General features: G+C 54.9%; 2 protein-coding genes across 3 annotated transcripts; both read left to right on the top strand.

Moving 5' to 3' along the window:
* Positions 1-11491: 11491 nt before the first annotated feature.
* On the top strand, positions 11492-36948 carry CARD10 (caspase recruitment domain family member 10). The gene is made up of 21 exons (XM_081129838.1): positions 11492-11647; positions 11799-12050; positions 12781-12918; positions 14398-14723; positions 18603-18791; positions 19637-19792; positions 20382-20507; positions 21593-21784; positions 22961-23095; positions 23524-23639; positions 24463-24491; positions 24915-25038; positions 30686-30833; positions 31257-31368; positions 31801-32044; positions 32224-32293; positions 33199-33301; positions 34807-34965; positions 35060-35175; positions 35628-35740; positions 35933-36948. Exons 1-21 carry the CDS (start codon positions 11509-11511, stop codon positions 36162-36164), a joined length of 3219 nt encoding a protein of 1072 aa, XP_080985964.1. The 5' UTR covers positions 11492-11508; the 3' UTR covers positions 36165-36948.
* Positions 36949-39747: 2799 nt separating this feature from the next.
* MFNG (MFNG O-fucosylpeptide 3-beta-N-acetylglucosaminyltransferase) lies at positions 39748-54103 on the top strand. Of its 2 annotated transcripts, XM_081128498.1 has the most exons (8): positions 39748-40213; positions 45040-45088; positions 45403-45505; positions 45905-46058; positions 48935-49020; positions 49278-49443; positions 51191-51276; positions 53143-54103. In XM_081128498.1, the coding sequence occupies exons 1-8, from the start codon at positions 39959-39961 to the stop codon at positions 53207-53209; spliced, it is 966 nt and encodes a 321-aa protein (XP_080984624.1). In that variant the 5' UTR covers positions 39748-39958; the 3' UTR covers positions 53210-54103. The 2 variants fall into 2 exon arrangements, with proteins under 2 accessions (XP_080984624.1, XP_080984625.1); XM_081128499.1 differs by lacking the exon at positions 51191-51276 and having other exon boundaries at positions 39753-40213.
* Positions 54104-68817: the final 14714 nt, after the last annotated feature.

The raw sequence follows: 68817 nt of genomic DNA, 5'->3' as shown, positions 1-68817 counted from the left end.
CTCATCAATTCCTTCTTTCAGGGATTGTGCCTTTGGTGTTGTATGTAAAAAGTCATCACCATATGCAAAGTCATGAGGATTTTCTTCTATGCTGTCTTCTAGGAGTTTAATGGTTTCAGTCTTAAAATGTTGTTTTATATTTGTGGCCAGTGGATAGAACATAGTTGATTTTGTACATTGACCCCATCTCTAGTGACTTTGCTAACTTTATGTAAATTCATTGACAGATGTGTGTAAAGTCTCCTCCCATAGGTTTGACTGTTTCTCTAGTTAGTTCCATTAAGTTTTGCTTATATTTTGAAGCTCTGCTATTGGGTGCATATAAATTTGGGATGATGGTATCTTCTTGTTTGAAATGTCCCTTTTATTTCTAATTGCTTCTTATCTTAAAGTCTCCTCCTCGGTGACACTGGGACAGTGACAGCAGAGTCACTGGTTATTGTTTTGTGGCATCTCTATCTTTTTGTTTTCAACCTTTCTGTCTTATATTAAGTTATGTCTCTTGTAAGTAGCATATTGTTGGGTTTGCTGCTTTTATCTAGTCTGTCTTACCTTTTACTTGGAATATTTGGAATAATTAAAAAATATATATATTGATTTCAGAGAGAGGAAGGGAGAGAGAGAGAGAGAAACATCAGTGAGGAGAGTCATCGATCAGCTGCCTCCCGCACGCCCCCCACTGGGGATCGAGTCCCAAAACCCGGGCATGTGCCCCGACCGGGAATCGAACCTTCATCATCTGGATCCTAGGTCTGTGCTCAACCGCTGAGCCACACTGGCTGGGCACTTTGGAGTAATTTTAAAAAACACTAAATGTTTCCTTTTAATCAGCATGAATTGCCTCTTTGAAATAGAAGATAATTTGCCGTTTTACACTTTCCCCCACTTCCTCCTGACCCACTTCCCAGTTACTATTGTTTATATGATTTTTGCTTTGTTGACGTTTATAACATTTAAATTGTTTTTTTCACCATAACTTCTTCACTTGTTTAGTTTTTTGAATCCAAAGCGTGTTTACTGGGGTGGTCCCCCCAGCTCGCCTCGGGGGCTCTCAGAGCTGCTTCCTCCTGCAGCTCACGGGCCTGCAGCGCAGCCGCCGCCTGGAACCGCTGCGTGTGCCTTCAGCGCGGGCACCTCACGCCCGTGAAGTAGGATCTGGGCTCCGCAACGGGCGCCTCCTCCTGTGTGTCCTCTTCTCTCTGGGGGGAGAGGAAGGAGATCCTCAGCGACAGGCGTGCTGTCATGGGGAGGCGTCCCCTCCGGGAGGCCTCACTTGTCTGTTTTCTCTGTTGAGGTGGGTTTGATGGTCACCCCAGTCCCTTCCCCGCGGCTTCTCCATTTCTGGGCTCATTTATTTAGCGTTGTCTCTTAGTTGGCTACGTGTCTTTATCAAGGTGTTTTTTTTAAAAATATATCTTTATTGATTTCAGAGAGAGGAAAGGAGAGGGAGAGAGAGAGCTGGAAACATCAGTGATGAGAGTCATTGATCGGCTGCAGCCTGCAACCCACGCATGAGCCCTGACCGGGAATCGAACCCTGGTCACCTGGATCCTAGGTCGGCGCTTAACCGCTGAGCCACGCCCGGCCGGGCACATCAAGGTGTTTTTCAAGGAGGGCTCACACATGCTTTATGTTAATGCTTTTAACTTACCAGTACGAAATCGCTTCAAAACAGATATAAACATGAAATAAAGCCAAACCAGATAGGACAATAGCCAGATGCTCCTGGGGGCGCCCCATTGGACCGCATGCTTGTTTTCATTTCACATCTCCTTGGATCTGACTCAGCAGCAGTGGCTCTAAGTGAGATTTTATTTGAAACAGTGGTTTCCACTTTACCTCCACTAGACTGGCTAAAATTAAACTGCCCACCGAAGGCGCTGGTGAGGACACGGAACCCGCACCCAGCGGCGCTGTGGGAGTGCGGGGCGATGACCCAGGCCCGGCAGGCCCACCGAGGCTGCGGGAAGGCCGACCCTGCGGTCAAGAGCGCTTGCTCTCGGTGTGAATCCAGCAGAAGGCGTGAGTATGTTTATCGGAAGGCATGCTCCTGACTACTGAGGGCCCCAACCAGGGACCACCCAGATGCCCCTTAAACAGTGTAGCCACACAGCGGAGCACTAGTGGGTAACAAGAAGGGACCATCTACAAGGACACGTGCGCACGTGGGAGAATCTCACTGATGTGCGGTGGAGGAAAGTCGCCAGAGAAAAAAGCGTGCACTGTGTGATTCTGTTTTTTGTGAAGAACAAGAGCAGGTGAAATCGATCCATGGCCGTGGAGGCCAGAAGGGCAGCTGCCTCTGGAGGGGGTCCTGGCTGGGCCTGGCAATGTTTAGCGTCTTGACACGAGTGGTGGTCACCTGGGTGTACACGCAGGTGAAAGTCCATTGAGCTCCCACTTAAGATCTGTGCATCTTACTGTGTTTTATACCTAAGTAAAAAGTTTTAATAGCTTTAAAAAAAGGTTTGAGCCCTGGCTGGTTTGGCTCAGTGGTTAGAATGTTGGCTCGCAGACGGAAGGGCCCTGGGTTCAACTCTGGCCAAGGGCACGTACCTGGGCTGCAGGCTCCACTCCTGGCCCTGGTCGGCGCATGAGCAGGAGGCAATCAATCGATGTATCTCTCACATCTCTCTCTCTCTCTCTCTCCCCCCCCCCTCTCCCTCTCCCTCTCCCCCTTCCACTCTCTCTGAAAAAGCAATGGAAAAATATCCTCATGAGGATGAAAAAAAAGGTTTGAGGCATAAGGTTGCCTCCACCCAGGACCTGGAGACTGAACCTGCCATGCCCAGGCAGAGCAGGCTCCCTGGCGGACAGCTCGGTCAGCCCGGCACCCACTGTGACAGAATACATTGTCCAAGAATGTCTGGCACCGTAGTTTCCACTCAACAGATGATCTTCCAGAACTTTGCCAGTCCTCCATCAAGAGGCGCAGTATAGCCCTGTCCAGCGTGGTTCAGTGGTTAGAGCGTCGGCTTGAGCACAGAAGGGTTGTGGACTTGATTCCCAGTCAAGGGCACTCACCTGGGTTGCAGGTTTGATCCCTGGCTCTGGTCAGGGCACGTGCAGAAGGCAACCAATTGATGTGTCTCTCTCAGAGCGATGTTTCTCTCTCTCTCCCTCTCTCTTTCCCTTCCTCCCTCCCTCCCTCCCTCCCTCCCTCCCTCCCTCCCTCCCTCCCTCCCTCCCTCCCTCCCTCCCTCCCTCCCTCCCTCCTCTCTCCCCTCCTCCCTCCCTAAAAAATAAATCAATGGAACAAATATCCTGGGGAGGGTTACCAAAACAAAACAAAGAGGTACAGAATATGCCCTGTGGGCCCCTCCCCCTGACCTGGTGAGCTTGAGCTCGTGACTGCTTTGACCAATGGAGTGTGCAGAGGTGACATGGGCTGACTTCCAAGGCCAGGTTGTAAAGGGCGATGGCCTCCTCTGGCTCTTGTGACACGCGTCTTTGAAACCACCATGTAGGAAGCTGGCTGTCCTGATGCCACCATGCTACAGAGGCCATACAGCGAGAGCCCAGAAAGACAGAGACAGTTGCCCGAGGAGCCCCAGCTCTCCAGCCGCGGCAGCCCTGGGAGCTGGTCAGTTGATGCCACCTGAGCGGAGGGCAGCTCTCCAACTGCAGATTCACCAGCCAAGTAAATAGTGGTGGTGGTTTGATGCCGTGTTCTGGGTGGACTGACATGCACCAGCGGGTACCCGGGACACCTGGTAACTGTTCCCCAGGGCTTCCTCCGGGCCTCTCCACCCCCGCCATGCCGGCTGCACCCGGGTCCCCTCCATTCCCTAAGGGGGGTGAGCTCCCTTGTCCGTGGGACAGGATCTGCCCCACTAGCAGGCCCAGTTTCTGCCCCCCTCCAGGAAAGCTTCCTGACTGCAGTGTCGGTCAATGCATAACAGCAAGTCAGTGGTGGGGGAATAGTGACGATGGGAAGGCCGTGCATGTGTGGGGGCAGGGAATCTCTGTACCTTCTGCTCAATTTTGCTTTGAACCTGAAACTGCTCTAAAATAAAAAGTCTATTAAGAAAAAAAAGCAAGCTGACTCCAAAACCAGACTGAGTCTGGGTTCAAATCCCAGATCTCTCACTTTCCAGCTGGATTCCCTTGGGCAAGTTACTTAACTTGGAGCCTCAGTTTCCTCATCCGTAAAATGGGGTTATGAGAGTGGCTACTTCCCAGGTCTGTTGTGAAGGTTAAAGGGGTTAATCTATGGAAAGCACTCAGAATGAGCCCTGCATGCACAGCACTCTACAATGTTGGCGATTTGTACCATTGCCCTAGGCCCTGGGACCCGATCATCTCTCAGATCTGGGAGCTTACTCAGTGTGTGAGAAGCGTTGGAAACCTAACAGATATTATTCATTTCTTCATTTGTTTTATCCTATCTCTGGAGTGTCGGCTGTGTGCCAGCCACTGGGCTAGGCTCTAGGGGTACAGCAATGAAGGGGGTGGGCACCATCTTTGCCATTGGGGGGCTTACATTCTATTGGGATGGAAGTAGACAAATACATCGGAGGTGACGTTTTCTTGAGAGCTTCAAAGGACAAACATAGGAAGTGGTGACAGAAAAATACTTGGAGAGCAGGGAAACCCCTCTGGGAGGGCACATTTCTCTGAACAGAGACTTGAAGGTGACGGTGGAGCCAGTCTTGAGAAAAGGGGAGGGAACAGCATTCTGGGCAGAGGGGGCAGGACTAGTGCTAAGGTTCCTGTGGGGTCCAGGTGTGCTGGGACTTAGGCAGGATGAGGGGGAGATGGGGGAGGCCAGGAGGGGGAACAAAATCTGCTGGCGTCACGGGTCTCCCCCACAGATAGAGCCCCCATGGCTTGCAACAGCCAGTGTTATACTGGACACATCCCGCGTGCAGGGTGCTTTATGTGTAGACCTCATTTCATCCTCATAGCCCTATCTGACAGGTGCTAGTATCCTCCCCATTTTACGGGTAAGGAGACTGAGGCCCCGAGAGAGAGGGGCTTAAGTGCAGGCAATGTGGCCCCAGAGCCTGTGCCAGGCTGCAGGTTCATTTCATTTAGGCCGCCCCCACTGCATGTGGGGGAAATGAGGCCCAGAAAGGAGGTTCCAGCTCCCCAAAGCCCAGTAACGAACAAGAGACTGACCCCGGTTTCCTTGTCTGCAGGAGGCTGCTTGTTCTCAAGAGCGTGTGGAGCCGCTGGGTCCCGGCTGGAGCAGGGCAGCTCAGCGGGGCGAGGCCTGGCTTCCTCACACCTGGGATGGGCATTAGCCTGCCGCCTGCGGTTGCGTGAGACGAGCGAGCTGGGCACCCAGCCTGGGGTTGCAGTTCCTGTGGGGAGGCCAGTGGGAGGATTATTCACCTGCCTGGGGCAGGACCCACCCCCTCACCTCATCCCCTCCACCTCGGGGGTGGGTCTGAGTCACCCGGACTGATGGCTGGGAATCGTGCAAGTTCCAGCAGGCGAGAGGAACCAGGGGCCCTTTGGGAACGTAACATGGAATTTTCCAACCCTGGGCCTTTGCACTGGCTGTTCCTGCTGCCTGGCCCACCCTTCCCTCTCTTGCCTCTTCCTGCGCTTCTGGTTTTTAAAAAAAAAAAAAAAAGTCTTTATGGATGTCAGAGAGAGGAAGGGAGAGGGAGAGGGAGAGATAGAAGCATCAGTGATGAGTCATTGATCGGCTGCCTCCTGCAGGCCCCCTTCTGGGGATCAAGCCCACAACCTGGGCATGTGCCCTGACCGAGGAATCCAACCTAGATCGTCTGGATCATAGGTTGATTCGCAACTGCTGAGCCACTCCGGCAGGGCAGGTTTTGTTTTTTTAATCCTTGCCTGAGGATATTTTTTCCATTGCTTTTCAGAGAGAGTGGAAAGGGGAGAGAGAAAGAGAGAGAGACATGAGAGAGACACATTGATTGGCTGACTCGCACATGTGCCCTGACCGGGGCTGGGGATCGAGCCTGCAACTGAGGCACGTGCCCTTGGCCAGAATTGAACCCAGGACCCTTCAGTTCACGGGCTGACCCTCTAACCACAAGGCCAAACTGACCAGGGCCACTTCAGTTTTTGATGCCCCTGGGCAGAGGCTTTCCTCTTATCGCTTTAAGCAACTTTTGTTAAGAAGATTTAAGGAGCTAATGCTAGAAAGCACTTGTACATAATACGTCCTGTATATGATGAACTCTCACGTCTGATCTGTTTGCTGTTGTCACTGAACACAGCTCCGTGTCAAGCCCTTTACATAAAGTCGTTCATTTAACCACATACAACCACTATTGTCTCCATTTCTCAGTCCTACCCAGGGTCACAATCTCCCTGAAGGGGCAGGGCTGGGATTTGAAGTGGGGTCTGCACGATTCCACAGTTGGTCCCAGTAGGCAGCAGAGAAAGGCACACAAGCCCGCAAGCCCACCGTGCCCCAGTGACTCAGAGCAGACAGGTCCCCCAGCCCGCCCTTTCCTGCTGATTCAGCTCGATGACTCCTCAGGCCTTTTGCTGGAATTCCTCTGCTGGGGTGTCCCCCCTGGAGAGCTCCCATGGAGGCCCTTGGGGTGTCTTTTGTCTCCTTTGGAGTCACCATCTTCTCAGGAGTAGTATATGTGGCTTGCCGGGATGGGCATCTCCCTCTGATGACGGAGTGCTGCAGAGGAGGAAACTGAGGCGCAGCGAGGACCAGTGATGTGATAGGTGGCACAGCCACAGTGAGGGGGCTGGGCAGAGAAGCCCAGCTTTAATTCTGGTCTCTTTCTCTGCCTTCTCCCAGCTCTCTGCAGACCCCAGCCCTGCCTCGAACCCCCAGCCAGGGACCCCTCTGCCCAGCTCAGCTCCCAGCCCCATGGGGAGCCCAAGGACAGGCAGGCACAAATGTCTGGTCCAGTAGGGATGAGGGTGAGTCCTCATTTCTACTCCCCCCTCCCCCCCACCAAGGCTGCTGGGGTAGCCATTGGGGGAAGGGAAGGTGGGAACAGGGCCCCCCCTTCCTCAGGCCCCTGTAGAGTCGCCAGCATCATGTGACCCGGGAGGACAGCTCCTGCAGGCCATTTCTTCCTCTGCTGCGTGGTGTCCTGCCACCTCTGCCTTGGGGAGCCCAGGGCTTGCTCAGGCCACTGCAGTCTCGGGCCTTAGTTTCTCTAATTTCTATAAAATGGTGGTATTTCCCCCACAGGTACATTGAGATATATTGACATATAACATTGTATTAGTTTCAACATTATGTACAACATAATGACTTGATTTATGCATATGTGCTAAACGAGAGGCAATGAGTTTAGTTAACATCTATCACACAGTTACAAATTGTTTTTTTCTTGTGATGAGAATTTAAAGGATTTACTCTCTTAGTAACTTTGAAATATACAGCACAGTATTAACTATAGTCACCACGCTGTACATTATATTCCCAGAACTTATTAATCTTGTAACTGGGAGTTTGTGCTCTTTGACCCCCTTCACCCATTTTCATACCCCTGGCAACCACCCATCTGTTCTCTGTTTCTGAGTTCATTTTTTTTTTTTTAAGATTTCACATGTAAGTGAGATCATACAGTATTTGTCTTTCTCTGTGTGATTATGTCACTTAGCATAGTGCCCTCAGGGTCCATCTGTGTTGTCACAAATGGCAGGATTCCCTTTTTTTTTCCATGGCTGATGTGGAATGGTAGTTAGTCTTAAAGATCCTTCCAGCCAAGACTCCTGTGATTGCTGACGGCAGACGCCCCAGCCCACCCTCTTCCATCCCCAGCCCCATGGAATAGGTCCCAGGAGGGGACCTACTGCACAGAGGTGCCCCAGGGGGACACTGAGCAGTGGGGAGGGGAAGTGATATCACGTGATGAATTCAATTGAGTGTGTTCATTTGCACTCTAGCCTGTGCTCAGGCTGCATGAGAAAAGTTTTGGAATTTGCCCAGGGTCACAAAGCACACGTTGTACTGGGATTTGAACCCTGGGTGGCCTGGCTTTAGCGTTGTGCAGCCCATCAAAAGGAATCCTCCCCAGTTCTGGGTCTGTTCACCAGTCTTCTGTTGAACACCTACTGTGTGCCAGCTCCCATGCTGGCCTGCCACGTCTCGATTGGTGGAACCCAGGCCCTGCTCTTGGTGAAGAGATGGCCAGAAGAGTTGCGATCCTTCTGCGGGCTGGGTTGGGGGAGCCCGGGTTTACCATGTACCCATGTGTACAGTCTCTCAGGAGAGAGAAATCAAGGGTTCAAGTCCTGGAATGTGAGCAGAGGCTACCAAACAGGAAGAGAGAAGATGCAGCCAGGGGCATCCTTGGAGGAGGGAATGAAAAAGTAGATTCCTGCCTCTGGGGCTCTGTGACTGGTGTGGGGGAGACAGTAATAACAGAATTATGACTGATAAAAGAGAAACCAGAGCCTTGACCACGATCTGCATGGCCTTTTGCTCTGCCCTCCACTCCCTTCTCTGACTTCCTCTTTTGTCCTACTCCATTCCTCATCCTCACTATTTTTGGAACATTCCCGCCCACCCTTGCTGACCAAGGACATTTCTGTTCTTGGAGTGGAAGCAGCAAGACAGGTGAAGAGTGACGTGTGTGCTGGAGACAAGTGCTGTGACTGAAAGAGCACAGAGGGGTTTGAGGGGCTTCAGGGGAACCTTGCAGGGTGCTCTCCCTGTGTGGATGCTCCTGACCCCAAGGGAAGTGACATTTAATGTGAGACTTGAAGAGCCAGAAGGAGCCATCCTTGCCAGGAAGTGAGGGACAAGCATTTCAGGCAGAGGGAACAGGCTGGACAAGGGCCCTGAGCTGGAAAGCTGATCAATTCTGGGAACAGAATGAGATTGGTGAGTGAGTGGGGCAGTGGGAGAAGAGGGGTGGGGCAGCTGCCTCTTGCATTTTGTTCCAGTTTGGTGGGAAGCCTTTGGAGGGTTTTCAGCAGGAGAGAAAACTGCTCTGCTTTTTTTTTTTTAAAGATCCCTCTGGCTGCAGAGTGGACTGAAACCAGAGCTCTGTGGGTGGGCACTATGTGGACATGGACTGGTTTAACACCTGGGGACATGCTTTGCTATCACGTAGGAAAAGGACTGATGTCCCTGTGCCCATTTCACAGAGGAAGGAACTGGAGCTCAGAGGCAGTCCCTGCAGAGGGGTACTATTATGCCCATTTTACAGATGTAGAAATGGAGAGAGAAGGCATTTGTCCAAGGAGACAGAATGAAGGTCAAATGTAGGTCCCCAGGGCACTTTCTCTGCTTCTACACACGCTCTCTCTCTAGGTGTGGCTGGGGTTGCTCAGCGCCTGGCTATTGCAGAAGGAAATTGAGGCTCCCAAGAACAGCACTCCTGGTGGTGAGTCTGGGTTAGGGACCTAGGGCCTCTGGTGGGAGGTTTAGACTCCTTGTCTCTCTGCCACAGCCCCTGCTTCCTGGTGTGGCTGGAGCAAACCGCATGAGAGGACAATAATGGAGGTGATGCTTAATTGCATATTCCCACCCTCAGTGCTATGGATGCCCCGGCACCAGATGCAGACCAGGAGGCTCTGCTTTGTGGAGAAGCGGGTATGTCCCCACCTGCCTCCTGCATGGCCCGATGCCCACTGTGGGGGAGTGTATGTGTGTGTGTGTGTGTGTGAGAGTGTGTCTGTGAGTGTGTCTAACTGTGCATGTGAACAAACATGTAGGTGTGGTGCCCTTGGGAACTGCAGCTTGTGCAGGAGTGTCAGGCATCCAGGGGCACCCAGCTACTCCCTGCTAGGACTCTGTGTCCCCTCACTTCTCTGTTCACTTATCTGTAGGCCCCTTGGTTTCTGTACCTTCTCTCCGGGCCTTGCTTAGGCTTCTTGATGAGAAAATAATTAACCACAGTCTCATTTTCCAAGGCTTCCACCCTGTTCTGGCCAAGTTAAAAATACTCACAATGAGCAGGGCTGCCGGTGGGAGGAGTACAAGAGGCCGAGGGCACCCGGGGCCACTGAGAGGAAGGAGTGTGTTGGGAGGGAGGCCTGGTGTGTGCCTGAGTGCAGAGCTTGGGAGAGGAGAAAGAGGGGCTGGGGCTAGGCTCCGGCCTCCTCTGGCTGCGGCCTCACTGTGTGAATCTGAGCAATTTCCTTGCCCTGTTGGGCCTCTGCTTCCTCCTCTGTGAACTGAGGAATTTGTACTAGACTTCAGTACTTCCAAAGCATTTCCCCTGGATGTAAACAGGTGATCCCCAAACAAAAACAAACAAAAACAAACAAAAAATAATTACCCCCAAACTTCTGTGGGAAACGACAGCATGATACATAAAGTCAAACCAATTTCTTTGCTGCAGGGCTTTTCAGGGCCTTTATTCATTGAAAACATTTATTTATTTAGGATAAATAACATGCTTGCACATGACATTTAATTCTGATGGTATGGAAGGAGTTTGGGGAGCTCACAGCTCTTTCCTGTACCAGCTCTGCCCCCTCCGGCCTTTGCTCTCAGCAGGCACCATTGGCAGTTGCCAGTGCCCAGAGAGATGGTATCACACGTACCAGCACATATGGGTATAGACTTTACCACCTTAAGTGACCTCAGGTTTCCCAAGGGGGGAGGGAGGAGTATGGACACAGCATTTCTCAAACTTACTTGACTTTGACCACAAACCCACTCCCTAGCATTTCTGGGTCCAGCATCTGGAGGAACATTCTTTGGGAAATGCGGGGTCCCTGGTCCTTATGTTCTCTAATGAGATTTTGTGTAGGCGGGGAGTTAGCAGAGTTCTAAGCGTTCAGACTCCCTTCCCTGAGAAGGTGGCGGTGACCTCTGTCCTTTGCTGCCCACCCAGGGGCTGCCCTAAAGCTTGAGGGGAGGTACCAGAGCTGGCAGTCTATTTGGGGACACTGAGGCCCAAGGGGGCAAGCACTTAGCTCAGTCAGGAGCGGAGCCAGCTAGGGCCAGGACGCGATGCTCCCAGGCAGCGCTCCCACCTAGCGCCCAGTGGCACAGCGGAGCAGGGCCCTGCAAGTGCTCTGAGGGGCGCACCTGCGGGACCTCTCCGAAGCCTGGGAGCCCTCGCCCCAAACTTCAGGGTTATTTCCTGGGACGTGAAGAAGCGCACAGGATGGTGACCGAGCGTGTGGCACATGCACGGGGTGGGTGTGACGTGTGGGTTGTGTAGGACCACTGCGCTGTGCGCTGCTGTGTCCCCACGTCCCCGGGGGCACTGCTGGGGCGACCCGCGCGCCTCCGAGCGGAGGTCGGCGCCAGGTGCGAGCCCGAGACTCTCGCGGGAGTGGGGGGGGGGGTCGTGAGTGTGGGGGGTGGGGTCTGTGTGGGGGCGGGGGCGGCGCGCTCTGGGCGTGCGGAGCCCGGGCGCCGTGTGAGCCGGCAGGTGTGCGGCGGCGTGCGGGAGGGTGTGACCCGCGTGTCCCGCCCCGCCCCGCCCCCCGGAGGCCGGGCAGGTGTGGGCGGGCCGCGCGGACCCCGCGGAGCCGGCGGGGAGAGCCCGCGGGAAACAGGAAGCCGGGGCGGCGCGGCCGGACGGCGGGCGGGCGGGCAGGGCGTGCGGGGGGCTCGCCGGCCGGACTCTGGGCCCCGCCGGGGCGGCGATGTGGGGAGGCCCGGGCAGCCCCGGCAGCGGCGGGGACGGGGACGGCGCCGGGGGCGCGGGGGACACCGCTCCCCTGCGCCGGCGGAGCCGCCGCCCGAGCGCGGAGCCCGGAGCCCGCGGCGGCTGCGGCGTGCGGGGTGAGTCGGGCCCGCGGAGCCCCGCGGGCCGTGGGGCGCGGGAGAGGGGCTCCGGGAACCCGGGGCGGCGGGGCGGGCGGGCGACGCCCTGAGGCGAGGCGGGCCGGCGGCCCCGGGCGCCCCGCTGATCCCCCGCGCCTCTGGCCCGCAGACCCCGAGGACGCGGCCATGGCCGGCGGGGCCGAGGCGGGGGAGGCCGAGGAGGAGGCTGGGGCCGGTTCGGGGTCCGAGGCGGAGGAGGACGCGCTGTGGGAGCGGATCGAGCGCGTCCGGCACCGGCTGACGCGCGCCCTCAACCCGGCCAAGCTCACGCCGTATCTGCGCCAGTGCCGGGTCATCGACGAGCAGGACGAGGAGGAGGTGCTGAGCACCTACCGCTTCCCGTGCCGCCTCAACCGCACCGGTGAGCCGGGGAGCCCCGCGCCGGAGGCCCCAGCCCCTCGCCGTCCGCGCGGGCAGAGCGCGGTGGGTGCGAGCCCGCCGTCCTGCCACCTCCCAACCACTGCCGCGACCCTGCAGGGCCGTGGCGCCCACACCGCGTCTGGGTCTTGTTGTCCTGGGGCTTCCTCCCACATGAGAGCAGGGGGTTGGATGTGGTCGCCGGTCGCAGCTGGTGCACTTGGCATCTTCCTGTGCCCTTTGACCTCCCTAGTTCTCTCTGCCCCCTCCTCTGGGAGCCACGCGCTCCTTGGAGAGTCATTTTCCCCAAGTGCTCAAGACCCGTCTCAGCTTACGGAGGGTGTCGGCTCCCACAGGGCTGCAGGGGGATGAGGGGCTGGCTCATGGACTGGCAGGAATTGGCCGGTGGGAGAAATATTTTACTTTGCTTTTGGGGATGGAGGCGCCTCTACGTGTCATAGAAAAGGCAGGCAGCATTTGCTCACCCTGCATCTGTATGTGTGGGGGGCAGGCAGGGTGTGGGGGCACTGTGGAAGCTCAGGTGCTATGGGGGGGTCCTGCCCGTCTGGCTGTGGCAGACAGGCTCTCCCCATGATGTGTTGAGACAGGCCCCTGTGTGTGTCAATGTCTTAAAAATTTGGGGAATGTGGGCCCTGTAACACTGGGGGGGAACTGGCTAGGCACTGGGGGAAGCCCTCACCTTGAACCCTGGGCACCTTCCTGCCACTTCCTAGGGCGCCTGATGGACATCCTGCGCTGCCGTGGCAAGAGGGGCTATGAGGCCTTCCTGGAAGCCCTGGAGTTCTACTACCCCGAGCACTTCACACTGCTCACCGGCCAAGAGCCGGCCCAGCGCTGCTCCATGATCCTTGGTGAGTGGACCCGCAGTGAGTGCTGCACCTCAGCAGCCCTTGCAGAGGTTCCTTGCCTTGTCCCTTGTCAGGGGGCACTCCCATTATCCCTGTTGAACAGATAGGGAGACTGAGGCACAGAGAGATCTGAAGAGGTGTGCCCAAGGCCAAAGAGCAGGCTGAGTGTGGGGCTGGGATTCTAATACAGTTAGTCTGAATTCAGAGTCTGCGCACTAAACAAGGCCCCTAAAATTGGTTGCAGGCATGTATGTGTCAGGCACACATGGGTTTATAGTTGCTTATGTAAAAAATTCACACAGTCCCTGTGACTTTAGAATAAAAAGGAAAGAGCTTTACTTTTTCCTTCAGCCCCGCTCTACTGGTAACACTTTGGCGAGTTTCCCTTTTCTTCGCACTTACACACACACACACACACACACACACACACACGGGATCATCCTGCATGTGTTCAGCTTTGTATTTCGATTTTTCTCAGAACACCTGATTTTCATGATTTTCTCCACCTGTTACACTTGTTTTAAATGACTGCATAGTGTTCATTAGTGATGCTGTGCCATAGGTCATGCAACTGGTCCCCTGTTGGTGGACATCTAGGTTGTTTCCAGTTTCGCAACATTACGAATGATGCTGGGAACGTCCTTCTATGTGCATCTTTGTGCAAATGTGTATCTCAGGAAGAGAGGTTCTGATAAGTAATATTTCTCAAGGAGTACGTGTATTTTAGATGTTAAATCAACATACATCCTACCAGCAGTGTATGACTGTCCATTTTGCTGTACCCTCATGCATCTTTGGGATTTAAAAATATTTTTGCTGGTTTGATATGTCAAAAAGATTGTTATTGTTTTAAGTTTATACTTCATTGAGAGATGTAGTTCGTAGCTTATTAATAAGTAAACCTTGGGCAAATGACTTGACCTTTCTGTGCCTCAGTTTTTCTGTCTTTAGGGAGGTACAATAATAGTACCTGTCTTAAGTGTTGTCATGAAGATTAAATAAATTAACATATATATCTAGCCAAAGAATAAAGTCAAATGTTAGTGGCTATTATTGTTATTGTTGCTGGTGAGATAGAGCATATTTATTAGCCATTTTTGTTTTGGAACATACCTATTGATAGATTTTACCCATATTTTTATTTGATTGTTTGCCTTTTATTGATTTGTAAGAGCTCTTTATATATTGTGACTCTGAATTCTTTACTATATTTTTCTCTTGCTCTATTGCTTATCTTTTAACTTTGTTACATCTTTCATCATTTAGAAACTTTAACATTTTTATATGGATTTGTCTATCTTTTCTTTTATAGCTTCTGATTTTGTGCCTTGTTTAGGAGAGGCCTTCCTTATCGCCAACTTATAAAAATATATTCCAGAATTTCCTTCTAGTGTTTTTATGGTTTGGGTTTTTCTGTGCAGTTTGTTATCCCCTTGGATTTTATTTGCCCAACTAGGCTTTTTTCTCCCCTGCATCTGGCAGATGAGGAGGGCCCTGAGGGCCTGACCCAGTTCCTGATGACCGAGGTGCGGCGGCTGCGGGAGGCCCGCAAGAGCCAGCTGCAGCGGGAGCAGCAGCTGCAGGCGCGCGGCCGGGCGCTGGAGGAGGAGCGGGCAGGGCTGGAGCAGCGGCTGCGGGAGCAGCAGCAGGCCCAGGAGCGCTGCCAGCGGCTGCGGGAGGACTGGGAGGTGGGCAGCCTGGAGCTGCTGCGGCTCAAGGATGAGAACTACATGATCGCCATGCGCCTGGCACAGCTCAGCGAGGAGAAGAACTCTGCCGTCCTGCGCAGCCGGGACTTGCAGCTGGCGGTAGGCCCTGGGGAACAGGCGGGGTGGCTTGGGGGAGGGGAGCCTTTACAGAGAATGACGGTATGTAGCAGCCTGCTCATGCCCCAGAGCCACCGTCTGCCAGCTGGTGGACCATGGGCAAGTCCTTTCACCACCCTGTGCCTCAGTTTTCTCATCTGTAATATGGGGGTGCGGGTGGCACTTATTTCATTGAGTTATGACTGTAGTTCTCAATTGGGGGCTATTTTACCTCCCAGAAACAATGATCATGTAAGGAAACATTTTTGGTTGTTACAACTAGGACTGTGCTATTGGCATCTAGCGGGTAGAGACTGGGGAATGCAGCCCTGCACAATCAAGAATTATTTAACCCAAAATATTAGTAAGTGCTGAGGTGGAGAAACCTTGTGTTACAAGGATCCATCAGTTTAAAACATGTACAGTGCCTGTCACAGAATTAGTGCTCAAACCCTGTACTGCCATAGACCATTGCTGTTACTGTTGTTATTATTATTGAGTGCTGCTTTGTGCCATGCGGGTTACATGCATCATGTCATATGACCTCACCCAGGTGCCATGCACTAGCTTCTCATTTTGAAATGCACACACTGGGGCTTAAATTGTAGTGGGAGTTGCTCATCACAAAGCTGGGAAAAGGCACCTGGATTTGAACCAGGTCTGCCTGGCACCAGCACTGGCCTTCGCCCCAAGATGCTGCTCTGCCTGATCTTGTCCAGGTGAAATCCCACCCAGGCCTTTCCAGCCTGGAGTGAGGCCCCGCCTCTTACTGGTAGAGAAAACAGGCCTCACTTCTTGGTTTCCTATTGTACTCAGCATGGGGATAAAACTGGAATTTTATTGCCCCAGGGAATTGTTTGAAGGATTTAATGAGCTAATGCTTGCAAGGATTTAACAGTGCCAGCGGCACACAGTAGGCTCTCTCCAGCAATACTGTGCGAGGCTCCCTGGGGGGATTCTGACAGTGGAATTGGAAGCCCTCTGACCTTATGAGCCTTGACTGAGCCTGTGGCGTTGCAGGCGGTGACAAGTGCCTGTCAGAGGCTGTTGTGTGGGTGCACTGGTGTCGTGTGGGAGCCTGTGGCTGTGCATGCCAGCATGTTGATGTTTGGGGAAATGAATCCTGATTGGGAGTGTTGAAGCCACAGGTTGAAAGAGGCTGCCAGGCCCGATGGAGGGTGTAGGAGGCAGTAGCATGGGTGTGAGGTGACCAGGAGGCTGTGATCTAAAGGCCTGCTTGGTGTTTGGCATAGGTGGGGCTGTCTGAGGCCCAAAGACTGGCTGCAGATTTAGCGAAGGGTGGCCCAGGCAAGACTTCCTTCTCTGTGCCTCAGTTTCCTCATCATCCTGGAGGCGGGAGGTCACTATAAGGATGGTATAACGAACCAGCACCTCCAATGCGCCAGGCACAGTCCTCAATGCTTGCCATGCACCAACGCCTTGAATTTTCCAATATCTCTTTTGGGACAAGGGTAGGGACACTATTATTGTCCCCATTTATGGATGAGGAAGCTGAGGCACAGAAAAGTTGGTTAGAGCACTTTCCCAGGGTCTGAGATGGAGAATTCCTGACTTCACTCTTGGCACTGCTAGGGTGGTTGGGGTAGGTGGCTCAGAGATGACAGTGTGATGGCCACTGGCCCAGGGTGTTGGGAGGGGCTGTGGCCAGAATCGCTTGTCTTGCCTTTGGGTTGGGTGTAATTATGTGTGCACATGACTGGGGGAGTGTCTGTGTGTGTGTACAGCCATCTGGGGTCTCCTGGGTTGGGGTAGGAGGATGAAGATGAAGAAGAGGCATTGGAGCCCTGGCAGGGTGGCTCAGTTGGCTGGAGCATCATTCCGTACACCAAAAAATTTCGGGTTTGATCCCCAGTCGGGGCACATATAGGAGACAACCGATTGATGTTTCTCTCTCACATTGATGTTTTTCTCCCCCCCCTTCTCTCTTCCTAAAAATCACTAAACATGTCCTTAAATGAGGATTACAAAAAAGATGAAGAGGCATTGGAGGTACCCCTGTGTGTCCATTTTAGGTATAGGTGCACATAGTATGACCACGTAGGGGTAAAATAATCTGCCACTAGGCAGAGAATGGCCGCTTTTCCCCAGTTCAGCAAGTAGAGGGTAAGGGATGAAATTCAACGAATAGGTAAGTTTTTTTTTAAGTGTAGCTACTGTAAATTTGGCTAAATTTTGGGGGCTTTATTGGCCACAGAAATTAACAGAGGCTTTGCAGATGGAAATGAATAGAACAGCTGATGGTGCCTGTCTTGGCAGCTTGGGTCCCCTCTCTCCATGGACAGGTGTGTGGTGGCTGTGATTTAATCCTGTGTTTTATAAGGTGCAAATTTAATGAGCTGTTATTTCTAAGCAACATAAACTTAAGGAGCCAACACTGTAATTTTGTGCTAAATGAGTTTGTACTCCAGGATTAAATGCATCCGTATTTCCTGGCATTCAGCAGAGACTCCCAGGTGCCCTGTCCCCTGAGCTCATCAGGGGAGTTTGCTGGCCAAGGGTCATGCAGGAGGCCGTGGTGTGTGGCTGTGGTTTGCTGGAGAGGGTGTGACCACGTTTGCCCTTGTAACTAGCTGCCTTTCTCCGGCGGTTTACAAAGCATGTTTTGTGAGGGGAAAGGAATGTGAGAATCATGAATTTCTTTCTGAGCCTTTTGCGGAGGAGGAGGAACTTCTGACCCAGCTTCACACTCTGGAGGGTGTGTGTGTGTGTGTGTGTGTTGCCATCCTCAGCTCTGAGAGGTGGGGGGCTACAGTCATTTTCCAAGAGAGGCCGGGGCATTTCTAGGGCACCAGACATTGGAACAGCCGAGTGTAGCACCAGCGGTCATTGAGCCTTTTTTAACAATGACTTCACTTTGTGGCCTGCCACCTGCTGCCTGCTCTTGTCACTGTCTCGCCACCTCGGACCCCACATGAATTTGGAAAATAACTCTGGCTGATGTACTCATAATCCGGCCAACTGATCATGCATATCTGCTCTCAGCCTGGCAGCCACCTCACAGCTGCCCATCCACCACCATGGCCAGTTCCGGCTGCACACACTGAACGGGTGGCAGGTTGGGATTTTATTTAAAGCTGTGGAGACACCCACTGTCATGCCCCTGGCAGCTCTACAGCCAGCCTCTTACAGTTTCAAGGTCTCTGCCCACCTTCTGTTTTGTTTGATTCTTGCAATGACTTTGGGAGGCAGGTGGTGGAACAGGGGGATTGAACGGGCCCATTTTACCTATAAGGAAACAGGCCCAGAGGAGGTAAGTGACTTTCTCAGGATGAAAGCAGTACAACTGAAACCTGGACCCCAGGCTTGGAGTTCTTGTTGGGGATGAACTAACAGCGTAATCTTCTAGAGGGTGGCCTGGGAACCCTATTGCTCTCAGCCTCAGTGAGATCCTCAAAACCATTCTCTGTCCCCTCTTCCCTGGGGGATGAGGAGACAGGCACAGAGAGAGGCCATGACTTGCCCAAGGCCACACTGAGTTAGAGGCAGAGCTGGGCCTAGACCCCGGTTCCCTGTTCTCGGTGCAGCCCTTCATTGCGCTCGTTCTGGATCCCGCCGCCTGTACTCCGTGTGGGACTGTGGGATGGATGAATGGACGAGTGTGTTGTGATGCAGCACCTTGGCCAAATGCCCTTGAAGCAGAGTCCCCTGGGAGAGCTTGGCCCTGCTGCCCCTTCCTCCCTCATCGTATTTGCCCAGCCTGTATTTTCTTCATAGACAAGTCTGGGAGGACGCCTGCTCGGGCCCCTCTGGGGGTCTGGGAGGCACCCAGGAGTGAGGAGCAGGACTTCTCCTCAATGGCCTCACTGGGGTGCATCCCTGGGCAGCGTCCCTCCCTGTACTGACCCATGTGTTGGTACCCAGGTGGATCAGCTGAAGCTCAAGGTGAGCCGGCTGGAGGAAGAGTGCACAGTGCTGCGCAGGGCCAGGGGGCCCCAGCCCGGGGCTGAGGAGAACAAGGAGCCAGACAGCGCGGACCTGGTCTCTGAGCTGCGTGCAGAGAACCAGCGGCTGACAGCGTCGCTGCAGGAGCTGCAGGAGGGCCGGCAGCAGGTGCGTGCGCGGCTCCTGGGAGGGGACTGGACAGTGAGGAGTCTGCACCCCGAATCTGAGATCTGGGTGGAACTCTGGCTGGCCTCGTGCTCTGCTCTCCTTGGCCTTTAGTCTGGGGTCTGTGGGTGGCCCCAAGAGGTCTCTGCACGCTTTGAAACTGCACCTGATTTTGTGTGTGAGCATTTTTTGGGGGAGAGGGCCCCAGCTTTTTTTGGATTTGTAGAAGAGTCTGTGACCCTGAAAAGATTGAGACTCTTGAGGTCTGGGTGGCCCTGGGGCTTGCTGGGTGTCCTGTGGCAGGTCAGTGGCGTTGGGGCTGGCTGCCTGGCCATTGCTTCACATAGGAAGTGGAGGGTAGGGGCCAGGGTTCTGGTGTATTTCATAGGGTTGGGGGTGCCTGGCTGGGGTGTGGGTTTTGGGGGTGGATCTTAGGCCCCATGTCTACCTGCCTAGAACGGGCTCAGACCCTGTGAAGACCCCTTGTCAGGGGGCAGGAGTAGGCCATGCAAATAGCCACCTGTCTGCTCTCCTGGGTGGTGGTGGGACCAGAGCAAGGGAAGTCGTGCCTAGGTCTTATTTAGGAACCTGATCCTGGCTGAGCTTGTTCAAGCATGCCGTCATCCACTTACCTCCTTGGTACCCCAGATGCTCCCTGGAGGGTGGGCAGGTCTGGTGGGGCCACACCCACTCTGCATACGGGAAACCGAGGTCCAGAGAGGTCAAGGCTCTTGGCCAAGGTGGCAGAGCTAGTGGGGTGGGGCTGAGGGCTGCATGTCCCCCTTCCCCTGACACTCAAGGTGGGCCCTGGGCCAGAGGCTGAGGCAGCCCTGAACTCTGACCCCCAGGAGGCCAGCCGGCTTGGGGCCCCAGGCTCAGAGCGCATCCTCTTGGACATCCTGGAGCATGACTGGCAGGAGGCGCAGGACAGCAGGCAGGAGCTGTGCCAGAAGCTGCACGCTGTGCAGGGGGAGCTGCAGTGGGCCGAGGAGCTTCGGGACAAGGTAGTGTCCGCGGTGCACCATCCCCACCCTGTCCTGCCCCCATTTTTCTTACACAGCTGGGGAGGCTCCTGGAGAGGAGAGGGTGGTGGGCATCACCAGCTCACTTGAGTGACCTTCCATGCAGGTGTGCCAGGCACTGTTCTAGGGACTGTGTGTTCATTCATTCTCAAGTATTTAGTGAGTTACATCAGTGAACAAAACAAATTTACTCTCCCTGTGGCAGGGGAGACAAACTGTATGGTATATACACAACCCAAGTCAACCACTTCACATAGTGGAGGTAATGAGGGCTGTGGAAGAAGCAGAGCAGGGCCAGGGAGTAGCTTGCAGTTAAAATGGGGAGGCCCAGGTTGGCTAGAAGAGAGTCATTATTATTGTTAGTCCCATTTTACAGATTAGGCAGCTGCAGCCCTGTGAGGTGAAGTCAGGCCCAGCTGAGGAGATGGGGTGGGCACTTGTTTTGGGGTCTCAGGCCTCTCTCCCTGGACCTGTTGGGCACCTGCTGGTTAGCTTTCCCTGGTCTCCAGCCCTGTGGTCTGACCCGGGCATGTTCCACCCTGTACCACTCCGGCCACCCGCCCGCCCACAGTACCTGCAGGAGATGGAGGACCTGCGGTTGAAGCACCGCACGTTGCAGAAGGACTGTGATCTGTACAAGCACCGCATGGCCACCGTCCTAGCCCAGCTGGAGGAGATTGAGAAGGAGCGGGATCAGGTGAGCCCCGCCTGCTGTGCGTGAGGCCCTAGCCCCACAAACAAGGAGAAGTGGAAGGGACTAGAATTGTAGAAAAGGGACTTTCCCAGTGCACTGATTGGCTCAGGAGGGGGCACGTAGGCCAGGAGGAACAGACGTGGGACCTTGAGCACTCAGGTACGCCTGCCTTGTCCCTGAACACGCCTGCCACACCTGAGCTCTTGGCACAGTTAGGGAAGTTGCTCCTGGTGTTCTTTACTTCTGAATCCCTATTTTCTCCATGTAAAAAACAAGGCCTCTGCAGGGAGGTGCTTGCAAATATTTGCCGACGAAGAAATTCTCAAAAGTTCTGGCTGCCAGGCCCTGGGCACCAGGGCCCTCACTGGGCTGAGGCTGCAGTGTGGGCTGAGGGCCCAGGCCAGCTCCTCTGGCTCCCAGGCCTCCTGTGTGTGGCTCCCACGCATTGGGGAGGGCAGGAGCCTTTTCTCTCAGACCAAGTTTGAATCCCACTAGAGGAGTTGAAGTCAGTATGTTAGAGTGGACCTCAGAATCCCCTGGCGGGCTTGGCGAAGGGACAGATTCGAGGCTTTATCCCTGGACATTCTGATTCTGTGGTTTGGGTGGGATCCACACTTCACCCTGTTGCTCCTGGCTGCTGGGCCTCTGTCCCCAGCTCCCTCTGAGGCAGTGGGTGGCAGGTCTAGGCCATGAGCCCAGCTCTCAGGGACCTGGTCTTCAATGTGGGGAAAGTACTTTGGATGCAGTGGGCTGGGTTTGAATCCTGGCTCCTCCACTAGGCTGGGATGCAGTGAATTAAGCTGGCCACACACAGTAGGTCTCACAGTTTTCAGTTGTTCTTGGGAATAACTGTGGGGACTCTGCAACTAGACTGCCTGGGTTTGAATCCCAGCCCTGCCCCCGCTGCCTTGGTTTCCTTATCTATAAGATGAGAATTTCTCACTTGGAGGGTGAGTGTGCTGATTAAATGAGCTGACATTAAGCCCAGGGCCGGGCACACAGGAAGTACTGTTGCTTCACCTGTGTGGTTGGAGGCTGGGACAGTTGAGTCAGGGTGGCGCCCTCACCCTCCCTGCCGCTCTCCCCAGGCCATCCAGAGCCGTGACCGTATTCAGCTGCAGTACTCGCAGAGCCTCATCGAGAAGGACCAGTACCGCAAGCAGGTGCGGGGCCTGGAGGCTGAGCGGGACGACCTGCTGACCACGCTCACCAAACTGGAAGGCACCAAGGCCCTGCTGGAGGCCCAGCTGCAGCGGGCCCAGGGTGGCTCCTGCCTCAAGGTGACAGGGGCTGGAGTACAGGGTTCCTGGTGGGCATGCTAGGGTCCTGGCAGGAGCTTCTGGCCAGGGTTGGGAACACGTGGGACCTGGTGGGGGACCTCCAGTGAGTGTGGGAACATGGGGGAACTGGCTGGAGCCCTTACCCTGGGTCAAGAACACGCTGGCTCTGAAGGGAGCTCTTCGCCAGGATGGAGATTTTGCTTGGTCTGGTGGGCGACCCCAGTTTAGGTGGGTGTGGGTTGGTGCATCAGGGGACAGGACAGAGGCATGTGTGTCTCTGAGTTTCTGGGGTTGCTCTTGGGGCACTAAGACTAAGTCTAAAGCCTGTCTTTGCAGACACTTGGAGAAGCTCAGTGGCCTGAGGGCCTGTGAGCATCTTGGAATGCAAAACATGGGCCCTAAAAGCCCCTCAGAGACCAGCTAGTCCAATGCCCTCATTGCCCAGGGCCCCGAGAGGGTCAGGGGCTTGCCCAAGGTCACACAGCCAGCCAGTACTGGAGCTGGGCCCACAGACCCTTCCTGAACTAGATAATAATTCGGGGACCTCTGCCAGGAACTCTGCCTTATCTTGATTTTGCTTGGAGATAATCAGCTGGCCAGGTGTTTAATACCTGGAGGAATAGAAGAAAGGAAGGTGTGGATCTGTGACTTCTCACTTTTTAAAACCCTCAGTGGTTTTCACTCTCAGGAAAAGACAAAGCCCTTACTATGCCCCAGAAGCCCTTCAGGTGGCCCTCTGTCCCTCTAGCCTGGTTCTCCGGGTCTCAGCCTTTGAATTCCTGGAAGGCGTCCCTCAGTGCTGTCTCGGGCCTTTGCACACACTGTTCTGTCTGCCTAGACCATTCTCCCCAATTTTATCTGCTTAGCACCTGCTTACCCTTGAGTTCTCAGTTTAAAGCACACTTGCTCTGGAAAGTACCCTGATGCTGCCGGGCTGCCGGGCCTTTGAGTGCCTTCCTTGCCCTGGGTGCCTTTGATCCCCACTCTCTTGGCAGAGTAGGGCTGTTTCCTTCACCTGACTGCTTGTTTACAGTTTGTGTCCCCCTCTAGGCTGATCGCTCATGAGGGCAGGGACCCGCTCTCATTGCCACTGTACACATAGCAGGTCTTCCGTAAATGACTGTGGCTGGCCCTGGCACAGCACTGCTGACTTCATCGCTCCCCTTCCTCTCCCAGGCCTGCACTTCTTCCCATTCCCTGTGCTCCAACCTCAGCAGCACCTGGAGCCTGAGCGAGTTCCCCTCCCCGCTGGGAGGCCCGGAAGCAGCCGGAGAGGCCACTGTCATGGGGGGATCTGAGCCCCACACCTCGGTAAGACGCCTGCCCACCTGGATATGGGATACTGATAACTTTCACACAATTGCTAACATGTAGAGTGCCCTCCAGTTTGCTGACAAAGCCCTTACTATGTCGCATAGGCCCTTCAGCTGGGCCCCTCCGTCCCTCTTGCCTGGTTCTCTGGTCTCAGCCTTTGAATTCCTGGAAGGTGTCACAGTCTCATCTCAGGGCCTTTTCACACATTGTGGAATGTATTTCACATAGGAGGAAATTGAGATCCACAAAGGCCAAGCACCTTATTTAAGCTCGCCCAGAGCCAGCTCCATGCTGGACCTGGGGGCCACTCACACTGTAATCTTATAGAGTTCACTCATGTACATTTGTGGAATGGGCACAAGCATAGGTGTATTGAGTTGTGGGAAGGTGCAGGGGGTGACCCAGGCCCCGTCGCGACATTGCAGGAGGCGGCCACAGACGATGAGAGGGAGATCAACCGGCTGTCCATTCTGCCCTTCCCGCCCAGCGCCGGCTCCATCCTTCGCCGGCAGCGTGAGGAGGACCCTGCACCCGCTAAGAGGTAACCGGGCCAGGAGAGAGTGGCACAGGCCCAGCGCCTCCCAGAGTCCCTAATGCCAGAGTCAACCCTAGGCAGCCACCTCCCTTTACTGCCTTTAAATGGCTAGAGCGCTGGAAACCAGGGCCCTGAGAGTGGGGTGTGACTGAGGTCACAGGTTAAGACAAGGCCAAAGGGCAGAATGGGCTCAGCTCCAGCCAAACACCCTGGCAGGAAAGTCACTAGAACCTGAGCCTCAAAGTTGCTCAACCCGGGGCAGTTTTGGACTAGGACATGCGAAGAATGTTTCAAGGGGTCAGGGGCCTCAGGCAAGAAAGCTGGCTCCAGGTTTGGGCATCAGCAGCCAGTGGGGCCAGAAAAATGAAGCTATGTCCACTGGTGGCAGGACTGAGGGTGAGGGTGATCTGCCTCCCTCCTGGTATACGTCCTAGTCACGGGCTTGATCAGATAGGGGATCTGCCACGAATGGGGTGTGCGATGAGGAGGTCACGGTCCAGGAGCCACGGGTGACAATCTAGAAAGTGAGGATGAGATGAGGGGTGAGAGGTCAGGGGAGGCTTCGTGGAGGGGGTGGCATTAAAGGACGGGCCAGGGCATTCTAGGTGGAAGGCCATGGGGCTGAGGTCAGGATGCTAACTTCTTGCCTTGTGAGTTTAGGGGAGCTGTGTGACAGTAGTGCCCTGTGCCTGGGACTCCCACCTTAGGTCTAGCCTGCATTTGCTTGGGGGCTGCAGGAACTTTTGGTGGCATAGGGGCAGGAGGAGGGAGTGGGGCAGATACCCACTGAACCTCAGCTTCTGCCCCTCGCTGCCCTCTCTCTGCCCAGGTCCTTCAGCAGCATGTCAGACATCACAGGTAAGGGCCCTCGGGCACCCCATGGGGAGGGCTCATCTGGGGGTAACTTTTCAGCTCACCTGAGGCCTATGCTGCCTGCTCTGCCTGTGGCCTGTGTCTCCCTCCCTGAGGCCCAGCTGTGCCCTGGCCAGGCAGGAAGGCTCTGCTCAGGAGGCCTCTGGGGGAGCTGGTTTACCCTGAGCTTAGTCCTGGCCCTGGCTGTGCTGTGCGGGGCTCCCCCTCCATTCTGGTCCACCCTTCGCCCTCTTCTGGGGAACTACAGGGTCACCCTGGCAGGCCTCGCCTGGCCCTGAGCCCAGTGGGCCCAGTGTGCTCCAGGAACCTCAAACCTGCCAAGGCCCTGCGCCTCTGGGCTGGGGGTTGTCCCTGGGCCCTCCTCCGTGTTTCAGATCAGCACCCCTGAACCTCACCCCTCCTCCCCAGGGAGTGTAACGCTCAAGCCCTGGTCCCCCGGCCTCTCCTCTTCCTCATCATCTGACAGCGTGTGGCCTTTGGGGAAGCCAGATGGCCTCCCGGCCAGAGGCTACGGCCTGGATCTCCTCAACAGGTATAGAAGCCGCGTGGGCTGGGTGGGGGTGGGGGTGCCGGCTCTCAGGGTCCTGGAGCAGAGTGAGCAGGAGCGAGGTGAGGGGGCAGCAGCTAAGCCTTTGCTTAGTGCAACTGGCAGAATAGTAAGTTTGCTTTTTTTTAATCCTCCCCCAAGGATACTTTTTCCATTGCTTTTCAGAGAGAGTAGAAGGGAGAGAGAGAGAAACATCGATGTGAGAAAGACACATTGATTGGTTGCCTCCCACACGTGCCCCTGACCTGGGCCAGGGATTGAGCCTGCAACTGAGATACATGCCCTTGGCCAGAATTGAACTGGGGACCCTTCAGTCTGCAGGCTGACTCTCTAACCACTGAGCAAAATCAGCTAGGGAAGAATAGTAAGTTTTTTAGACACAGGCTGACCTTGGGTTCAAACCCTGTCACCACCGTTTATCATCTGTGTGACTGGTCACTTAACCTTTCTCAGTTTCCTCATCGGCTGCAGGGGGCAGTGAGCTCTCTCTTCTGCATGTGGGTATTTTGAGGTTTAGGACTCAGGTCAGTAAAGCACCTAGCTTTGCCAGGTGCATAGTAGGTGCTTAGTAAATGGTAGTTGTTACTGGTACGGACACCCACCGTCTCTGCCTGTCCTCCCCAGCTCTGAGCTCTCGAAAGGCTGCACCGCCCAGCAAAGCTTCGTGCAGAGGGTGGGGTGGGGCCACCTCGGGAGCCAGGATACACATTGGCTCCGGGTATGCTGGAGGCAGTGAGCTCTGTGTATTGGTCGATGAGTGGCCTCCTTGGCTGAGCTCAGGAGGGGAGATAGAGAGGCCAGGCTGAGAACGTGGCCTTTGAACTCAGCTCTGGAGAGAGAGCAGGTAGAGGGCAGCTGGGTGACTGGAAGAGGGAGAGAGCAGAGGCTGTCCAGGGATGGGCTTGGAATTTGGTGTTGACTAGAGCATGAGGGAGGAGGTGGGGGCCGAGGCTGAGTCACAGCGGGCTCTGAGTCAGGCTGGAAAGTGTGGACTTTGGCTGGTGTGCGCTGGGGATTTCGCTCTTACCAAATGCAGGCCAGCTGCTGGCTGCCTTAGAGCGTTCTCTCTGTCCCGGGAGGCAGGCAGCATTGCGATCATCCCAGTTTTGTAGGGGAAGAAACTGAGGTTGAGAGAGGTTAAGCGGCTTGCCTGAGATTACACAGCCGGGAAGTGCCCGGGTCCAAGTCCACAGTGACCTGATCAGACTTCGGTTTTGGAAAGGGCGTAGGAAGCACTGATGTCAGAGCTGGAAAGTGGGGATGCTAGCTACATAGAACAGGTCACCAGGAAACCAGGGCAGAGCAGGGGCCTCCCGCCTCCTGTGCAGCTTGGCCAGGCCGGAGTCCAGGGCCCTGCTGCCACCCCCACCCCCGGCAGTGGGCCCAGTGTGACATTGTTTCTCCCTGTGCAGGACGTGCTTCTGGGGGAAGGGGTGGAGGCACCTCCCTTCCTGCCTGACTTGGCCCTTCCTCCCTCCAGCTCAGGCCTGCAAAAGGGGTCTTGGCTGTTGTCCAGGGGGTGCCGGGATGTGGCAGAGCCCTGTGATCAGGGGGCCACCTCTGTTGTCCATGCTCATCCTGGGCAGGAGGGAGATGGGGGAGAACACAGATTGAGGTAGAGGCAGGGGTGACGGACGGAGAGAGAAAAGGGTTGACGGACAGGCAAAGAGGGAGGTGAGGTGCCAGTGCATGCGTCCTGAGGCATTGTGACAGCACAGCTGGGAAGACAGACTGTTAGTCAGCTGAGATCCCTGCTCTGCCACTTGCTACTCTGGAATCTTGGGCATGTCACTGAATTTCCCAGTGCCTCAGTTTCCTGCTCTGTGAAATGGGTCACCGTCGTGCCGGGCCCCTTGGGTCGTTGTGGGGGTTCCAGTTTTTCCATTAGAGTGCGTAGACTGTGCCTGGCTCAGAGCGAGTGGTAATGTCAGCTTTTAGTTAATTTTGTTGTTGTCCTTGTTGCCTAATTCTCAGAGTAGCTGCAAGGCTGGCCTTTTAGCCCCGTCGTAGGACAGGTAAGGAAAACGAGGCCCAGAGGGTCAGGAATTCGTCCCAAGGCCACTTGGTGGTGGAGTTGGGGACTCCATGGTGCCTTCCTTCCATCTGAGTCACTTTTAATCTCATGTTCCATACTCACTAAATGCCAGGTGTTTTCAGCCCTTTCCTCTCCTGCCCTGCTGGGCTCCTGGGCCTTGGGGCAGGGCAGAGGAGATGGGCAGGCTGAAGGATGGACGGACAGATGGCAGGCTGGGAGACCGAGGCACTGAGTAGGGAGGGTGGGTAGGGAGAGCACTGGGTGCTGTGTCCCCTGCGCGCACTTGTTCATGTGGCTCAGGATCTCTGGGACCTTCTGTGCTTGCACGGGGGCTTGGATAGGTCATTGCCTGACTCCACCACCCAGCAGCTGTGCAACTCTTGTGAAGTTAGAACTTCCTCACACCTCAGCTTCCCTCTTCTCTGCCATGAGGGAATAACAGGTGTTTCCCAAAGGGTGGGAAGGATTAAATGAGGGAATCTGTGTGGCTTGCTCAGCCTCTGCTTCACAGGTCCCTGACCTGGAACAGAGCAGCCACGTACACTGCCTAGGGATCTTCCCACAGCGCCCTGAGGTGGAGGTGAGGTGGGGGCACTCATCAAGGCCACTTGGGCCATCACTGCTTAGAGCTGACAGAGTGAAGGACTGGCCCATTCCCCCTGTTTCCCTGTGGCCTGGCCTCCCGACCTGATACTGGGGAGGGAGTGGGAGCCCTCACCTGGTGGACAGGTTACCCCATCCTTCGCACCGCCCGCAGGCAGGGTTGGGGGCCAGTGGGATTGTGTTGCTGGAGACCCAGGAGTCCCAGGAGGTTGGAGCAGGCAGCCTTGCCCCCACCATGTTCCTCTGTCCCCTGCTTCCTGCTTGTCTGCTGAGACCTGGGACTCAGAAGGACTTGATCTGGACCCTGCCCTCAGCCAGCCCCCAGGTGCTGAGAGTTGGTAGCCCAGGGCTGTGGAGGCTCAGAGAACTTACTTGGTCCCTCAGGGATGTGGGCGAGGGAGATCCTGAAGGTGGGGATTGCCTGAGCTGCGTCTTCGGGCAGCAGCAGGAGTTGGTAGTAAGAGCCTGGAAACCGGGTTGGAGGGTAGAGTTGCCCTGACGATGGAATTGCAGGGAGGGGAGGGGTGTGCGAGGCAGGGGGTGGAGGGCCTGGGTGCAGGCTGCTGGCTGGGCCCCCCCTGGGGAGGTTGGGATGGTTAATTGACTGTGGGTTTGAAACAGGTGGGGAAGCCGTGCCTCACAGGGGTGACCTGTCCTGAATCACACCTGATAACAGTGACTCTGATTTTCCCCGGGCATTTAATTCTTACCCGCACTATTCTAAGAGCGTCTGATGTTTTAACTCACTGAATTGTACAGTGAAGTAGGTGGACGCAGGGCGCGCTGCTGAGGACTGGAGCTTGAGTAGCCAGGCCGCCTGGCCCCAGATCCTGCTGACACCCTCCAGGCTGCATTTCTGAAACTCTTCTGTCCAAGCCACAGTGAGAGGAACCTTGTGCATATGCCCGAGGTGCAGGGTCGCAGGACAGTAGTTGGATTCACTTGAAGGGAGACAGGCTTCTGTGTGCTATTCCATTCCATTATAAACCAAAATTTCACTTTCCACTGAGGAACAGGCCTGTAGTTGGAAGGCCCTGGAGCCCTCTGGTTTCCCTCCTGCCTGCATTATCTTTATGTTCGTCTCATCCTCACATGCAAAGTGGGAGGCAGGTCCCATCACTGTCCTTGCTTTATGGATGTGGCGTCTGAGAATCAAGCAGTCAGCTCACTCACCTAAGTCCAGGGCACAGTTAGCGCTGGGGTTTGGAACTGGACTGTGTTACTCCAGCCAGAAGGTCATTGGGCAGCAAAGCCAGGCCCGGCATTTGGCCTGCCAGGTCTGCACAGGCCTTTCCACACCACCTGGATGCGGCCAGGACAGTCCCAGGGTGAAGAAACCTCTAGCACCCATGTCCCGTCCTAGCCCCCCAGGCCTGGTTCTCTTTTTTTTTTAAAAAATATATCTTTATTGATTTCAGAGAGATGAAAGGAGAGGGGGAGAGAGAGATAGAAACATCAATGATGAGAGAGTCATTGATCAAGCCCACAACCCGGGCATGTGCCCTGACCGGGAATCGAACCCTGATCACCTGGATCCTAGGTCGATGCTCAACCGCTAAGCCACGCCTGGCCGGGCATGTTCTCTGTTTTTTTTTAAAAAAATTTTTTTGTTAATCATCACCCAAGGATATTTTTTCCATTTATTTACTTTTTTTTTAGAGAGAGTGGAAGGGAGGGAGAGAGGAGGAGAGAGAAACATCGATGTGAGAGAGAGATATAAATTGGTTGCCTTCCTGCATGCACCCCAACCGGGGCTTGGGATCGAACCTGCAACCCAGGTTCGCACCCTTGACTGGGAATCGAACCCGTGACCCTTCGGTTCATGGGCCAATTCTCTGACCACTGAGAAGCACTGGCCAGGGCTGGTTCTGTTTTGACTGAGGGGACAGAAGCTGACATGGGCTCCCCAGGGCCACAGGTCCCCCTCTGCCTGGGTGCTGATTGGGTTAAGGTCCTTGTATCCTTGCTCACCTTAGGCTGGCAGCAGGGGGCAGTGTGGTTGTATAGAGAAGCTGGAGGGTGGGTGGGGAGGTAGGTGGATGCCTGGGCTCTGCCTAGGCCACCTCTTCAGCTCGGGCACACTCACTGACCCTGGCCTCTTCCCTTCCCAGTACTGGGGCCAGGGGGTCATGGAGGAGACTTCTGGTCAGTTGTCTCTAAGTCTGGCCATAAGGCCTCACCAATTCTCGTCCAGAGGCAGGTGGAGCCCTGCCATGGTGGAGATCTTAGAGACTCTTTGTCTTAACCATCAGTGACTCCCACTGCCCATGAGAGGAATGCCAGATGCTGTGCCCTTCGTAGGCTGGCTACAGTTTGCCTTTTCTGGGAGCTGTTTCCCATGATGTTAAATTAGTTAATTGGGGCATGGACCTTCGCATGGTGTCTGGCACATGGGAAGCACCCAGTAAGTGTCGGCTGCTCTTATTACTGTTGTTATTAAATCCTCCCACAATCCTGTATTCTGTCCCCCACACTTTGCTCAGGCCCACCCTCCAGCCTGGAACACCATCTCCTCCCTGCCTGTTACTGAAGTGCTTCTATTCTTGACCATGGCGTAGCCCAGCTGCAGCTTCCTCTGGGAAGCCACTCCCCTTTGTGCTCCCACTGCCGGCTGTGACCTTCTCTGATCTGTGTTGTGCTCTAATGGTGACCTTCCTTCCTAGACTGTGAGGATAACAAGCTTTTATTAGTCATCTACTATGTGCCAGACACTGGGTTTGGTGCTGGCATCCAGAGCTGAGGGTGTTCTTTCTGATGGAGGAAACAACAGGCGACATGCAAGGTGCAGATGGGGTGCTGCTGCAGGAAGCTCCACCTCACTGTTTGCAGGGGTCTGGGAGGGAGAGGTCGCTTTTGACCTGAGCCCTGAAGGATGAGCAGAATCGGGGGTGGGTGTCATGGCACACTTGGGGGATTACTGTGGTTTTCCAAGAGTGTTGAACTGAATCAAAATGCTGATTGAACTCTAATTCCCATCCCTTCCTCTCTTCTCAGGTCTCTGGCCATCCAAGTTTCCCCCGGGGGACCCGAACCCCAGGACAGAGGTCCAGATGGCCTGCCGTTCCTTGGGGACAGCAAGTCCGGGACTGTGGTGCGGAGGGTGCTCTCTGGGCCAGGCTCTGCCAAGGTGGAACCAAGAGAGGTGAGCCCCTAATCCAGCTCTGGGCTGGGAGAGGGTTAGTGCTTTAGCCAGTGTTGGATGCCTTCTGCTTGGTGGATCTGGGTCACCTGGTGCAGTTTCTGGGGATTGGCTAGAGAGGAGGCTGGTTCAGGATCAGCTGCTGGTTGGCCTACCTCAGCCAGCATTAAATGAAATCTGATTGGGCAGGGACTGGGAGGTGGGGCAGAATGACAGCACCTTGACAGATCCCCGCTTTTAAATAAGGGAAGGATCTGGATGAACCTGCTGGGTGGAGAGTCCTATTGAAGGGAGCAGATGCCCTCTGAGGGGGAGGCTCTGAATTGTGAGACATGGTCAGCCCCACACTCAGTCTTCCTCCAGAGCCAGGGCTGCCCTGCCTTTGGAAGCTGACTTTTCTCCCTCCCTGCCTGGGTTTTCTCCCAGCCAAGGGCAGAGGCTGCTGGCCTGGAGGGGACAGGCATGGAAGGTGAGGCCCAGCAGAGAACCTTGTCCTGGAACCAGGTGTCCACACTCCCTTTCCTGATGGACTCTAAGGGTAAGTCTGGCCGGGGAAAGGGCTGTCTGGGAACTCATCAGTCCTAGAGGGTCAGAGCTAAGGGCCCTTGAGAGGGTGCATCCAGCCCACGGAGGTGGGACAACTGAGGCCCTAGCGGGAGACACCCCCCCTCCTGACTCTTGGCAGTGCCTTTCCTTCCCGTGTCGCTTCCTCATGCTGTTCTTGTTCCCTTCCTCTGTTCTCAGTATCAGCTGATAGTGAAAGGAGCACTGGACAGGAGCCCAGGCACCTGGGTCTGAGCCCTTGTTCAGTCCCTGGTGGGCCTGGGGGCCTTGGGCAAGTCCCGCTCCCTCTGGGCCTTGGACTCTCACTTTAAGAGGAAGGTGGGGTCCTGGCAGCTTGCAGGGCCCCTTCTGGTCCCTGACTTCATCCTCTTGTCCTCCCTGCTGCCCCTGCCCTGTCCATGCCCAGCTTGTCAGTCCTTCTACGAAGCCCTGGAAGCCTGGGTGAAGGGGCTGGGCGCCGAGCCCTTCTACATTCGAGCCAACGTCACTTTGCCCGAGCGGGCAGACCCCCATGCCCTGTGTGTGAAAGCCCAAGAGATCCTGCGGCTGGTGGACCCAGCATATAAGCGGCGGCAGGAGTGGTTCTGCACACGGGTCGACCCCCTCACACTGCGGGACCTGGACCGGGGCACAGTGCCCAATTATCAGAGGTGACCCAGAGCCAGGAGCCTGGGGACGGGGTCCCCCTGGGAGTTGGGACTGGGATGGGGCCTCTTCTTCCCTCTTCAGTCCCTCAGTTCTCTGGGATGGGGGGCGGGGCTAGAGGAGAGGAGGTAAGGGGCTCCCTGTCTCCCTACAAACATATGACATGACTCCCCCTGTCCCCCAGAGCCCAGCAGCTCCTGGAAGTTCAGGAGAAATGCCTACCCTCCAGCCGGCACCGAGGGTCCCGCAGTAATGTAAGCAGGGCTGCGCCAGCTGGGTGAGGGGTTGGGGAGAGGGGCTGCCAAGGGTGGGATCCAAAAGGGAGAGGCCAGGCTTCATTCATACTTGGTTGACATCTATGTGCCAGCAAATAAAACAGCAGGGCTCACGTCCAGGGTAGTTGAGGGATTAAATGAGATAGAGTGTGCCCGGTGCTCAGGAGCACATCCCCTTTTCCAATCCCTGAATAAGCTGGAGCTGGGTCATCTTCCCCCCGTACTTCTGGGCCGAAGGAGACTCTGAGGGATAAAGTAAGTCAAGAGGCTGTAGCACTGGACAGGGGGTTGAGAGTGCAGGCTCTGGAGCCAGACCGACTGGGTTTGAATCCCAGCTCTGCCACTTAATCAGCGGTGCAACCTTGGATAACCACCTGGCATTAGAAGGCTTCAGTGGTTCATGCACATCTGGGGCCTAGTTAGTATTTATCACATTATAGGCATTTGATACCTGTCAGCTTTGGTATAATTAATGCTGTCATTATTGGTTTCATTAATATTCCTCCCCAAGGCCATTTTGCTAATTCATTGGAAGAGACCCCAATGTTTGTCTCTTCTGTGACATTAGGTTCCTTTGGTCCCTGGGCCTCTGTTTTTCCATCTGTAAAATGGGGGTGGGTAGACCTAAGGCTCCTCCAGCTCTAACTAGCTGACAGACTGGCTTCCCTGGGCCCATAGGGATGATTGTCCCTGCCTGCCTGGGGAGCTGCGCTGGGCTGGGTGGGGGACAGGAGAAGGCCCGATAGAAACGAGATCTTCCATGGTGCCTGGACAGCGGTGGCATGGAGTCCTCTCTGCCTGGGGTTCTGTTTATTCTCCCCTCTCTCCAAGGGTGTGATACTGCAGAGTTGACAGGTGCCTCTCTTTCCCTCTGTCCTCCCCAGCTGAAGAAGCGAGCGCTGGACCAGCTGCGGCTGGTGAAGCCCAAGCATGCGGGGAGCCCTGCAGGGGATCCCCCAGAGCAGCTGCTGCTGGAGTCCTGCTCAGGTGAGTGCACAGGTGTGAAGGTGCAGCCTGGGCTGCCATGGAGTCTGGGAATGCACCTCTGGGTGTCCTCTGGAAGGGCCTGTAGTGAAGGTTCCAGTGGGGTGGGGCCCATGCCAGGGGCCTGAGAGACAAGGCTCCCCTTGGTGGGAGGTGGGCCTCCAGGGTTGAGGGAGCTGGTCGGTGGGGGAGGTGCACATACCCAAGTGTGTGGCGGGGTCTGTATGAGTGTGGGGCATGCATGAGCTTGGGCCTGTTCTTGTCTGGCAGAGCAGGTGTAGCTGTGCCATGAGGAGCCCAAAATAGGTTCCTGGAGGAAATAGGAGGCTTTGGGCCAGATCAGGGGAAGGGGCTGGGAGAATCCAGATGAGGGAATAGCATTTCTGAGGGCAAGGAAGGGAGGGTGGTGAGGGAAGACATCCTGGAAGGGAGATTATTTGAACTGGGGCCTTCAGGATGAAGAGGAGTTTGTTCTAGGCAGAAAGCACAGCTTGCCCTGGCCTGTGTGGCTCAGTTGGCTGAGCATCATCCCGTGCACTAAAGGGTCACCAGTTTGATTCCCAGTTAGGGCACATGTCCAGCTTGCGGGTTCCGTCCCAGTTGGGGTGTGTATGGGAGGCAGCCCATCACTGTTTCTCTCTCACATCGATGTTTCTCTCTCTCCCTTCCCCACTCTCTAAGAAATTAATAAAACTGTATTTTAAAAAAGAGAAGGCTCAGCTTGTGCAGAGGCACAGCGGCATGGCTGTGCATGGTGTTTGGAGGACACTGAGTACAGCAAGTGGGTATCAGATGCCAGAACAGTCATGCTTTGTGCTTGGTCCAGAGGACACAGTCATCCCCATCCCTTTGAAGCCTACTGCCTTTAGGAGATGGGGAGAGGCAGATGCCTGCCGGCCACATAATCCCATTCATGAACATACTTGCAAAATGTGACACTTGTAACCAAGAAATGGGTGGCAGTGTGGGGCTTTGGCCTTTCCAAGGAAGTCCCTGTGATTGGAGACAGCTGAAGGGAGGTCTGTGTGGAAGTAGTAGAGTCTGTGATGGGGCACTAGGCTTACTGCTCCCAGGCTCTGGCAGGGCTGGGTCACTCGCAAGGAGGATGTGGCCTTTCTCCTAAGGGTTGTGGGAAGTCCCACGTTGGGAGTTATGATCTGACTCTAATTTCAAAACCTCTCCCTGGCTGCTGAGTGGACAATGGCCTCTAGGGGGCGCAAGTGAGACAGATCAGGGAGGAGCCTACTTCACAGTCCCAGAGAGGGGACAGGGCAGCTCTGCTGTGTGTGTGTGTGGGGGGGGGGGGGGGGGACGACGACGACGACGACGACGGGGGACGGGACGGGGATGGGGGACGGGGACAGGACGCTATAGCAGCAGGACTTAAGAAGGGAAAAAAAGATGGGGGGCGATGGGATTTTGAATATTCAGGGGGCTGGCTGCCCTAGAAAAGAGGAGCTGGGCCCTGCCTGAACCCTCATCTCTTCTGCACCCCTCCCCTGCCACAGAGCCAGAGTGTAGCCTCAAACCCTACAGCCTGGTGCGGCCGCTACTGGTGCCCTCCCTGCGGCCCGTGGTGCTCTTGCCCGAGTGCCTGGCATCTCGGCTCATCCGCAACCTGCTAGACCTGCCCAACTCCCGGCTGGACTTCCAAGTGTGCCCAGCGGGTGAGCCTTTGTGCCCAGAGAGGGGAGGGCAGGGTGGCACTTGGGGGCAGCCAGGCCCACTGGCCCTTTGTTCCGGCTTCTCCTTTCTCTCCAGAAAGCCTGTCTGGGGAGGAACAGTGCGCACCCTCAGCACCCGGAGCCCCGAAGGCCCAGCCTGCCACCCCTGGACTGGGCAGCAGGATTCGTGCCATCCAGGAGTCTGTTGGGAAGGTAGGTACTCTGGCGGGGGCTGCCCTTCTGAGCCCAAGAGCCAGACTCTGAGCGCAGGCTTGCTCTGCCCTGGGCAACTCCCTTCCCTTCTGAGGGCCTCCCTCACCTGTGAGTGGGTGGGCGAGGGCAGCTGCCGTCACTTGGCGGATGCATCTCCCCTGCCCGGCTCCTTGTTCTCCGACTCTCTACTACCCTGGGAGCTGGCTGGGACTGTGGGGTGGGGGTGGGGTTAGCTCCATCCTACAGATGGGGAGGCTGAGGTCCAGAGGGGCAAAGGGACTTATTTTCCCAGGTCTGCTGCTTTTCCTTCTGGATTTTCCCTCACTGCCAAGGTCCCCCTGGATGGGGAAGCAGGACCCTGTAGGGGCCTGTGCTGTGGGGCCCGGTGTGGGCGGGCAGGGAGGTTAGTGTTTTTGGGCCGGGAGTGAAATGTAACTTTGACCCCTGAGAAGAAGCACTGCCTGTTGGAGCTGGGCGCTCGGGGTGTGCGGGAGCTGGTCCAGAATGAGGTCTACCCCATTGTCATACACGTGGAGGTGACGGAGAAGAATGTCCGGGAAGTCAGGTGAGGCAGGACCCTGACCCCCCCATTTCTGTGGATGTCTCTCTGTGTCTGTCTATCTGTCTGTCTCTTCTCCATCTTTCTTTGCCAGCTGTCTTTTTGTCTTCCTCCATTTGTTCTTCCTCTCTCTAACTCTCCATATCTGTCTGTCCCTCTGTCGCCCACTCTGCCCACTGCCCACTCTTCTCTCCGCAGGGGTCTGCTGGGCCGGCCAGGCTGGCGGGACTCGGAGCTGCTTCGGCAGTGCCGCAGCACGGAGCAGGTGCTCTGGGGGCTGCCCTGCTCCTGGGTGCAGGTGCCCTCCCACGCGTGGGGCCACTCTGAGGAGCTGGCCAAGGTTGTGCGAGGCCGGATCCTGCAGGAGCAGGCCCGCCTCGTGTGGGTGGAGCGTGGCGGCACCAGAGGCTGTAGCAGCAGCGAGGCCTGAGGGGCCCTTTCTGATGCCTGCGGCTTCCTCATGCACTTCAGGAGCCACCACTGGGGACCCGGGTATCTGGTAGAGCTGGGTCCTCCCTGTCCTGAGCCTTCCCAGGCCCTTGGGCTCAGCTCTGGGCTCTCACTGAGTGATCCTACTGGATGGAGCCGGGGCCCTGGGCAGAGCTCCCACCAGCCTGCCCCATACTTGCTGCTCTGGGCCTTCCGTTGTGCCCTTGTGTCTCCGTGTCCCCACTCGTGGGGCTGGGTCCCTCCATCACTGCTTACCTGAAGCATCTGGGTTCTCACTCCTGTGTACTGTTTTACACATTCAAGTTCTCACGGGCGGGCTCCTGTCTTTGCCTACCCCTTGGGCACTCGAGGTTTCCCAGGTTTTCAGCCTGTTCTGCTCACAGGAGCCCCAAGCCCACCCTTTGTGACTCCTGCCTGTCCAGCTCACATTCCTTGTGTATACCTCCACACGTGGGCACTGTAGCTGCCCTGGTCCACTGTCACCTGTGCCCCTGTGTCTTCTAGTCACACACGTGTCCGTGGTTCTCTCTCCTGTGTAAATGTCATGCCCACCCCCCCATGACACTTGGGCATTTAACACTCATGTGTTCCCCTTGAGCACACCCAGGACCATGTTCTCACAGCGCCTCCCCCCTGCCCTGCCTCCTCTCGGGACAGGTGGGGAGGGGCCCCGGTGCTCCGGCACCAGAATGTACCGCTCGAGTTTAACGGGCCTTTTTCACTGAAAAGCTGCACATTAGGGAACATTAAACAGTTTGTCATAGAAGTTGGTGGCCTTTTACTTGCTTATATTCCTGCTCTGGGGCCCCCTACCCACCCCTCACTTGTCCCTACCCCCAGCTTACGCTGATACCACCTTTCAGGTGCCTGCTAGCCCTTAGGGAGGGTCAGATTTCACTCCTGCCTCATCCCAGAGCCGCTGGCCATCTGTGCTGGCATCGCCTTACCTGCCCCGGAATGACCGCAGAAGGGCCCCACAGATGGGCTACCCCCACACTTAGCCCTAGTTGTGTCTGATCATCAAAGGAGTGTCTCCTCAAGTGGGGACACTGAGGCCAGCAGGGCATGGTCTTGGGTTTAAGGGGCTTAGCTGCTGAGTCCAGGAGATCAAGAGCAAACCTTCAGTGTGCAATCAGGTCCTTGAGAGCTCCTTCAGAGAGGACAGTCATTTCCAATGGTCTCTGGAGGAGGCCTACTAGAGGAGGTGCCACTTGAGCTTGGGGTTTGAGATTCCTTTCTTCAGGAAGCATTTATTGGACCTATGTGCCCAGGTGCTGTCCTAGATCCTCCTATGACTGTTCTCAGTAACAGTAACGAGCTCAGGCAGGCCCCTGGGAGGTTTTGGGTGAGTGGGTTACTAGGTGGAGGAAACCTCAAGAGCAAAGGCTCAGAGGCAGAAAATGGGTTTGGCTACTGGGGAGTGGTAGGAAATGAGGCTGGGAAGTTCAGGGGTGGGGGCTGCCTAATTCTTAGTGTCCTTTGAGGGCTGGCTCAGACACCATCTCCATGAAGTCTGCTTGATTCTCTCAGCCCTTGGGACTTCTCCTTGGCCATGCCATACCCTGCCTTGTGACAGGATGGTGGGTCTCTGTGGATGGCTGTGGGCTCCTTGGGTGAGGAGACTGGGTCATTCTCATTTGGGTAAATGAACCCCTCCCCGCCTTGCTGTGTGCCTCGTCCTTTGTCTAAGGACCCGTGAGTCTGGGTGAAGATGTGGGAACCCGGGTGCTCAGCTGCCTTTGCCTAGTCTCATGTTAGGTGATTTTTCTATGGGGTGGGGGAGTCCACTAATCCTTTAATTTTTACGAAGTCTTATTTTTGTCCTTATTTTACAAATGATGAAAGTAAAGTTCAGAGAGGTGAAGTAACTTGCCCAGATTCACACAGTCGGGATTTGAACCCTGGTCTGTGTGGCAGGAAGCCTGGGATCATCTCTTGGTGATGCTGTTCTGAGAAGATGGGCTGCAAAGGGGCCCGGCGTCGGGCTGGCCCATGGAGGGTGATTCCTTATACTCTCCCCACAGTCCTAACGCAGGGCTGGGCACCACAGGCCCAGTTCAGTTCACAGCCACTTGGTACTTTCTTGTGTTTAATTAACAAATTTATTGAGCTCCTACTATGTGCCAGGCACTGTTCTAGGCACTGTGGATTCAGCAAATAAAAAATCTCTTCCCTGGTATTCTCACGAGAAAAACAGACAAAGGCGCAGGGAGATGAAAAGGCTGTGCAGAGAATATAGTAGAAAAGGAGCATGGGAAGGACAGGCTGGGTGCCTGGGGACTAGCTGGAGAGAAGGGATTGCAATTTAAAAAATTTATTTTTTAAAAAAATATGTTTTTCTTGATTTTTAGAGAGAGAGGAAGGGAGAGGGAGAGAGAGAGAAACATCAATCGGCTGCCTCCTGCACCCACCCCGACGAGGGACTGGACCCCCAACCTGGGCATGTGCCCTGATCAGGAATCAAACCAGTGACCTTTCGGTAGATGGGAGGACACTCAACCAGCTGAGCCACATTAGCCAGGGCAGGATTGCAATTTAAATAAAGTAGTCTGGGAAGGCCTCAGGGAGAAGATGACATTTATGTAAAGACCTGAAGGAGGTAAGGGAGTGAGATATGTGGCTCTTTAGAGAGAGGTTGAGGCAGGAACAGCATGTGCAAAGGTCCTGAGGTGGGTGAGTGCCCGGACTGGCCAGAATCCCAGTGGGTCTGGAGTGAAGGGAGCAAGGAGAAAGAGGTGGGGTTGGAGGTAATGGGCCAGCTCACACAGGGCCTGCAGGGTGGTGTATGGTCTTTGGCTTTTGTTCAATAAAGGAGATGGGATCCAGTACAGGGTTCTAGCAGAGGAAGGATGAAATGTGAGTGACCTTGTGCAGAACTAGACGGAGGTGGTGGAAGGAGAAGGCCCTCTGTCCACTGGCCTGGCGGGGAGAGGCAGCAATAGTGACTGCTGAGTGAGATGGAGTTCGGCAGAACACAGCAGGACAGGCACCCTCAGAGGGCCTCCTGTGGGCCAGAGACCTGGGCTCCACCTGGCTCTGTGGCCGAGCGGCTGGATCATTTTAGATCATTCTGTGCCTTGTGTGTTCAGCTATAAACTGGGGAGTGCTGTTGCGAAGACCAGAGGAACTGAGCACACTACTGTGGGAACCTCAGAAGTTGGGATGGGGGCATCAGAGAAGGCTTCCTGGAGGAGGGAACCCTTGAGCTGAGGCTTAAAATCCAAATAGAATTAAGCCTGATGGAAGGAGCACAGATGAAGATGGCAGGGGGTGGGGGAGAGCATCCAGGAGGAGGAACAGTGTGAGCAAGAGCTGGGAGGCTGGATACCAGGCCACATGAAATAATGGGTGCTGAGTGAGCTAAGCTGGCAGTCTCTGGGGAGTGGGAAGTCTGGAGGACGCCTCCCTTCCATCGCAGGGAGGGCTGGTTGGTGCCCCCACCCCCAGGGCAGCAGCGGGCGAGGAGGGGCCGTCGGGCAGCTGCCTCTGTCGCGGCCTCTGGGGCTCCGGGCCGCCCCGCCCCGGGCCGCGCGGAGGGAGGGGCGGGGCCGGGAGCCGGGCGCGGGCCGCGGGGAGCGGGGCAGCCGGAGCAGGTGGCGGCGGCGGCGAGGGGCTGCCATGGCCCGGCCTCCGGGCCCAGACCGCCGATTCCCAGTGCCCGCCTCCTTGCCTGCCCCCGACGCCCGCCAGGCTTTCGCCGGGGCCCCTGCCTGACCCGCCTCCCCTCCCGGTGCGGCTGGGACTCGGGGCGAGCTGTCTGCCGTCCGGGGGCCAATGCAGTGCCGGCTCCTCCGGGGCCTGGCGGGAGCCCTCCTCACCCTGCTGTGCATGGGGCTCCTCTCCCTTCGGTGCCACTTGAGCCAGTCCCCGAAGGGCGTGCAGGAGACCCCCGGGCTGAGTCCCCCGAGCCCTCGGCCCCCTGAGCTGCAGCTGCAGGATGTCTTCATCGCCATCAAGACAACCGGGGCCTTCCACCGCTCCCGCCTGGAGCTGCTGCTTGACACGTGGGTCTCCAGGACCAGAGAACAGGTGACAGTGGGCCCCAGGAGTGGCCCCTGGCCTGAGGGACTCATGGAGGCCTTTCTACTGGGTTGGGGGGTCCCTGGCAGCCTTGAGGGAGAAGCTGCCCACCCACCTGCCGGTTCTCTCTTCCTCCCAGGATGCGGGGCCTCCTGCGGTCCTGGTTGTGCCCCTCGCTGGCCCTGGAGTCCACTACCCCTCAGGCCCATTGCTCCGTCTCTTTTAGGGGCCAGGTGGGGCTCATGCCCCAGGTTTCTGGGTTCCTCCTGGGGACCCTCTATTCCCTGGCTGTTCCAGTACAGGGCTCACCACTGCCTGGCTTTGGGGGCAGTGGTGCATGTTGGGCAGCTTGGGCAGAGGCCTCTAAGGGGTCCTGGCTGACCTGAGCCTGGTCAGGCTGTCCCCAGTGCTGGCCCTGGGTACTGTGAGGACAGGGGATGAGCCCCTGAGGAGGGGACCACCTAGGTGGGGCCTGTTGGGAGAGGGCTGGAGTGGGAGACATCCTTTCAGAATTCCTCGCAGCCCTGCACCCATGACTCTGTGCCCAGGGTGTGCCAAGGGTAGCGCCACCTCGCCCCCTGTGCTCATTTCCTGAGGGAGGGAGGAGGGGTATGGGCTGTGACTGCCGTGGCTGAGGCAGAGGTCTGGGCAGGGGCTGCCTAGCATGTGGGATTGTGTGTGTGTGTCTGCACGTGCGCATGCGCTTACATGCATGGAGCCAGTGTCAGTGCTAGACACGCTATGACAAGAGGCATGTGGGTGACGGGCTCGTGGCTTCCGTTTTCCCCAGAAGCAGCTCTGCCTAGCCGAGTCCCTTCTGGCTCTTCCCTTCCCCATTCCCAGTGCCCCCCTCAAGCAAAGTCAGTGATTTGGGGGTGTTAGGAACTATCTCCGGGGGAGGCGAAGGGGCAGATTTACACATGCACACCCGCACACCCACCCACACATGCACACATGCGCACACACTCACACACATAAACACCTGCACATCCTTGATCTCCACTTTGGCCAGTAGCTCAGGGAAGGAAGTGACTGAGCCTTCAGAGAGGCTTGGGGACTCCTGGGGACCTACGATTGGGGGAGGTGATGTCAGGTGATATCGGCTAGAGGCCAGGCCCCCTGGGGAGAGGGTACACCCCCCCAATTTCCTGGCCCTGATGTCCTAGCACCCTGGATTAACCCTTTCCCCACCAGGCCTCCAGCACCCCAGGCTCTTCCCTGGGCACCCCCTCCCCCCCAGCCTCTGGTTCTACGAGCGGAAGTCGCTGAGCCTGGCCCTCCCCACAGACCTTCCTGTTTATGACGCTGTGTCTGTGTGTGTACCCGGCAGTGTGGCCTCGTGGTCTGAGGCCCCTTCCTGTCTTGTCTTGATCGCCATGGTGGTGCCCTTGCCTTGGATGGAGGAGGAAACTGAGGCCAGAGAGGAGGAAGTACTTGCCTGTGCCTTACCCTGAAGGCCTGAGGGGACAGAGCCCAGCAGGACCTCATCTCCGGGCCAGGGCCCTGCCTTCTCTGCTCAGACTCAGGATCAGTCACCCCCTCTGTGTCCTGAATTCAATTCCAGGTGCTAGCCAGGCAGCCAGAGGGAGAAGCTGCCAGCTGCTCAGCACCTAAGGGGCTGTGTCGGTCATCACTCTATTTAACCCTCCCAACAACCCCGAGTGGTAGCTATTAGGGGGGTCGGTGGCACACTCTAGGCTCCCCGCAGCGTGCCACCCTGGCATGCAGATTATTTCAAGCTGAAAACAATGAGAGCGCAACAAACTCAGGAAGAGGTTTATATCTTGGCCTTTCCTGCCTAAGAGATCTGGAGAGAAAAACCTGCTTCAGGACGGGCACCCTGGCACATGTGAATTAAGTGTGACAGACAGGGAGGATTTGAGCGAAAATCTCACCGCTAGATTCCCGCTTGTGTCCCATTATTTCTGGCGGCCCTGCGAGAATTTGTTTACCAAATGTGTGCTCCTTCGCACCCACCAGTGAATTGCTGCCTCCCCCTTCTTAGCCCAGGAGTCTCACTGTTTTGGGAATTTTTGTGCCTATGTGAATTTCCTGGGTGCAGGTATTAAAATTTGATTTTCTCCTGTTAATCTGCTGTATGTCATTTGAATTATCCGACCAGCCAGAAGAACTAAAGGGGCGAGGGACAAGTGTCCCTGGCTGACACTATCGATTTTCGAATTTCACAGGCAAGGAAACTGAGCAGTTAAGCGGAGGTAGGAGATGAATTCGCTCAGTTGAACACTCACCCTCGCCCCCAGTGCAAGGGCAGAGTCTAGAATCTTGTCTTTTAAGGCAGAGTTGATGGATGGATCAAAAGAGGATGGATGCTCAGACAGGAAGGGGAGGGAGACCCATTTTCCCCACTGCATCGGGGCCCCCTTCATCTCCACCCTTTGACTCATCTCTCTCTGTGGCCTTGGCCAACACCCTTCCCCTTTCAGCCCACAGTTTCCCCATCTGCACAGGACAGGAGGGTGTTGGAGCCTCTCTCAGCTCTGCCATCGGGAGCTGGCCTGAGCTGGAGCTGGTTAAGTCCAGGGCTGGGTGCCCATTCCAGCTGGTTAAGGGCAGCCTGGTGGCAGGTGGGCCTTTGTGGCTGCGAGCTGGGGCTCGTGTGCGGCCTTTGTCCCAGGCAGATGGGTGGGCTAAAGGAGGCACGTTTTGTGATCCAAGAGGAGCCTTTCTCTTCTCCACAGCCCCCTCCAGGGCTGGGGCGGGGCTAGGGTGGGAGGCGGGGGGGGGGGGGGGGGGGGGGGAGCTAGCTGTGTGTGGGGGGGGGGGGGCCCACACCTCCCCTCCTCTGTAGCAGGTGGCCCTCCGGCCACCCCCTCCCCTCCAGTAGGCTGCCTGTCCCTTTGTTTTCCTGCAAGGTTTTAACCATTGGCAGGGTCCCCTCTTTAAACAAATCAAATTCAACCCTTGCTCAGAAGAAACTGCCCACTGCTCTGTGCCAACCTCAGGATTCCCATGCCCCCTGCCCAGCCCCCAGGCCCCGCTGCAGGACCCCTCCTTTCCCCCTGCCCGCACTGACTCATTCTGGCCCGCTCGCCCGTGGACAAACATTCCCTGGCCCATTTGGCTCGTGCTCCAAACCCTAGAAGAGTTCCTCTATCTAGTGGCTGTTTGGTGGCAAAAGTTCGACAGAGAGCAGGGGGAGAAAGGCCTCACTTACTTTACTGGCTCCCTCGGGGGTTGTGTTGAAAGCGGACATGGGGTTGGGGGCAGGACAGAGCAGGGAGCCCAGGGGAAAGGTGACTGCCCGCAAAGCAGGCAGGAGGTGACGGGGGTGGGCTGGACCACAGCATGGCCCGGCTGGGGAGGCCGGTGGGGAGAGGTTGCATCCTGGGCCATTTAAACGTTAGGTGGACAGAATTTGCTGACAGACTAGATGGGGGCGTAGTGAGAGAAACAGGAGACACAGTGACCCCAAGGTGTTGGGTCCCAGGAAGATGGGGAGACCGAGAGAAAGTACAGGTGTGGGGGAGCTCGGACCTCAGTCTTGAGGCTCTGAGTCTCAGGTGCCTTCCCCAGGGGAAAGCCGTGGCTATGGTGGGACATGAGAGCAAGGGAGTGGCCCCGGGCCTGTGGGTTTGAATCCCAGCTTGGCACTTGCCAACTGCACAGCCTTGGCCCGTCACTTAGCCTCAGTTGTGCCATCTGTGAGGGGGACAGATGACAACACCTGTCTCCATGTTTAATGAGTCTGTCGGGACCAGGAGTGAGAAAGCTCCTGGTGGGGTCCCCGTCCGCTCCGGGAGAGCTGGATGGGGTCATGATGCAAGGTTTCTGAGATGCGAGATTTCTGAGATGGGGCGGGGGGGGGGGCGCCCTGCACGTGCACGGGGATTTTGTGTGGCTCTGAAAGTTGTGACTGTCCCGCTAAGTGGTGTAGTGTCCCAGCGTGGGGGTCTTTTCGGTTTGTCTCCTGACAGTGTTTAGGGTTGTGTGTACATGATTGTGAAGGAGCCAGTGGGACTGTGTGTGTGTGTGTGTGTGATAGAGGAGGGTGTGATTCTGCCAGGGTTGTGACTGATAGGGCCTCTGTGGGTGCTGGTCTGTGAAGGGGCGAGTGTGAGTGAGACGGGTGGGTTGGTGTGCGCAGTGAAGTTGTGTGTCTGCAACAGCTGGCTTGTGGAGGGAACCAAAGTTTTGCCACCCTGATGCTGCTCTTTGGGATATTGATTTTAAACTGCTTATTAAGAAACAAGACTCAGAGGGAGCCTTTGACCCTCCCCCCTTCCTGCCGGCTTTGGTTGAATCACCTTAAGAACCCGCACCCTAGTAGGAGGGCTCCAGCCTGTCAGCCGCGTACCCGCTGTGAGCCGCGGGATCTTCCTGCCAGGCTTGTGCCCACTTCCTCAGCTACCTGGAAATCGCCCATTCTCACTTCTGCAGTCTAGCCCCCCCCCTTCTCCTTTGTCCAAAATGTCTTACAGACCCAAGGTTGCCTCGCTGTATTTGGAATTTTCATGCTTGTGTGGCTTCCCCATGCGCGTGTATTAAAACTTTGATTTTCTCCTGTTATCCTGTCTCTGTTCATTTGATTAGTGGCCCAGCTAGAAGAACTTGGAAGGTGGGAGGAAAAGCATTAATATTTTTTTAGCCCCCACAGTTGTGTGTGTGTTGTGCGGGGGGTGTAGCCGAGAAAGTCATGCTGTCCCACGGGAGTGTGTGACTGGAGACGGGTGTGTTTGTCACTGGCGGAGGGCAGAGCCTGCCGTGCGTGCATCTGCCCCGACGGGCGGGTCGTGGAGCTGGGCTGTGCGCTGCCTTCCCTGCCTCCCCGCTACCCTGGCCTGAGCCCGGGCCTGACTCCCCTTTCTTCTCCCCAGACCTTTGTCTTCACCGACAGCCCGGACGAAGGCCTCCGGGACAGACTGGGTAACTCTGCTTGGCCTGCGCGGGGTGGCTGTGCCCTGGCCTGGGGCCTGGGGGGTCCCCTCTGCCCAGGAGGAGGGCCAGCTTCTTCCCTGGAAGTGGGTGTGGGTGTGGGGAGGGGCTGTGCTGGGCGAGTCCATCAGCTATGGGGTCCCGGGCAGGTCAGCCCTCCCTGACCTCAGTTTCCCCGTGTGTACAGTGGTTGTGGCTGGACTGCTGCAGGCCCTCTGAGGCCTTACTCTGTCCTGTCACAGTGTGTGTGCAGCGCTGTGGGGGGGAGCTGGGCAGGGGCCTCTGACTTGTCCTGACTTCGCCAGGGTCCCACCTGGTGGTCACCAACTGCTCTTCGGAGCACAGCCACCCAGCTCTGTCCTGCAAGATGGCTGCTGAGTTTGATGCCTTCTTGGCCAGTGGGCTGAGGTGAGTGCATCTGGGTCTCCGAGTGCGGGTGTGACCTTCGCCTCAGGCCACTTCCTGAGTGGGGTGGTCGTGTTGAAAAAGTGAAGTCTGTGAATTTCCTCATGTAGGGCCTCCTGTGGCCTGGTCTGTCTTTGGGTAGACTGTCTAGGTTCAAATCCTGCCATTCACTGGCTGTGTGACCTGGTGCAAGTGTCTTAACCTTTCTGAGTCTCAGTCCCCACTGCTTAAATGGGCACACCTTCTTCAAGAGCTTGCACAGACACTGCCTGGCCCAGATCAGTTATCTTAAATGTGAGCCTCCATCCCCCCGTAACTGTCCATTGATTGATTATGGGGGCACAGCGGCTGGCAGCCCCTGGGAAGCCCCGCCAAGCTCACTGTCCCCTTCTGTCCCCACAGGTGGCTCTGCCACGTGGACGACGACAACTATGTGAACCCGAGGGCGCTGCTGAAGCTGCTCAAAGCCTTCCCGCTGACCCTCGATGTCTACGTAGGCCGGCCCAGCCTGAACCGGCCCATCCAAGCTTCTGAGCCGCAGCCCCATAATCGCACGGTCCGTCCCTCACTGACTCCTCCGTGCATTGCCCACCGGACAGGGGCCAGCCTGGGCTGCAGGGTTTGGGGGTGAGGCCAGGCTGGGGCAGGGCCGTGGAGGAGTTGGTGGGTTTCCTGGGTTTCACTGTGTGTTTGGGCTGGTGGCTTTCCTTCTGACCCTGTCTCCTCCTCTGTGGAATGGGGACACTGAGATAACACCGGTAAGGCAGAGAAGCTGTCACATAGTAGGGCCTTGGTCATTGGTCACACAGTGAGTGGAGCATGGGATGAGCTGAGGCTTCCAGACTCCACAGCAGGGCTCCTGGCTGCCTGCTGTTTTGTGCAGTTTTACAAGTTGTTAAAATGTTGAATATTGCTGGGTCAGCCTGTTAACTGCCCAGGCCTTGAGCCCCTGAACGCTCCCCTCCCCTAGGCAATCCTCCTCCCTCCAGACTTTTCTAACCAGCGACTGAAGAGTCCACACATGACAGAACAGGGTCCCCAGCACCAGCTTCCACTCCAGACCTGGGGGAAGCAGATGAGGGTTGCCAGATTTAGAAAACAAAGAAATGAAACCTACGGTACCTGTTACATTTGACTTTCAGATGAACAAAGAGTTTTTTAGTACAGGTATGTTGCACGTGCTCCCACTTGCCCCCTGGATGCCACCAGGCTTCGGTGTTGGGGGGCCTGGGCCTCCAGGGCCCTCTTGGCTCCAGGAAAAGGCAAGTTGTCTCTTCTCTAGAGGCAGCGTCTGCAGCAGGAGCTGGGCCCGCAGGGGGCTGTCTCCCTCCCTCGGTCACCATCTGCTTCGTTAGGGAAACAGAGAGAGCAGGAAACACAAAACCTTAATTATCAGCAACTAATCAGCCTCTGAGTCCTAATTAAATCCTCCGGGGCCCCAGGGTGTGTGTCTGTGAGTGGATTTCAGGTGAGCTGAGGGGTCCCCCAGGCTCTTACACCATTTCACTCTTGACCTCAGAGATTGAGAGCTCTATTCTGGAGCCAGACTCCGGGGTTCACACACCAGCCCTGTCACCTCTTGGCTTCCTGACCTTGATTGAAGTCTCCTTACCTCTCTGTGCCTCAATTTTCTCATCTGTGAAATGGGTGATAATAGTTTCTTCCCCATAGGGTGGTTGAGAGCAAAAAAGGAAAGAATTAAGTGGCATCTATCCAAGTGCTCAGAATGGGGCCTGGTATATAACAGATACCAGTAAGTGTTAGTAAGTGTTAGCAGGTGGTACCGACTCAGCTCAGCCTTCATCTCTGAGCCCTGCTCTTCCTGTGCGGGTTCTGCATGCTGCTGGGCACACCCAGGCCCTGTCCCCCACAACGTGCATGAATGCCCTCCTTGGCACACACCCCACCACTGGGATGCCAGGACTCTGCCCCAAAGTGTCCTGGCCTGTTCACACCTTGGGGCCCCCCTGGGTGGGACAGGAAAAAGGCAAGAGCTCTGGCTTGGGGTTAGTCCCGGCTCTGGGACCTCAGGCAAGTGGTTTCGCTTCTGTGCACCTCTGTCACCTCATCTGCTGGCACAGCCCTTAGCACAGCCAGTGCCCAGGGTCAGGTAGTTCCATTGTGTGTGCTGTTACTATAATTATCTGGGAGTAGCAGCCATGCACTCATCAATTCACTAAACAAGCATTTACTGGGCACCTCCTGTGTGTTGGCTCCTTAAGAAGCCATTCATTCCAAGCCTTGCTGAGCCCTGACTCTCTAAGAGGGCAGCATTTCCAGAAGTAAGCTCACAGAGGTTTATAGGAGGAGGACACCTCAGGCCAGGGGAACCACTGGATGTTAGAACTTAGAGCCAATGTTGCCCTCCCGGGTGACAAATCAGGCCCAGAGACGGACAGTGACTTTCTCAAAGTGGAGGAAGCAGGGAACCCAGTACCAGGCTTCTCAACTCCCTGTGGAGGGTTCTGTTCACTGCTGTATCCTGGGAGATGCACCCCAATGCAACAAGCGTCAGTGGAGCAACAACTGTGTACCTGGGAGAAGGTGACCTCAGGGAACTTGCTTGACAAGAGATGGTACAGCTGAGAGGGTCCAGTGTTTCTCAAAAGCCTTAGATTCCAAGGTAAATTCCCAGGGCCACACAGAGGAACTAGAAGAGGCCTTGGTGATGTTGGGCAGGGGCAGAAAGTGGTTTAAATCCCAAAGGGATGTTATTGGTCCGTGAGGTTGAGATGTCAAGGGGTTTGCTGGCCTCGGGCTCACAGGCCTGTCTCTTCTCTCTTCACTCAATGAGTGGCCTCATTCTGTCCTTTTGTGGAAAAGCTTTCTCAGTCCCAGGAGTTAGGAGAGGCAAGACCAGTCAGTGTATGTGTCCTGATGTGGGCGGCATCAGGATTATAGCTTGCCAGCTTGGGGAAAACATCTCTTCCTCACAGTTAGCATAAAGCTCAGGAAAGGATCCCAGCTGGTTGGCCTAAGTCATGTGCCTGTTGCTGAGCCAATCATTGGGTCAAGGGGTGTGGCCCTGTGATCAGTCCTGAGGCACCTGCCCGCCTCTGTGGCCTAGGGGAGCAGGTGTTTGGTAGCCCCTCTCAAACCACATGGGGTTAAGGTAGAGACATTTCTCTGGGGAAAGGAGTGAAGTGTGCAGGGAACACAGTACACATGCCCTCTATAGCCAGAATCCAGCCAGATTGGGGTCTAATTGGTGTCCCCATCATCTTAATTATCTATGTGACTTTGGGCCTCGGTTTCCTCATCTATAAAATGGGCATATTAATGTTAGGCTGTAGCAAGACTCTATAGTGAAGTATGAAATACAAAGCTTTGGCGCCATGCTGGCTGGGAGTGAGGGGTGGCCTGGCTATTGCCCCCACCCTCCCCCACCCCAGGCTTACTCTGCACCTTGGCTGTCCCCTCCTCTCCCCCTAGAGGCTGGTACAGTTCTGGTTTGCCACGGGGGGTGCCGGCTTCTGCATCAACCGCAAACTGGCTTTGAAGATGGTCCCGTGGGCCAGGTAAGCAGAGACCCGCCCAGGTGTGGGGGGAGGGGGGGTTGCTGAGAGCAGGTGGCACTTGGTGTGTGTGTGGGGGGACTTTGCAGCAGGAAGGACTTGAGCGAAAGCTCAGGAGATCACACAGTATGCAGGAGGCAGATGCTAGAGCCAAGCTCTACTCTGCCGGCCGATCCCAGGGGAGGGCCTTCTGGGAGGCAGGGAGGGCGCTAGGTGTTGAGGGTACAGGCCAGTGGCCATGGCTCGGCTCTATCCCTCAGCGGCCCCCGCTTCGTGGACACGTCTGCGCTCATCCGACTTCCTGACGACTGTACTGTGGGCTACATAATTGAGTGCAAGCTGGGTGGCCACCTGCAGCCCAGCCCCCTCTTCCATTCCCACTTGGAGACCCTGCAGCTGCTGGGGGCTGCCCAGCTCCTGGAGCAGGTGAGCTGGCCACGGGGCAGGGGGCAGTGGGGGGGAGTTTATGGTTGGGCTATCCCCTATTGACAGGGAGACTGAGGCCCAGGGTGGCAAAAGGACCCCCTTAAGGGCATACAGTGACTCTCCACCTTCAAACCTCGAGGGTTGTAATGCTAAAATTCTTTGATCCGGTCCCCGAGTGCCAGCTGGAAGGAACTGCGGAGACGAGATGAAGCTTGTCTTCAGGCTCAGATAACCTTGCCCCCAGCCTGCTACCTCTTGTCCCTCTCTCTTTCTTCACTCCTCCATCTCCCCCCATCCCTCCGAAGGGGCCAGGCCTGCCTTTCTGGCTCCGCCCGTCAGCAGCCCCTTCCTTCAGGAGCTTACCTGCCTACTGCGCGCAGCTTTGCCTTCTAACCCAGAGGTTCCTGGGAAGGGCAGCCTTCAGGGGGGACACGCAAGCGACAAGTCAGGCTCGGGGAGGGGTGGGGCCCCATCCTCCACCTGGCAGGTAATGAGTCTGCTGGGGTCCCGCTGGCACTGCCCTGCAGATGCTCTTCTCCAGGTCATAGGTTCCCAGCCCTGTAGGTGGTCCTGGCTGGGAGGCCCCTGGGATCTGCCTCCAACAGTGCAAGTTAGAACCCTTTCGGCCGCAAGTGATAGAAAAGCGACACAGACTGGATCAACAGAAGGACAGTTATGGGCCGCGCACCTGAGAAGCCGAGGGCTTGGCTTCACTCGCTGGGTCTGGTTGGGGCTGGGCACTCGGACTCTGTTCCCTCTTTCATCTGCCTCCCTCCACACTGGTCTCATCCTCAGGCAGGCTTGCCCCCTTTGCTGGCAAGCTGGCAGCCCCAGGTCTCTCTCACCCAGAGGAGGAGGGTACCTCCTTCCGCAGGTCCCAAGGTTGCCACTCGCTGCCCAGAGGGCACACCTGGATCACATGACCTGTCTCCTTCCAGCACCTAGAATTAGTGTAGATCAGTTAGCTCTGGAGCTGGGGTGTGGGGTTGGTCCCATTAGGACCTCAGGGCCCGAAGCCAGGAAAAAGGGGCAGATTTGGGGTAACCAAAACCAGGGCACCCTAATGGGGTTTCCAGAGCACATACTGTGTCAGGCACCACATTGGGGGCTTCATCTTCTTTAACTCTCTGGTGTCTCATAACATTCACGTGAGGTTGGTACAAACATTATTGCCATTCTACAGATGGAGAAACTGAGGCCCAGAGTGTGGAACTAACCGTGGCGCACATTAGTACATGGAGAGGGGGATTTGAACCCTGGCTGGGTGACCCCTAAGCTGACAGTCTGTAACCACGTCCTTGACAGCCTCTTGACTGGGCTCATCCCAAATCCCTGCTGCTTATGGAGAACCTGAGGCTCTGAGGGGGGGTGGGGACTTGCCAGGGCCCCCAGTGCATCTCGGGAAACCTCCACCCAGGCACACACTGGAAAGGTGCCTTCCCTCTTGAGCCTCAGTTTCCCAATCTGTAGATGAGGGAATCGTTGCAGTTTCCCAGGTTAGCTGGACTGGTGGGGCTGTGAGCAGGACTTGGGCCTGAAGATGCTCTACACACTCGAAGTACCGGGGGAGTGGGAGGGCTCCTGGTGAAGCACCCACCGCTAATGGGCTTCAGGCACAGAGGCAGGTTACCTGTGCCCTCAACATGCCTGTGTGCCTTCCTGCTTCCCCCCAAATTCGCCCCTTTGTGGGGTCCCCAGTGGAATACCCCTCAAGCCTTCCCTCTCTTCTCTGCTTCTCCCTGCCCAGGTCACCCTCAGCTACGGCGTCTTTGAGGGGAAGCGCAATGTCATCAAGCTACGGGGCCCCTTCTCCCCTGAGGAGGACCCCTCCAGGTGGGACTGGGGCTGAAACAGTCAAGCGGGAGGAATGAGGCTTATCCCAGGCCCCCAAAGGTGGGGGAACCAGGAGGGAGGGGTGTGAGAGAGGCCTTTGGGCCGACAGCACAGAGCTGGGGGTGAAGGGCACAATTTCAGCCCCTGCTCCACCACTGGCTTGCTGTGTGACCTTGGGCAAGTGCCTTGCCCTCTCTGGGCCATAATCTTCCTATTTTGAGACACCAGGAGGCCGAGTGTTGTGGATCTGAAGGGTTCTCCCGGCCCTGATCCTCTGGGATCCTTCAGGAGCCCCTGGAAGACTGAAATGTTTTCACTGAGCAAAGGAGCTGCTCCAATGGAGGACCTTCAGGCACTGATGTGGAATTTTAAAAAATTAAAAAATTTTTATTTTTTCTCACCCGAGGATATTTTTTCCATTGCTTTTCAGAAAGAATGGAAGGGAGGGAGGGAGGGCAAGAGAGAGAGAAACATCAATGTGAGGGAGACACATGGACTGGTTGCCTCCCGCACGTGCCCCGACCAGGGCCGGGGATCGAGCCTGCAACCGAGGCACGGGCCCTTGGCCGGAATCAAACCCGGGACCCTTCAGTCCACAGGCTGACACTCTACCCACTGAGCCAAACCAGCTAGGGCAAGGGAATTTTTAAAAAAATTGTCACCTGAGGATATGTTTTTATTGATTTTAGAGAGAGGGGAAAGGAGAGAGAGAGAGAAACGTCGATGTGAGAGAGAAACATTGATCCGTTGCCTCCCTTATGCATCTCGACTGGGGATGAACCCGCAACCTGGGCATATGCCCTGAGTGGGAATCGAACCCATGACCTTTCGGTACACAGGATGTCGCTCCAACCAACTGAGCCACACTGGCCAGGGCCTGATGGGGAATTTTTATTGGATCTTTTGTAAGCTCTTTGTTTCCTTGGTTGTTTTTGGTGGGTAGAGGGTTGGAATGGGGGCTAAGATGTGACGTGGGCACCTTCCGGTTCTGCCCCCAGACTGGTCACAGGTTGGTTAGGGCTGTTCAGCTCAGCCCCTGGCTGTCGTAGAGCAGCTTAGAGCCCAGCTGTGACATACTGTGGCAGCTGGAACAAGACCTGCTGAAGGAAGTGAAGGAAGACAGTGGGAGTGGAATGTGGGACAAGAGAGGGGGGTGGTGTCAGAGTCATTTGGGGAGGCGGCAGGGGACTCCACCCCCACCAAGGCTTTGTGTCTGGATTTGGGTTTATCTGGAGTATGTACCCCTTGGGAGAACCAGGACTCCTGGCTCTGAAGTTCTGTCGAGCTGTCTGTCTGGGGGCAGATGACTCACAACTATTCCAAGGGCTGTGGGACCAGGGAGCTGTCTTCTAATGGGGTGAGCTCCCCATCAGTGGAGATGTGCAAACTGTGGCTATAGCGCCAAGAGCCTTAAGAATTGATGTTAAATGCTCTAAGCCTGGCGATTCTGGTATCCATGGGTTTCTGCCTAATGGAGCTGCAGGACTGGGGACTCAGATATATAGGGTTAGATGGTTGGGTCTCAGCTGAGGTCTCCTTATGGCTTCTCTGGCCTTCAGAGTCTCTCTAAAGCAGTAGTTCTCAGCCAGGGAACATGTTGCCCCCTGAGGACATCTGGCCATGTCTGGAGACATTTTTGAATGTTATGACTTAGGGAGATGCTACTGGCATTTAGTGGGTAGAGTCCAGGGATGCTGCTAAACATCCTACAACAGACAGGACAGCCCCCCAAACCAAGAATTAGCAGTCCCAAATGTTAATAGTGCTGAGGTGGAGAAACCCCACTCCAATCATCTCCCTTAGGAGCCCACGGGGGTGAGGGTAGGGCTGGGGTGACCGTCTTGTCCATTTCTGCTCTCTCCATAGGTTTCGCTCCCTGCATTGTCTCCTCTACCCAGATACTCCCTGGTGCCCACAGCTGGTGGCCCAATGAATCCTGAACTGCTGGACGATTGTTGAACTGAGGCCTCTGATTGTCCCTTGCTTCACAAGGCAGCTCTGAGGGCCTGTGGCAAGTGTCCTGGGGTGGCCAGTTCCTGGCAGGGCCTCTGAGTGGTGGGCAAGCCCAGAATTGGACAGTGACTGGTGGTGAAGCCATCGCAGACTTTTGGGAGGTGGGTTGGATGGCCCGGGGACCAGGCGAAGGCCAGAAAGGCCCCAGTGGCTGGGCTCCCATGGGCCCTGGGTGGCTGAGTTGAACAAGGTGGGGCCCATTGAGCTGGGCTGGGGCTCAGGAGCCCTAACCCTCCAGAGAATTACATGGGTGGAGTGTGGCCCCCACCCCCAGCTCTGGTCTCTCAGTCATTCCCCTGGGGTCAAGCACTGGGCCACCCACTCCTGGATCCATTGGCTGGATCTGCAACCACTGAGGGGACCCAGGTGGAAAAGTGGCCAAATGCAGGGTCTCTGCCAGACACTGTTGTTACTGACCAGTCTCCAGCTCCTTGCTCCCCAGTCCTTGCTAACAGAACCCAATTTTGTTTGGATTATCAGCCTGCCCAGGTCAGACGATGGATCCTCATGGGTCCCAGCCAAACTTGATGATCCCTTTGCTCACTTTCTCAGCTCCCTGTGCTGTTAGGAGCTTCCATGTACCCCAGCTGCCTAGAGTCAGAGCTGTCTGTTAGTGTGAACTAAGCAAAGCCGATGGAGAGGATTCTGGGGAAAGTTTTGCAGCCCCGGACTCCCTCTTCCTGCTGTGAATGTGGGTGTGATGTCTGGATCTGGGGCAGCCACCTTGCTGCCATGAACAAAAGGCCAAGACAATCACCCACAGCTGTCTTGTCTAGCATCGGGTTCTGTAAGAAAATTAAACCCTTATTCGTCCAAGATTCTTTTGGTCCAGTTTTTTTGTTACAGTGGCTAAAATGTTATCCTTGCTCGGCCTCACTGGCCGTGCAAACTTGGGGAATCCACCTGGTCTGTCTGGCCTGTTTGCCCAGACATTTCTGTTCTTACAGATGAGAAAAAGAATACCTTCTTCCTGGGTTGGTGTCTGCAGGAAGTGATACAGTGTTTGTAGGGCATGGCACAGGGCCTGGTATAGAGAAAGGCGCCTGGCTCTGAATGCTGACCTGTTAGTGTGTGTGAGCCACCATGTGATAAGGTGTTCATGGCATGTTCCCTTCTACACACCTGCGCATAAGACTTAGGTGTGGTGTATGTGTGTGTGACCATCACACGTGTGTGGATATATACATGTGTGTGGATATGTGCACATGTGTACATATGTGTGTGTCATGAGGTGCTGGTTTGCAGGAGCTATTCCTCCTTTTCTGTGCCCTCGGAGCCTGGGTTGGAGGAGGCCAGAGGCTCAGGGAAGAAAGAATGGAGACTCAGAGCCAAGGGCTTCAGCCTCTGGTGTTGGATAAAGGGGCTATTTGATAGTCAAGGTAGGAGCTGAATAAATGCAGGCGCCCTTCGCACTTCAGGTCCCAGAGAGGCTGGGTGAATGGGTGAAGCGATCATGGGGAGGTTTCAGGCCCGGTGGTGCATGGTTGGTGGGTTAGGGATGGGGGGGTCTCTTCTCCCCACTCGCATCGTGCCCAGGAATGTGGGAAGTCAGTGTCACAGTGGGACTCTGGGCTGGGGGAAGGAAGGAGAGATCCTAAGGGATGGAGGTGCTCCTCCGGAGCACACCCACCAGCCTTGAGGGACCTGTCCCTGCTGCTACTCTGGAACCACTGAGCACCAGAGCCTCAGCGCCTGTGTTCCAGGGAGGAACCTGAGGCCCAGCGAGGGACTGCTGTGTGCTTGTGGTCACACAGCAGGTCAGATGCTGGGCCAGAGGCTCAGGCTCTTCCAAAGCCGCCTCTCCTTTGGGGCTGGGTTTGGGGGATGTGAGCCGAGGAGGAGTGGCCGCTGGCCCCGCAGCCGGGTGGGGATGGCACGGTGTGCTCGGAGCCGCGGTCCTCTCCACTCCGCACGTGGAAGGCTGCCCGCCTCCTCTTTTAGAAGCAGCATCGGACTCGTGAGTTGTTCCCAAATTCTGAGGGTCAAGCGGAGGGAACAGGCCATCTGCTGCCTCCATTGTCCCAGAATAGCTGCGGGAGGGAGGGGCAGAGCCAGCAAGGATCAGAATCGGGATAGAGGACATAGTCTGGGCTTAACCCTTCGTGTGCGTGTGTGGGAGAGTGTGCAGCTGCTACACTCCGGGCTGAGGTGGCCCTCGTGGGCCCCGCGGGCAGGGACTAGGAGTAGGGGGCGAGGTTGGTCTACTCCATCTTGGCCTTTCTGTGCCCCTGGGGCAAATATTATTCCCATTTTACAGGTTAGGAAACTGAGGCACAGAGAGGGAGAAGGCCCTTAGTCCAGGTCACAGGGCTTAGGGGTGCCAGAGCCAAGATTTGAGGAAAGCTGGCCCTGCAGAGGTCATCTCAGTGTGGGATGACTCTGGAGGGTTGGGAGCCTCACCAGGCCTGACTCTACCCTCCTTCCCACCTCCGGTTCTACACCCTTAGGCAGATGACTCCACTGTTCACTGGTCTCACCCGTAAAATGGGCACAATGGCTTCTGTGCAGCATGCTCTGGGTCTGGAGACGGCACAGAAAGCTGCTGGTGCAGGTAGCATCTCAATGAACACTACCTCCCTGCCCTCTCTGAGCTCAGTTTTGTCATCTGTAAAAGGGGGTGGAGGGGGTGCTGGACTGGCCGTCACCTCCACTCCACCACCCAGGTCCCAGCCATTGTCAGTCCCGCCTGCGTTACCACAGCAGCCTCCTCGTTGGCCTCCCCAATGCTTGGGCTCCGGCACACAGGCCCCCGGTTTCTCCTGGTGGGTACCCAGGTTCTCTGCCTGGAGTGCACCCCATCTCTGCATGGCTGAATCGAGCTCCTATGTCCTCTCCTAGGGAGGTGCTTCCTGGTGACCCATCACAAAGTGTCCACCTGACAGCAGTCACTCAGTCACCTCACTATGGCAGCTCTAACCTTCGCAGACACATCTCTTGTTGGTGCATCTGCTCACTCATGTATTTGTTGTCTGCTCCCAGCTGACTGTTGGCTCCACAATCCCAGGGGTCTTGTTGTTGCTGTTTACTGCAGCTCACTGCCTGGAACATAGTAGATGCTCAACAAATACTTGTGGGATGAGTAGGAAAATGAGTGAATGAGCTTTTCAGATCCCTTCCAGCTCTGTCAGTGCCTTAAGAGTCTACAAAAGGTGCTAAAACCACTGGGAAAGGTGGCGAGGTGCCTTGTAAAGGGGGGGGTCAGGCTGGTGACACTGGTATGCCCCCAAAAAGGAAACTTTGACTTTAAGTGCTCCTGATAGATCCAGTAGGAAGGACAGAGCACCACTCAGCAAGTCTGTTTGTTAAAATAATTGACCCTACACAGACCAACCTTCTGGATCTAAATACTTGTTTTCTGGAAATAGGAGGGGTGCAGTGGAACCTGCTGATGACACCATGAGGGTTCAATCCCCCCAATCAACAATGAAGACAAAGGGCTTTGTTTCTTCAACAAGTAAAATGGCATAAGAAAGGAAGAGAGGGAAGAGATTGAAAGAGATTTGAGAGTCATGGCAGCAAAACACAATGTGAGGACCTTGTTTGGATCCTGGTTAAAGTAAATGGTGTTTTGCTTTTTCAGAAAAATGAGAAAATTTGAACATGGACTTTGTATTCGAGTGGTATTAAGAAATAGTTAATTTTATTAGGTGTGCTAACAATATTGAGTTTTTCTTGAATGTTCTAATATGTGAGAGACACATTCGAAAATATGGATAAAATGATAAAACATCTGGAATTTTCTTTAAAGAGGTGCTTGAGGGGAAATAAGAAAGGCAAAATGGGGATGGTTGTCAAAGCTGGTGCTGGGCACACGGGGGTTCATTATGTTACTCCTTTTACTTTGGTGTGGGCTTAAAAACTGCCATAATAAAAAGTAAAATTAAACCAAGAGGGCCTGTGGATATTCCATTTTGCTGGCTATGGTTCTCCTTCTCTTTCCCCTGTCCCTTCCTTCATGCCCCACATTCAGGTCCAGAGAACATCTGTTTGCATCAGAAACAGCTGGCCCGTCTCCACTTCCTGTTCTCCCCAAACACCAGCGGAAGGAGAGGCCGACCTTGACCCCTGCCTGATTTGCAGTTGGCTGCTTGCCTGGTTTCCCTGAGGCCCACCCTGATTTCTTTTGGTTCTGAGCGCTTGTCCCAGCTGCTTTGACACTCAGCAGCACTTTCCTTGGGCACAGTCATTGGACACACTCCTCCACCCACTTACGCTTCCCCCAGCCAGCCAGCCAATAAGAATTTACTGCTTACCTCCTCTGGGGGGGGGGGTAGCAGTGCTCCTACATCAGAGGCTACCCAGGGGAATCAGGGACAAGCCCTTCCCTCAACAGGGAGCTCAGATCGCAGCCGGGACAGCAGAGCATGTCACTGATAACATGAAACCATGGCGCACAAGAGGGAAGACTAAAATCTGGGGGGTCTGCGGGGCAGCAGGGGTCAAGAAGACCTGAGGTGGAAAGTGATGTTCGATCTGGGTCTTGAGCCATGGGAGGTCAGAAGGAGCCGGATGCCTCACACTTTGCCTTGCAGAGAGGGCCATGGAGACCCTGAGGAAAGGCAAAAATGTTACGGTTAGGAACACGACTGTTCACGTGCCTACTTACCTTGCAGGGTAAGTTGAAGGGTGTACCTGGCCCAGTGTCCACGTAAAACACCCTCCTCCCCTCCCTACATCTCCTGAATAATTTTATGAATTCCCCCTAGAGTGGAGACGCTTGTTGGTGCATCTCTGGACCTCATAGTATCTGGCACAGTGCTGAGCACTTCACAAAGACTGCTTAGGTGGGAGAGTCAACCTCAGGCCAGCGCCACAAATCACCGGCGCTTGACAAAAACATATTCCAGGGCCCAGAGCTGTACATCTTCAGAACCCAAGTCTCCAAAGGAGGGGCCAGGGAATCTGTGAATCTGTATTTTTACCTGGTTCGCCAAGATGCTCTAGTTGCTAGGTCAGGGGACGAGGTGGGGCTGGAGGGAGTTCAGCACCACGGACAGAAACCTTGGCTGTGGCGTCTCTCTTCCCAGGACTAGCTGGAACAAGGGCATTTATTCTGCGTGTGTATGTGGCAGGGGTTCATGGTCTAACCCTGATGGGGGCCAGATGATACCTGTGGCCTTGGCCCCCAAGTGCCACAGCCCTTCTCTGAGCTTCAGGAGTGAGTTTCAGGGCAGGCACTGGTCCTGCTGTGGGAGACAGCTCTAACTCTGCCCAGGGAGGGGACATATAATAAATATCCCTTCCATTTCTTTTATAAGTTGTAAGCAACTCTCATACTGTGTAAGCAGCAAAGCTTGAAGCCTGAGCTGGTGTGAACAAATTAATCCCCCAAATGTGGTTTGAGCACCTACTGTGTTCAAGGGCTGTACTGGTAGCCAAGGGGCATGTAGGGATGAGCGAGACACAGCTGCCACCCTAAAGAACCCACAGCTTGTCCAACATGGTTCATTGATTGTTAGAGAGAAGAGTGGCCTTGAAGAGAATGAGACTGGAGTTAGTGAGTGTGTGTATTGGAGAGGCAGCCAGGGGCATGGGGAGAAGAGACATTTGGTGGCAGGAGCTTCTGGATTTGAGACCTGGCCGTGGCACTGACTAGCTATGTGGCACTGGCTCTTAGAGCCTCAGTTTCCTAATCTAACAAATGGGAGTGGCTTCATCTATCCCAGGCCCCCCTCCCAGGCATTTGTAAGAAAGGGGTCCACTCAGCCCAGTGCCCAGGACCCAGCCCAAGCACCATTCATTCACTCATAGACTCCACACCTGTGCCAGGCATGGCGCCAGGCATCTTATACTGACTGGGGCTTAGGGCAGAGGTGACTCTTCCTCTCCTGATGGCTCCCAGCTAGACTACACTTCTAGCCTCCCTTGAAGTAAGGGTGAAAGATGAAGTTCTGGCTGGTGGGTGTGCCCCGTGTGCAGACTTGGCTCATAAAACCCCTCCCACTCAACATGATCTCTCTCTGTCTTTATCACTGATTGGATGGAGGGGACCTAGCTCAGAGGAGGTGGAGCCTGGAGATGAGAGGAGCTCAGGTCCCAGAATCTCCTCCGGATCTTTTCCCTTGGTGGCAGTCTGTTCACCAAACAGCTGCAACGAACTGCTAGAAGTCCCAGAACCAAACCTGTGTTGAGCTGAGCCCTTGCTCTCAGGGGTGTTTGTTACAGGGCTTAGCCTACGCTGACTCATACAGGGAGACACAGTACACCGGGAGACAGACAAGCCGGAGTTGTAGTAGGTGATGGAGTGACTGGGAACATACACGCGAAGGAGACAGCGGAGATCTTGGGGGAGGACGCATGGTGGGCTTGTTTGTAGATTCTCCTAAGCTTAATGCATAAACCTTCAGCCCCTCAGTGGTCCTGATCTGCAAGTCTCTTGCTTTGACCATATAACTTCCTTTCAAGCTTCTTGACACCCCGTCTTGCATGGTATACAAATCCCTTACCCAACTGGATTTGTTTTCAGGGACGTGCTGACCAGGTTTGTCTCTCACTTGGCCCTGCTGGGTTGGAAACCATGCTGTGTAGCCCCAGTGACCTTTCTCTCCCTGCCCATATCCGCATCTTCTGGGTGAAAGAGCCCTCCAGACAGACCGATGTTCCCATCTCTCCAGCCCACTGACCTCACAGCCCAGCTTCACTCAGTGTTTGGGTGGAAGCGTCTTTGTACCTTTAGTGGCTTCATAGAAGCAGGAGACAGACCAGGAGAGTGAAACACTCAATTTGCCAGTTGGTTTGCAGGAGCCATTGATGCAGTCCAAAGCTGTTTTATCTGTATCTGATTATTTTCAAATTAAATTGAAATAAATTCTAATACATAAGTAATATGCTTACTGTTCCATTTATCCATTATTGCATAACAACTACCCAATGAACTTAATGGCTTACAGCAGCAACACTACTTATTTTGCTCACAGATCTGTGATTTGGGCAGGGCTTTTGTCAGCTAGGGCGCCCAGGATGGGGCTGGGATAATCTGCAGGGTCTCTCGTGTGTCTGACACCTTGCTGACCTTGTCCCCTACCTCTGTGAGGCTGCAGAATAGCTGCACTTCCTACATGTTGGCTCAGGGATCCCCACTAAGAGAGCTCAGTGGAAGCTGGGATGGCCTCTCAGGAGTGGACCCGGCCTCAGAGTCAAGCTGCATCATGTCATTGGAAGACAACAACTAAGGCCCGCCTGTATGCAAAGAAGGGGAATTGAGACTCCCTGCCATCCCCCTTTAGATATTATAAATTTTTTTAAATTTAAATTTTATTTTTTATATTTTAATTTTCTAAAATTTATCTTTATTGTTGGAAGTATTACAGGTGTCCCATTTCCCCCCCCAATTGACCCCCTCCACCTTGCTCCCACCCGCTCCCCAGGTCTTCACCCCGTTATTATCTGTGTCTAAGGGTTACGCATATATACATATAACTTCTTTGATTAATCTCTTCTCACCCTCCACTCCCCTTCCCTCTTCTCCCTGAAATTTGATCGTCTATTGCATGTGCAATGTCTCTGGATCTATTTCGTTTGTCAGGTTCTTTTGTTCATTAGCTTCTTCTCAAAGAAGACCCTTCAACATTTCCTGTAGTGCTGGTCTGGTGGTGATGAACTCCTTTAGCTTTTTCTTATCTGTGAAGCTCTTTATCTGACCTTCAGTTCTAAATGACAGCTTTGCTGTGTAGAGCCATCTTGGTTGTAGGTTCTTGTTTTTCATCACTTTGAATATTTCTTGCCACTTGCTTCTGGCCTGCAAGGTTTCTGTTGAGAAATCAGCTGATGTATGGGTGCTCCCTTGTAGGTAACTAACTGCTTTTCTCTTGCTGCTTTTAAGATTCTCTGTTTGTCTTTAACCTTTGGCATTTCAATTATGATGTGTTTTTGTGCAGGCCTCTTTGGATTCCTCTTGTTTGGGACCCTCTGTGCTTCCTGGACTTGTAAGTCTATTTCTTTCCCCAGGTAGAGGACGTTTTCTGTCATTATTTTTTCAAATAAGTTTTCAATTTCTTTCTTTCTTTCTTTCTTCCCTTTCTGGCACCCCAATAATACGAATGTTGGACCTCTTGAAGTTGTCCCAGAGGTTCCTTATACTATTTTTATATTTCTGGATTTTTTTTTCTTTTTGCTCTTTTGGTTGGGTGTTTTTTGTTTCCTCATGTTCCAAATTGCTGATTTGATTCTCAGCGTCCTCTACTCTGCTGTTGATTCCCTGTAAATTATTCTTCATTTCAGTTTGTGTGGCCTTCCTTTCTGATAGGTACTTTATTAGGTCATTGGTGGTCTCACTTGTTTTTGTAACAGTCTTACTAATATCCTTGAGCATCCTTATAACCATAATTCTAAACTCTGTATCTAGTAGCTTGCTTGGTTCTATTTCATTTAGTTCCTTTTCTAGAGATTTCTTCTGTTCTTTCCTTTGTGACATGTTTCTTTGCCTCCACATTTTGGCTGCTTCCAGGTGTTTGTTTCTATGTATTAGGTAGAGCTGCTATGTCTCCTGGAATTTGTAGAGTGGCTTTGTGTAGTAGGTGTCCTGTAGGGTCCAGTGGTTCAGCCTCCCCAGTCACCTGAGCTGGGCCTTCTAGGTGTTCCCCTGTGCGGGCTGTGTGCTCTGTCCTGTTGTAGTTGAGCCTCCTGCTGTTGGCATCACTGGGAGGAACTGACCCCCAGGCCAGTCAGCTGTGAGGACCAGCTGCAACTACAGCCAGAGAGCTGCTGTGCTGGAGACACCCCTATGGAGCAGGATTTACTTCAGTGGAGCTTTGGTGCTCACCAAGTGCGCCCCTTGAGTGTCACTCGTGGATGTGGTAGGGTTGTAATCCAGTGTAGTCGAGTCTGACCACCAGGTGCACTGTCTCTGGGGCCTCCCAGGAGGTGCAAAATCAGCCTCTGCCAGTGCCTTGCCCAGGGCCACCCAGCATGAGCTACACAGCAAACCATAGTTGGCTGCTCCTTGTGCTGGGCTTGGCGGTGCCCAGGAGAGGCCAAGCTATGAGCCAGTGCAGCTGCCGCTAGTGCCAGGCCTGGGGCCACTTATCCAGCCGTATGGGGCCCACTGCTGCTTGTTTGAGAGATTTTAGGAAAGTCCTAAGCATGAGGCTCGAGAGGCCACTTGCACAGAAAAGCCCCTGGAAATGGCCTGGATGAGCTGCAGGTGGGGAGGGCGGGGCCTCCGGGAATCACGGGGCGGGGCCAAAGGTGAGAGTCAGGTGCTGGCGACTCAAACATGGCGCCTGCCCGCCGGCTGTGCGGGGAGGACTCGCCACAGGAGCCATGGCCTCCGCCAGCCCTTCTGCCCGGGAGGAAGCCGCCCCTCCGCCTCTCGCCCGGATCTCAGGCAGGTTAGTTCCCCCCCGAGTGTCCCGGGTCCTTTCAGGCCGCTGCCCGGCGCTGGGCTCAGAGGGAGCGTCCGAGTGAGTCCGTGCCGGGCCCTTAAGGGGAGCTGCTGGGGCTCCCGCAGCCTCCGCGACCCTCAGGGACAGTCCCCGCTGGGTTCACAGCCCGGAGTTGTGGGGACATCTCTTCCCGGCCTGGAGCCCTGGGCTGGGGGCTGCTGTGGGGCTGGGACCCCTCGCTCCTCCGGGAAACCCCCACTGCTGAGATTCCCTCCCGGGTTTAACCCGGGGCCCCGGGTGTGGGCCCGCGGCGAGTCTCCGATTCAGCCCCGATCCGCCCGCGTCTCCGCCCCTCATCCCGGTCTCGGTGCTTCTTCAGCACCCTGGTTGTGGGGCTTCTGTTCAGCCGGATCTCAGGAGGCTCTGAGTGCTGGTGGTTCTGTATTTTAGTTGTAATTTCGATGTGTTTGCGGGAGGCGGCGGGCGCAGCTGTGACCTACTCTGCCATCTTGTCTCTCTTCTCTGTAAAACTGCATTATAAATTTTAAAAATTGTGTTTAAAAGATAGTACATAAACATTTCCACTTTAACCATTTTTAAGTGTACCACTCAGTGGCATTAATTATATTCATGATGTGCAACACCCCCGGAACTTTTTCATAATGTTTAAGCATAGTTCCCAAGGCGCATCTGCGCCTTACCACCCAGCGGCGCCGCCCCTCCCGAGGCTGCGCGCTAGTCCACCGCACGCGGGGGGGGGCACCTCGCTTATACTTTACCCCCAAGAACACTGCGTTGCCTCTGCCTCCTGGCTGTTCGGGGCAGCTGCCATGATCACCGTGTGCAGATGTCTGTTTGCATCCCTGCTTCCAACTCTTTTGTGAATACACCCAAGAGTAGAATTGCTGGATCATATGGTAATTTTATACTTTTTTTTTTCTTTTGAGGAACTGCCATACTGTTTTCCACACCAGCTGCACCACTTCTCATCCCCACCAGTAATGCATAAGATTCCAATTTATCCATAGCCTTGCCAACACTTGTTATTTTCTGTTTTCTATTTTTATTTTTAATAATAGTCATCTAAATGGGCATGAGGTGGTGTCTCACTGTGGTTTCGACTTGCATTTCCCTGATGACTGGTGATGTTGAGCCTCTTCTCATGTGCTCATTGGCGTTTGAATATCTTCTTTGGAGAAATGCCTGTTCAAGTCCTTTGCCCAGTTTTTAATGCGGGTTGTTTTTTGTTGTTGATGAGTCATCCTTCTTTACTACAGCCGTGTAGTATTTCAAAGAGTTATATAGTTAGTTATAAACCAGTCTCCCTCCTATGGGTGGATATTAAGGTTGTTTCTGAATATGTGCAGTTCAAACAGTCCTGCAGTGAGTTTTCTCGTACGTGTGGTGTATTACACGCAGAGCGTATTAGAGAATAAATCTGTAGCAGTAGACTCGGTGAATGAAAGAGACAGTGCATTTATCACCTAGGCAGACACCGTCCAATGCCCTTGCGAGTGGATGGACCGATTTATATTCCCTGTAGCCATGTGAGAGCGCCAGGCCCAGATTTAAAACTAACATGTATGGTTTCAGCATCGTGCCAAAGATTTCTTCCTCCGTGGGGATGGAATCTGACACTTCCTAAAGTGGATTAAGACGTTGGCCTAACACTGTACTCTGTGAGGGGATTTGCAATATAATTGCATTTGTTCATAAGACGGAATTAATATCGAATAACTTGCCATCCACAGAACTAATTTTAACCCTGCTCTATGAAAAATCCATTCGCATTTTATGTTTTAAAAATCCGTTTAAAAAATTGCTACTTGAACACCATTAAACTGATATAAAAAATCAGGTTCAATCTCGATTTGTATGTTAATCTTTCCAAATGGTACAAAATTTATTTTTATCAATTCTTTCCCAGGGGCATAGCCATGAAAATTCATGACTGAAAATTCTTTTCTCTTATCTGTAGCATCTAACAAGATAATGGAACAACGCACACGTCAAATATTAACTCAACCTGCGTGTTCATGACTATGTGTGGATTTAGAAGCAGACAGCACCCCTTACAAGGCCCACACCAAACACTTGCTCCTTCAACTTCTAATCGAGAAAGTTACTGCAGATTGTTATGAGCCAATCAGAATCCAATGGAAACAGATAAACAGATGATAGCCACTTTAACGATGTTATATGAATATTGAATATATGTTCTTAATTAACTTGGCACAGTTTTCAAGAAAGGGAATTTTTGTAGGGGGGGGAATTCCCATAAACGAAGAAACTAACTTGGAAATAAACTCAAGACAGCAAATTCTGTGTGTCCCGCACAGAAAGTAATGCCATAGCTATATTAACTGATAATAAAGACCTATGGCAAATGAAGCATGATATGCAGGGTGAAGAGATGAGAAATAATCAGAGTGTTAAACCATAGTAAACACACATTAGCTTTATACTATGTGTCCATTTAGAAGCTAGTTTACGTAGATAGTAGCTCACTTAGCCTTCCTTGCATGGTACCTTCGGGTACGTCTAGTCCAACCTCTCACCCAGCATAGGAATCCCAGGCCACCTAAGAACGGCTTGCTTCCTCCAATGACGGCAGGTTCACCATCTCAAATGGCACCATCTCAAACTGGGTGCTTGTGCCTCTCTCCTCTGGGAGCTGTCCAGGACCCACCAGCTTCCTCCTCAGCCTCCCCTGAGGTCTTTTTAAAAGCTCTCCAGGCGATTCCAATGGACAGTCAAGTGTGAAACCTACTGCTCTAGAAAGATCATCTGTAATCGGCCTGGCCTTCTCTCATTCATTCATTCACTCACTAGCATCTATGCCAGGTCCTGAGATACCTTCGTGTTATTTACCTAACGTTTTTCTTTACATTGACCCTTTTTTACCTAAAGACATTGTTTTAAAATCATGGGTTTGATGGTCCAGATATATTATATCATACACACATCAAATATAAGCACACAATTCTTAACATAAATAAGCTCATCACTATTATCTAAATACTACCTTGCATATTACTAGTGGTATTCACATTACCTTTTAGGAAGCTGTGAATTCATTTCTTCATTCATTAACTCATTCCCTCCTTCACCCACCTCGCATTTCCTGAGCTCCTCTGATGGGCCATGCTGGAGGCTAGGCATCCTCCAGCCTGGTGTCCACTTGCCACCCAGGAGCCTCCGATGCTCCCTGCTGCTGGAACAGGAATGGAGCCAGCCCTGACTTCTCCAGGCCCTGATGAAGCTCCTTCTCAGAGCTTCATGTGCCTTTGCCTCCCCAGGCAGCTCTGGAGGTGTGCGGCTACGTAGACCCTTGGTTGGAGTCTCAGTGGGCAGTGCAGGCCATCACCACTAGGCGGCACTCCGGCCTCACCGCTGGCTTCTAGCCCGGGCCAGGGCCAGGGCCAGGTGAGTCTGGCTGTACGGTTAGGGGGCCTGGGGTGCTGCTGGGGGGACCAGAAGAGGCTTGGGGAAGGCCTTATGAGATAAGGGGGCATGAAAATGAGCCCTTCGAACTCATTCTGAGCAAAACCTCCCTCCTCCCTGCCAGGGGCAAAAAGCACACGGAATATATCTTTACCGGGTTCAACAAAACATCACCAGGGCAAGAGCAAGGTCACCTACATGCAGATGCTGGGCTCACCACGAGCACCAGACAGTGTGTCTGTGGCCTGATCCTGGACCTGCCCTGTACCTCAGCCCTGTGCTGATTCTCCCGGAGAGACAGGAGGGCAGAGAAGAGGGTCCAAGGCCAGTGGGGGCCTCTCCTGGGGACTGGGCCACTCTTCAGCCAGGAATACCAGTCCAGGTGGACTGGGCCCTCTGCAACTGGCCTCAGTCCCCTGGCCTCAGGTTCCCCTTCTCTAAAATGGGACTGAAATACTTTCTGCCCTGCCTGCCTCTCTTGAGAGTATGGGTGTGAAAGCTACTGCAAACAGCAGAGAGCAGGTTTAAAACATTTTTGTTGTTGTTAATCTTCACCTGAGGATACTCTTTTCCCATTGATTTTTAGAGAGAGTGGGAGGGGGTGGGAAGAGAGGAGAGAAACATTGATGTGAGAGAGACACATCAATTGGTTGCCTCCTGCATGCATCCCAGGGCTGGGGATTGAACCTGCAACCCGGATATGTGCCCTTGACTGGGAATCAAACCCATGACCCTTCAGTGCAAGGGCCAGTGCTCTAACCACTGAGCCACACCGGCCAGGGCAGAGAGCAGGTTTAAACAAAAACAAGAGACTCTAAAATGGAAGCCAGCCCTTCCTGCTTCGGAATCTGTGCGAGCCTGTCAGCTGTGGAGTGGGTCCTTGCTGCACATACCTTGTCTGAGCTGGTAATTAGGAGCCGTGGTGGCTCCTGCCTTGCCCTCCAATGGCTTTCTCTAATTGCTTTAATCTGTGCTCTCAGGCACTTGACAGCTTCACAGACAGAGGCGTGAGCCCCAGGCAAGCGGAGGGGGAGGTTGGGGGCCCAGCACCTACTGTCTGCAGCCCTGTGATGAGGGCTGGGGAGGCCACAGAAAAATGGCAGTGAGGCCCTTGTTCCTGGGTTGTCAAGGTTCCTGGGGCTAGGAGGGGCCTTCATGGAGGAAGTATGGGGGAGTGAAAAGATTCCTGGGGGGAGGGGGGCTGAGTACTGGAAAGGGGATGGGGGATGAAAGGAAACCCTGGTGGGTTTTGGTTCCCTGGAAGAAGATTTGGGGCTCCTTTGGAGGAGGGGAGCTGAGAGCCTCTGGGGTGGCATGCCTAGCTAGGGGCAGGAATGGGGGTGCAGGGGCAGAGCACCCCCAGGGAAAGGGGTCTGCCCATGCCTCCCTTGTTTCTGGGAGTACATGGCCTTGACCTTGTCCGTGGCAGGGTAGTTTCTCCACATTTGTCACCCTCTGGGACAGCTCAGTGTGCGTCTGTGTCTGGTGGGTTGCCTCCAGCTGTGTATGAGCTGGTACCACTCACGAGTGCATGAGCGTGTTACACTGGTGGCTGCTAGCTCTGTTGCATTCAGCTTCCAGCTCTGCAGGGTTTCCTCCCTGAGCCTCTGGGGCTGCCCCCCTCCTGGGACAGAGGTGGCTGGCGCAGCTGGGGGAGGGGGTGGGGCTAGCCTAGCTGGCAGCTTAAGGCCCCTCCTGCTGGGATAAAGCGATTATGGGGTGTGTGTGTGTGTGTACGGGTGTGTAGGTGGATGAGACTGAATCCACAGCCTTTAGGAGCTGCAGAATCCTCAGCTACCCTGAGAAGGCCCAGCATTTGCCGGTGATGCTGCCCTCCCGGTCCTGGCAATGACCCCCCCCCCTTCCGGCTGGCCTGGCCGTGCCACGCAGCTACTTGAAGATGCCGTGCTCTTGAATTGCTCCTTTTGCCAGGGGTCCTCTGGCTCTGCGGGTGGGAGGCCAGTCAGTCAGAGGGGAGAGAGTTAAGGTGCAGGGGCTTCCTGATACTCATGACGAGGACAAATCAAGGTTCTGCCCTTGTGCTTGACGAACGAATTGCTTATAATCACCACTCATTTTTACTTGCATCAGCCTAAGTGAGAGGAAAGGCTCCCGGCTGCTCCTCTGGTGCCAGGAGACTACGTGGGGTCAATGATAATCAGAGCAGCGAGTGTGAAGTCAGTGACTGAGGCGTGCCCAAGCTGCTGAGCAAATTCAGTTTCCTCTGACCAACAGACAGCGAAGAGATGACGTTCCCACCACGAACATGACAATGGCGCTGATCCTCACGGCCCCTCCTGAGCGGCTGGCATGGCTCCAAGCTCTGCCCGGGTCAGCTCCCATAATCCTCGCAGCCGCCCCGGGCGCCCATTATACAGATGGAGAAACTAAGGCTCAAGGAGGGTAAGGAACTTGCCCTGAGATGACACAGCTCACAGAGCAGTAACTGGAACCCAGGCTGGTTGGCGCCCTTGTTGAGCTCCCAGACACTGTGCCACGCGTGGCAGGATAGCCCGGCAGGGTGGTCATGGTGTGATTTTAATGGTGGCCCTCTTTCAGGACAACCGCAAACCTCAGTCCCACCAGAGAGCTTCTAGCCGGTGACTCGATTTCATGTGGCAAAGGCAGATGAGGAGAAGTTTAAAGGAGCCTTTTCCGCTACGTGGCCGGTGCTTGTTTGTTTGTTTGTTCGCGCTCTGTAGCTATTACCGGGCTCCCCCTTTATCTCTCCAGCGGGCGTGCTGTCCAGGCCTGCGCTTTG

The sequence above is a fragment of the Miniopterus schreibersii genome (assembly GCF_964146895.1).
Source record: "Miniopterus schreibersii genome assembly, chromosome: 2".
Classification (NCBI taxonomy): domain Eukaryota; kingdom Metazoa; phylum Chordata; class Mammalia; order Chiroptera; family Miniopteridae; genus Miniopterus; species Miniopterus schreibersii.
This window is presented reverse-complemented; position numbering and strand designations above follow the sequence as displayed.

Bases quoted from the DNA above. Each gene is read 5' to 3' on its own strand.
- CARD10 (XM_081129838.1), top strand. From the start codon at position 11,509: ATGTGGGGAGGCCCGGGCAGCCCCGGCAGCGGCGGGGACGGGGACGGC. The intron at 19,793-20,381 runs GTAGTGTCCGCG...GCCCGCCCACAG, and splicing joins CCGAGGAGCTTCGGGACAAG to TACCTGCAGGAGATGGAGGA. The intron at 33,302-34,806 runs GTGAGTGCACAG...CCCCTGCCACAG, and splicing joins GCTGCTGGAGTCCTGCTCAG to AGCCAGAGTGTAGCCTCAAA.
- MFNG (XM_081128498.1), top strand. From the start codon at position 39,959: ATGCAGTGCCGGCTCCTCCGGGGCCTGGCGGGAGCCCTCCTCACCCTG. The intron at 40,214-45,039 runs GTGACAGTGGGC...TCTTCTCCCCAG, and splicing joins TCTCCAGGACCAGAGAACAG to ACCTTTGTCTTCACCGACAG. The intron at 45,506-45,904 runs GTGAGTGCATCT...CTGTCCCCACAG, and splicing joins TTCTTGGCCAGTGGGCTGAG to GTGGCTCTGCCACGTGGACG.